The following is a 72,089-nucleotide window of genomic DNA, read 5'->3' on the forward strand; positions in this document are numbered from 1 at the left end:
CAATACAATCAAACACGTCCTAACTATTCTTGTTAATGCAAGGATGTATGTTGGAATGATGCATGCTCTCGCCTGTATTCCCTCAGCGTCTTCATCTTATGGTACGCATGACAACCTCCCGCAGTACCAACGACTCCTATGCACATGCAATGCGGTGCATAACATGATTACCAAGTTGTTATTAGTCCTTTTCATACAGCAGGATTGGGAAGCTAAGGTACCTTTCTCATATCACTTCTCAAACAGTGATCCATTCTAGGGTCGTCAGTCCTAGACAATCTCATACGATCATATGGTTTTAGGTCGCTGCAAAGGGTTCGTCACCAATCAATGCATGCCTATCATACCCTAGTTACTACCCTAAGGCTCGTCACCTCAATGCAGTAGCAAGGTATGCTCGAGGTCACTACAAATGGCTCGTCACCAATCAATGTAGGCTGATAGCACGAATATAGTGTCCCATACCACCATAATCAGCTCACGAGTCTAGTGTGCTCACTGGTCACTACGGGGAGGCTCGTCACCCCAGCGTAGGCCGACAGCTCGACCACGGTGTCCCATACCACCATGCCCGGCTCATGAGTCTTAGCGGATCAAGGTACAACTGTTAACGGGATTACATCGGTAAGTTTGGTACCCTAGATTCAAACAATAGCGTCCATACATGGTGAACATACATCGGGACAATCGGGTTACTTGACGAACTCGACTAGCACGAGCGCACGTTGAGTTGAACGACACAGAGTGCGTAAACACTCCATGTAGCCAACCCACTACTGACAACCCTAATACGACTCGGGTTCGTCAAACACGTCCTACATGGCGAAAATAACCTCAGCCACGAACTCAAGGATTGTTACCGATTTCCTTGACTATTCCATAGTCCCAAACATATTCAATGATAACAGATATTCATATCACAGTAATGGAATAACAATTCTAATCATACAATATGGAAGCATGTGATGAATATCAACTTAACATAGATTTACACATAAGTAGTACTTGAAGTTAAACAACAAAGAATGTGAATAGCATGTAGGAAATCATACACATCAATAGGGTAGTTGAGAATCTCTTCTCAACGCCCATAATAGGTTAATATATTACACACTTAACCATTCCTACATTTCTACAAATACTTAAGACTACATAGTCCCACATACATGACGTATGTTGGTGCTAACGCACATTTGGACAATTCCTTTCGCCAAGGAGTTGACACACATACAACTAGTACAAGTACACGACAATTAATCATGACAAACACATATTCATATTTTATACGTATACAATACTTCCTACATATATATAGAATACACAAATCTCAATGTAACATATATATCAGGAACGCAAAATAAACATCACAGTTGGCATGTGCAATTGCATCCATAACAATAATAAACCATTACTCAACATTGAAAGCCTTGAAAACCATAACCTATACGAATATAGTCCGCACCTTAAACCAGAAAAAGCACAATAGATCTGATTCAGACGATAAGTCTTCGTCAATGGCGACTAGAAAACCTAAGGCAAGAATAGAAATGAGCTACATCAACACTTAGACAAGTTTAAGCTCTAAAACAGACTAGGGTTTGATTAACTTACCCAAGAATGAACTTAGAATCGTCGGAATAACGATTCACAAGTGATGGTTTAGGGATACTAAGTAACAAGAAAGAATCTCAAGATGATTCACCAACTTCTCTCTCACTTTCTCTCTCTTTTCTTCTCTCTTTCTTAGCCAGGGTTAGGAAATTCGTATGGAAAAGAGAGTGAGGGTTTTAAGGTTTTATTTAGGCCTAAAATAGAGGAAAATAGCCCCAGGGCCAAGGTATACTTAGGTTGTAACCAAATCAAGCCTATTCCGATCCAACAAAATACTTCTGGTGGTTCTTTTTCCACATGCGGTCGGACTTAAGCTCACTGACCATGGATCTAGGTCAGGCTTAATTTTCGTACCGATCGGATTTACAGATCAGCCGTGGCGGACCACTCTCAATTCAACGGTCATCGAAACTTGATCAGGTCCACCGGCACTAGGACATGCCAGGGCCATCTTCCCTGATCTGAGGGTGAAATTGGGTCAGAATCCAACGGTCAGAGTGCTTAAAATCGTCGCGCAAGCGACACGACTCAGATTTCATAAAATTATATTTAATTTATCAGCTTTCTCACACTCTTTATTCCAAACTCAAGCAAATCGACCCAGGACATCATCTAGACTTGATTTTTGAGGTGATGGTCAAGCCCAACAAGATTACCAAAATTGTCTAAGATCGTCGCCATCGGACTATCGACGCGCGGTCCAGGTCCAATACAAAGTTTTCAAGTACTCCCGAGAGCAACTGGATTTAGCATTGAATCCTAGATTTCAGGGTAACATAGCGTTAACGATTCCACAGGTTTTGAGTCCTGCAGATCAAATTTAAAGTAATTGGTGCAAATTTCACAAGCAATTGAGTTTAGAGCTAATTAACCCACATATAACTTCTAAGGAAACATAGAGGTAGTACTCGGGTCTTGGCACGAAATTTTTCGGGTCATTACACCATTCCTTCTTTTAGTGCGTAATGCAAACATGTGAGTACATATACCGAAGATGTTAAAAAACATATATAGTCATGACCACATAAGTCAAAATGGTATACATTACGCATATATACCAGCACATCAAAATCTAAAAAATATGAAAATACAAAAAGCAAACATCACAATAATATAAGTTATTACATGCCCAAATAAGAATACAGCATAAGGAAACCAGTGACCACACCCTGTTAGACAGATCCAACACTGACATCATCAAAGTGATCACGGAGTGTTTTTTTAACCACTTCACTCGGCGCTCGGGTCGGAGACTGACAAAGAACGACGCTAGTGACTTGTCCTTACTCAGGATCTGACTAACTTCGAGAAATTCAGAGTTGGTTAGGCCTTTCACGTCTTCCAGTACATCAAGTACCTTATAAGTGCGATTGACCTCTTTGTCGAGCCCAAATTTCATTATTGAGTCGGCAACGGTCTGTAGAGAAGTCTCGAGTACATCACAGGGACGAGGAGGTCGCGACCGTTTCCTTATTGCTATCCCTCCTCGGGTACTATCGAAATCAGGAGTGTGAGTGGGAGTGCTACGGGAGTTGTGATGTCCCATTGCAGGACTGTCCGATGGTAATGGAATGGTCACTGTGGAGTCTGTTACATAATCCTCTGATAGGTCAATCGTATCATCCATATCATCATCAACCTCTCTCCATGCTTCATTAAGATCTCACTGAAGACGAGAAGATGATGCTGATGCGACCATACTCCTACTGCCTTGCACATAGCCTCCCGTGGCCTGGTCAGATCCGTAAATAACTACAAGGTCATCCATTTTTTCGATACGTTTCCTGCGTAGTCTTTCAGCACGTGGGTGAGATTGCTAGAGGAATAAGACAATTGTAATTAAGGGCTAAAACTACATAAAGATGTATGATGAGAATTTCAAAATCAGTAAAACTTATTCTAAGATATTCCTCCTAGACTTCATTAGGAACCGTGACCACCATCCTCTCATTGTCCCAACCAAACTCACTCGCCTCCAGCATGTCCTTCACTGCATTATACTCTCTCTTGTAATATCTCAACTGATTCGACACGTTTTGCCACTTGACGACTATGTCAGTATGCTTCGTAACTTCTTCGGCAACAATTTGGTACGCATCCCGCTTGAAACCGTTACAGCTCTACGCCCTAGTGCGACCTGTTCGATAAATGTGTGGAATAGAACCTGATCCATAGCAGTAGTCCATTTGATCTTCACGGCTTGGGATGGAAGCTCCGCTAGAGATTTCACTGTCTTCCCACGCGGAGAACATCGAGTGGGAACTGGTGGTGTTCTTACCGGTGATTGGGTCAGTATCGATGTATCATTAAAGAACGAGTCTATCATTTCACCTAAATACGAAGTACGTATGATTTTTTACCAATGTCAACCATAATTGTGAAAACAACAAATATTAACATCGACGAACACAATATAAATTTATTGGTCATTATATGTAACCAACAAACCACCCAATGTTTAACTGGGTGATTATAATTCCTTTGTTTTAAAGTTAACTAAACCTGAAATATACTATCACCAACTAATGTAATGGAAATGAAATAGGAAGTATTGACTATCTACTCCTACTATTCTAATGAGTATCTACCCACATTCTTGCTGCAATGTCATCGCGTACTCGATTCTAAGCATCTTTTTCATGCTAAGTTACTTGAAGCAACCATTGACGCTCGTCATTACTTGATACCTCGTGAGGCGTTGGGATACCTTCCCCCAATTGGCAGCAGATATACCAGTGAAATCGCTGTCATGTGGAGAATCATTTTTGGTACATATATAATTGTGTAGGACACAACAGGCTATCATAATCTAGACTTGTGTTTGAAATTCATACTGCACAGCGCTCTTAAAGATGGAAATTTGTCTCTCAAAACACTGAAATAACGCTCGATTGAATTGCGCAATTGTGCATGTCGGCAATTAAACAGCTCCTTCATGTTCGCAGGCGCTCTTCCGGTTCGATACCCCTGTAAGTGATATCAAACGCCCCGGTATGGAGCCATAAAACCAGGTGAATGAGCGTATCCAGCGTGGACAATATAATATTTTCCTATACATTCGAATCATAGTTCTATTAAGTGAAAAAATGGATGCAGTCATAGTTATGAATTAGATTGACACTGTTTTAACATATAACCAGTACCGTTGGGGACAAGCAAGGGATCATCTATTCGGGTCAACGCGTTGTATAGCACCCTCGCATCCGAAGCAGAACCCTCCCAACCAGCCAATACATATATAAATTTCATATCGAATGAATACGCTACCAGTACATTTTGGGAGAGGACCCCTTGCGATTGCAAAAGCTCGCCTGGTCAACCGCCAGAACATGCACTGGAATGTGTGTACCGTCAATTGCACGAACGCAATCCTAAATGTGAGGAATCAATTATCGTGAAAGAACCGCATAATGGAGTGAAGTGAAAATTACAGACTTAGAAATTTAAATTTGTTTGGATCTCTGATGGCATCTCTGTTTCGGCTAGTTTAACTAAATCGGGGTACGATGATACAATTGCTTTTAGCACACGGTGAAAGTGCCAACTGACGGTCTCATCCGATCTAATAAATCTGTAACTTATGACCATGTTGCAAACATTGTGCCCCAACGTGCGTAGGAAAATAACTACTTGTTCTTCAAGACTAACATTACAAGTATCATGAAGCCATGTCTTCTCGCGTAGCAGCGTATATAGTTTAAAAAATGAATCTCGATTCATCCTAAGTTGATCTACACAATCTCCGTCGCTAGCCCAAATGATAGAATTGATGAACCTCGCTCACTCATCATCCCCATGACGCGCCAGTTGTTTGAACATGTACGAGCGACAATATTCCCCAACAGCCTGTACACAAGTTGCCACCACTTGAAACACAATTACCCTCTCCATCTTTTCCTCATCTGAAGAATCCATTATCAACTGATAACCTACACTCTCACGTGCGGATTTCTCATAAATATACATCGCAAATAACACTGAATACATACATATATATATATATATATATATATATATATATATATATATATATATAATCAATCCATATACACACAAAACTTTGGGGTATGAGTGGCTGGATTTATATATAGTATATGAATACTTAGTCCATCAATGAACAATCTCTCTTTTTTAGATTTAAGTTTCGCTTCTTTTATGACAAAACCCATCATTTGTTTAAAACATTTTGAGCTTCGTCTTCTTCAATCTTCACCACAGAAATAGAGAGGGCGTGATCGTTCTTTCATTCTTACTAACTGAACCTTTTTTTTAAAACCGTCTTTTCTTCTACTGAAGAAGCAAAGAAAGAGGAAGTTATCTTCTTCTATTCTATCTTCCTCTGGTTTCTTGCAAGACGCAAAAGGCAAAAATCATATACAAGGGAAAAGCACAATATACCGAGCTGTATTTCTCCTTTCATTTTCTTTTTCCCATGTCAAGAAAGACCCATAAACCAAATACCCAAGAGAAGGAAAAAATGGGGGGGGGTGGGGGGGGGGGGGAGGCAAGAAATTCCCAGCAGGGGGACTTGTATGATGAAATACTGAAACAATGAGAGATGGAAACCCGAAGAGAAGCAAGGTTTTTTTCATTTCTTCTTCAGAGATGTTCTGTTTTTCTCTTTTGGTGGTCATTCTTTTGCATACTTCTATTCTGAGATATCTGACTCCCTTTTTGTTCTTATTCTATTTTTTGGTAAGGGTTATCTTTTATACATAAAAAAGCTCTCATGGTCTAAGACCCTTGTGAGAAAATGCAATAAAGAAAGAAAGACTGCTGTATAAAGCAAGCTTAAAATGGTGATACCTGATGTTCACAGACTATAACCTTTTTCGCCACAAATTCCTCTAAAGACCGATCATTTGGTCTAAAATTAAGAATCATAAGAAAAAGTGGCCACCTGATTTTGCATTTCATAACAAAGTAAAAAAAAAAAAAAAAACATTGATACAGAAACCATCAACTTATACACTTGCATTGTATAACATATATTCTAAGATTCATAAAAAAACTCAATGTATAAGAAATAAAAAATGTAGCTAACAACATTGTATCCATTCTATTCCAGCTGTACTACTCATTTGATGAGTGTTAAAATTGAAAGAAGGATATGAATGAAGGTAATGAGACAGACTTGATTACTTATGATTTAACTAAAGATATAGTCATTGATAGATTTCTTAGTGACAACATAACTAGTATAAGGACTGAAATCATCAACAACACCTGCTTGTAGATGGTATGTGAAACACTTAATCTATATGGGGCTCACAATCTGTATATGTAAATCAAACTAGTAATTGAAAACCCTTGATCACTTGAATGGTATATAGAATCAATGAGTTGATTTGAAAACAATTCCAATGGTCTACATAAATGCAAACAGTGTAAAGTTTTTCAAAAAACTAGTAAGTTCATGGGGCCTGGCCTGCATAAGTTATGGATCCTGTTGATTTAGATATATTTAGGCCCAGTACTGAGTTTTCTAGTGACTGAGCCAATTCAATTTATGGAGCTATAGTATTAGTTTTATGTAGTGAAGAATTCTATAGATGTGGGGGATCATGATTTGGTTATCTAAACCATTGATCTGATGTGCCAAATCATGGATGCATGGTGCCCCAACAGTCTCGAACCTTAAAGGAAAAACTGAAATTATCAGTTAGTTTTACATCAAATCAAAAATTAACCCTTTACCAACATAAAGAGAAAGCTGAAGTTCCCAATTCCCTACATGTGGGGCCCATGTCTCGATGATCCAAACCGTTGATCTGATAAACCCCACAGGAATGGTTCTGCCCAAAAAATCTTTGAGTTTCAAAGAACCAAACCATTGAGCATTTGTCTTTTATTTTTCTTTCTCCTTTGATTGTATGTAGAATGTCTCTGTGTTTTCTCTAACCCGCCTGTTTGTGGGCCATTGATCCGGCAAGGACATTCCAATGTAGGACTGTACCAGACACTGGATCATTTCCTAATTCAAAATTAGCACATCACGAAGAGATGTTTTCAAGTTTCATATAGCTAGATTCATAATCCATGTCCACACCAGACGTTGATTGAGAGGGGAAAAAAAAAAACCAGAAAAAACAGCTATAAACCCCTTCTCTCTCTCAATCACACAACAACAATAACAAAAATAACAACAACAACAACAACAACAACAACCACAACAACAGAATGTACTATTCCATGAGGTGAAATTTAAAGACCCAATTACTCAAGACACCAGTACTCCTAAGAAAAGAGTTCATTGCATTTGTATCTCCATTCACACATTCATACCTGTAATTGGGCTCTAGTATGGAGGCATGTTGGAGCAACTGTTGGATGCCTCCTCTTGATATGGCCCACCCATCGGCATGGTACAGAGTCCATGGACTAGCACGGTCCATGGACTAGTTATTTTTTAATTCAATTCAATACTAGATAATACAGACTAAAGCTAGCTTGAAGCATACCCTTATTTTTGAAATTTTAGACACAATATATGCCTCTAGAATCAACATTCAAGGTAAAATGTATCTCAACATAATCTAAGAAAATACTACGGAGAAAAAGAAGATTTAACGGAATCCAAGAAAATACTATAGAGAAAAAGAATATTTGACAGAATCCATAACAATTTTATAGAGATATTTCTTGATTGAGAGATGTCATCAGCAAGAACCTTCAATCATAATTAAAAAAAAAAAAAAATCTTTTATGTTCTTTCTTTCAACAAAACTTTTCCATTTATCCAAAACAAAGTTGTTGATGACAAGAAAAGACATGAATAACAACACCTTATTTTACAAGAATCAAAATGACAAAAGATCTAAAGCATCAACAGAATTAAATAAAAGGAAATATTGGGTCCTAAAGGATCAATCTTGCAATGAAAAAGAAAAATAAATTAAACAACTAGTGCTTTGTGCTTTTCATAAATTGCATATCAGGATCTAAAAATGCCTCCAACGCAACAAATTCTGGTCACATCTTTAGTCACATCTATATGAAATACATCTCTCCTGTTGGAATGGCTATCATGGCTTTGATAATACTTGATTAAGATTTGAAAATATCAGAGCATTTTCCTCTCTCATCAATCAGAAGTTAATATGAAAAAACAAATTGTCAAAGGGCAAATGTATTTAAAACAGAAATGTTCACAGAACTATAACCCTGATGAAGCAGAAAGATTGGTCTTAATATGACTAGGCTTATCATACAACCATTGAGGAGACGGTGGTATATTGCTCTCTGATGTTACTTGATCTGCAATAATTTCATTAAAAAATGAGCAACAGCTAATTGCAATAAATGTGCTCATAGTCATAGGATGCATAAATGACAATAGCAGATTAAAACACAATGCTAAGAAGATGATTTGAGCACAGACAACAAAATATGAGTAGCCACCAAAATCCATAACAAGAACAGAAACACATAACTGTAGAAGGATATTGATTACCTTTGGAGTCATCAAAGAAACCCACATATAGACGAATTGCTAGACTGTTAACTAATGTCACTCAACCCGCTGGAATGGTCAAATAAGAAGAACTAAGGAATCAAGTGTCTAAAACTCATTAAAATGAACACTGGAATATGAGGAAAAAATAAATAAGCAAGCTTGTTCTTCTAGGGATAGCAGGTTTTGAATGACATGATACATGCACATTGGAGGTCAAGTTGTTTGTTGGAAAATATGAAAATAATGTGTCCAGACTCAGATTACAAATAGCACCCAGAAATCTCAAATTTTGATTAATAACTGCCACTGCTAAATAGCACAACATATATTCAAATAGTGAAGGTCAAATCTGACTCAATGGTGCAACCAAGGTAAACCAGAATTGGCAATTTTTCCTGTTCAAACTCATGAGAAGCGAGAAGTGTCCACTTAAATGGTTGACCATTTGCATATGATGACTGGATGGATTTGCCTGAACAGGTCTCATCCAATACCATACTGACAGAATAACTTGTTTCATAAAAATCTATTCCAACAAAGCAAATATAAATAATTATTTTTCATTCGATAGCAGAGTGCATAACATAATACTTCATTCGATAGTCATTGCAATGTCCATTTTTCTGTGACATGGTACAGAGTCGTCTATAATATTCTTTTATCAATTTCAGCCATAATTAGAAAATGCTATGAATGAGAACAGAGAAAAGTAAGATAGATAATATGGATTGTACCAGAGATCTTTATCTAATCCAAGGGTGGATATCAAAGACCAGGCTGCGAGTAACCAACAGATTTTCCAAAAATTACTTATAACATTAGGTATACAAGATCACTGTAGTTGAAATATCCTGAAGGAATCCAACTGTGTATATATATTGGAATTGAACAATGTTAGATGAACTGTGTATAGATATTGGAATCCAACAGTCAGAGATGACCCCTGAGTTGGAAATGGAAGCAATAGGTCAGTTGGAAATGAACATTGTTAGATTTCAGATTAACTCAAAACCCTCAAAATTCAGTTTTACCCATTTTCCTACTACCTCAGGAACAGTAGAAATCATATTTCACAAAATCCCCAAAATCCAGAAACCATGAGGAAAGTAATTTCAGAAAATCCAACACATCAATTGAATACAACGTCTTTGAAGCCCAGACTATCATCCATGGTGGAAAATCAATTTCAGATTAACCCCAAAATCCAAAAACCCCTATTTTCTGGAGATCTTAACAACAGTAGAATTAAGATTTCACAAAACCCCCCAATATCCAGAAACCATGAGCAAATTAATTTCGGAAAATCAAAGCCATCAATTGAATATAGCGTCTTTGAAGCACAATTAGTCCTCCTGGATGAGAAAATCAATTTCACATTAAGCCAAAACGCCCAAAATCCAAAATATGGGGGTTGTCTGGAGATCTTATGAACAGTAAAAATCAGATTTCACAAAACCTCCAAAATCCAGAAACCATGAGCAAATTAATTTCGAAAAATCAAACCCATCGATTGAATACAGCGTCGTTGAAGCACAAACAGTCTTTGTGGATGAGAAAATTGATTTCAAATTAACCAAAAACCCATAAAATCCAGAAACCCCCATTTTTTGGATACCTCAATACACTAGAAATCAGATATCATAAAACCCCCAAATTCCAGAAACCATGAGCAAAGTAATTACTTAAAATCCTGCTATATTGAATTGAATACAACGTCTTTGATGCACAAACAGTCGTAATGGAGGCCATGGCAGAAACCTGAAGAACCGGACATGCATCTTAGAAGGCCATGGCCCTGTCACAGCCAGGTGGGTTGACATGCATGAAGGATTTACAGATGTATGACAGCATTTCATGCCGGGAGGGAGGAAGAAGACGTACCTCGCAATGGCAACGGTGATGGCTGTAATGGTCATCTTCGTTACACAATAACCGAGATTTATAATAGGTTTTTTGCACGAAGATTTACTGTAACACCTAGTCCATTCGGTACTATTTTCCATGCTTATGATGATTGAAGCCCTTAGCTAGACATTGATTGATCATTCATAGTACACACCCAACTGACCGAAACTCCAAGACCTCGAAACTTATCTCATATTGACCGCCCCATCGCTGTGATCGTGGAGGTACCACCCGTGCGTCGGTATGATACTCCGTTAGTGAGATACGCCGTGAAGAATAATAAGTGTATCGTGCGCATGGCACCATGTATTTCATTCCACACATGTGCACAACACATGTCATGCACACATGTACATGCCACACATGGGTGAGAGAATCTCTACCCATGTGTGTGATGTCATACACCCATACCTCCCATCTCTCATGTGCTCCCCAAAGTCAACATCTCTCCATGCTACATCTCATGTATGACATCATCAAATCATGTCATCCCATGCTTCTTTAATCCACCATTAATTACAAATCATGAATTAATTATCAAAATTATAGCCTAAGCTAATATTAATCACATTAGCCTAACTTAACCAAAAGTTTATCCATTTCTCTATAAATACACCTCCACCCCTTAGCCTTTCACCATTTTTCTACAATTAGAGAGAGAGAGAGGATTGATCTTGGTGGGCCATCAATCACATCCCTTCCATCTATCTCAACCATCAATTCCATCTCAACCATCCATCTAATTCATCAAGGGTTGGAGTAGCTTGGAAGACTTAGCTTTCTCGATGCGTTGCATCTATTCTTCGATTTGGCAATGTTGACGTTATGTATATTTTGTAAAGCATTATACTTATAACCATCGGGACTTATGATGGAGAGTGTTGCTTAGTAGTTTGATCATGGATCTTCCTGCTCAGGTATTACTATGTATATATAAAAAAAATTCAATCAAAAATCTTCCTTGTGGTGCGCCGAACTCAGAACTTGGTGTATGAAAGTCTAGTGTCGAATTCAGGGCATCACGGAAGCTGTCCGTCCCCGGGTTTGGGCCGTGACAGAAGATGGTATCAGAGCATAAGATTTGGGATCAATTACGAGCAAAGTCCGCAAGTGGAAAACATAGAGGAACTTAAACTATGTCTCCCAGCGTCGTTGATCGAGAACCTAGATGTTATTAGTACCCCTGATTTGTATGAATCTAGAGACATGAATCTAGGATTCCCGGTTTGAGAACCTAGTCAAAACAGGATCCTCTATTTGAGAACCTAGATAATATACTTAGTACCTTGGCATAAGGGAGATAGCTGTGAGCAATACCCTTTAGAGTTTGATGGATGATTGTTTGATATATATGGTGATATGTATGTTTGGATTTCATGTTATGAGTTTGATAGTGTGCTTTGAACTAGAAATTTCGGGGACGAAATTTTTATTAGGGGGGTAGATTGTAACACTTGGTCCATTCGGTACTATTTTCCATGCTTATGATGATTGAAGCCCTTAGCTAGACATGGATTGATCATTCATAGTATACACTCAACTGACCAGAATCCCAAGACCTCGAAACTTATCTCATATCGACCGCCCCATCGCTGCGATCGTGGAGGTACCACCCGTGCGTCGGTATGATACTCCGTTAGTGAGATACGCCGTGAAGAATAATAAGTGTATCATGTGCGTATGGCACCATGTATTTCATTCCACACATGTGCACAACACATGTCATGCACACATGTACATGCCACACATGGGTGAGAGAATCTCTACCCATGTGTGTGATGTCATACACCCATACCTCCCATCTCTCATGTGCTCCCCAAAGTCAACATCTCTCCATGCCACACCTCATGTATGACATCATCAAACCATGCCATCCCATGCTTCTTTAATCCACCATTAATTACAAATCATGAATTAATTATCAAAATTATAGCCTAAGCTAATATTAATCACATTAGCCTAACTTAACCAAAAGTTTATCCATTTCTCTATAAATACACCTCCACCCCTTAGCCTTTCACCATTTTTCCACAATTAGAGAGAAAGAGAGAGGATTGATCTTGGTGGGCCATCAATCACATCCCTTCCATCCATCTCAACCATCAATTCCATCTCAACCATCTATCTAATTCATCAAGGGTTGGAGTAGCTTGGAAGACTTAGCTTTCTCGATGCATTGCATCTATTCTTCGATTTGGCAATGTTGACGTTACGTATATTTTGTAAAGCATTATACTTATAACCATCGGGACTTATGATGGAGAGTGTTGTTTGGTAGTTTGATTATGGATCTTCATGCTCAGGTATTACTATGTATATAAATAAAAAAAATTCAGTCAGAAATCTTCCTTGTGGTGCGCCGAACTCGGGACTTGGTGTATGGAAGTCGAGTGTCGAATTCGGGGCATCACGGAAGCTGTCCGTCCCCGGGTTTGGGCCGTGACATTTACCTCTCACCACCACTCCCGCCATTTCAACCCATCTTCGATCCCATCCCACAGTCTGTACAATGGACTGCGGACGGGATTGAGATGGGCTCGAGACACAATGGGCCAGTTTGATTTTCATCGTTTCACCGAGAAAAGGTAAATACCTTGGAAATGGGTGATTATTACCGTTTCGCCTGTTTGAATATTCATGGGAATTTCACTTCTTGGAAACCGGTTCAAAAGTAGTAGTGGCCATTTTAGGACCCCATCTCGATTATATGATATATCTGTTCTGTCCATCCATTTTATCACAACATTTTGAGATATGAGGAGAAAAATGAGTTAGATCCAACACTCAACTGACTCATACCAAAAGAAACAATGGCCCCAAGAAGTTTTTAACTGTAAGTATTTAATTCACATTTTTCTATGGCGTGGTCCACTTGAGCATTGGATATGCCTCATTTTTTGGCTTATATCATAAATTTATCTGACACAATGGATGAACGGTGTGGATATATGATATGCATCATGGTGGGACCCACAAATGTTTTACAATATTTGCCACTCTTACCTCCAAAAAGTAGGCCGTCAAATCAATTACGGGGAAGTGTGCGGCAACTACGGAGGGGAAATAATTATTACCATTTACCCGGTATTTACCATTTCTTTGAAAAACAAACAGGCCTAGAGAGAGAGAGAGGACGAGATGTTGGATCGCCGAATCCAGCAGTAAATCCTCCTTTCCTGCCATCCGTGGCCGTCACAGTGGGGACCACCTTGATATAAGTGTTGTATCCAGGCCACCCATTTGTTTTGCCAGCTCATTTTAAGACATGGGACTAAAAATGAAGTAGATCCGAATATCAAGTGGACCATCGAGCTGGTATTTGTGTTTTCCCTTAATCCATGTCCATGTGACCTTATTAACAGGTTGGATGGAAAATAAATACCATGATGGTCCCAGAAAGTTTCTAATGGTGGGTGTTCAATCACAACTGTTTCCTATGGTATGGTCCATCTAAGATTTGGATCTGATTCATTTTTGGCTTATATCTTTAAATGATATTTTAAAAAAATAGATGAATGGCGTGGATATACAACACCTAAATCAAGGTGGGGCACATGATCAGGCCTCACCAAAGCCGGTGTTTCCATAGCCCTTAGGAGATCGCGTTTGTCTATTAGGTTACATTTCTGACTTTAATATATAGAGCAAAATAATGAACAATATCTAAGGAATGGAATGCCAACTATAGATTTGTGTATGGGGTGACCATGATGTGCATCTTTCATCAAGCCATTAATCAGGTGTGACTCACCAGAACTGTGCCACTCATCGGGTTGGATGTGAAATAAACATAATGGTGGGTGCTAGGAATGTTTCAATGGTGGTAACCATTGTCCCGCTGCTTTATATGGTATGGTCTACTTAAGCTATGCTTCATAAGACAATAACAACGAATAAAAAGTTACGACTTAAAACACAAGCATATATGAGTCTCAAAGTTCCTAATCACAAAAGGTTATGAGTAAAGTAATTATTACATGCAATGCAAGGAATATCTCAATGTAGGTAAAAAGGGGACCTTCATGCAGACGCAATCCCGCATTGACCCTCATGCTTGTCTTTATCCTCCTCTTTAAAGTCATAATTACTACCTGCCTAAAGCGGATGCAACCAATCTTGGCAATATATGAGGGCCTCAATTATTTTTGTGTGAGCTATGATGCTTGCTTACGACCCTACTCATACTGAAAGCAGCTTCTTATGTTAAAGTTGAGATTGGAGTTGACAATAATCACATGCCATCATCATTAATGTTGGGTATAACTTCTCACTTTATTTCATCTTCCACCATGACCATGATGCCAACTATAGACAACTGCATGAGGATCCTTAAGATACAAGTCTAATTCTGATTTAGTTGTCTATTCCATTACTTTTTCATTTTGTAAGAACGAAAAGAAATTGAAATCATCGACATCTTAATCAGAATCATCTTTTACTAATGCACTAGGCCCAACTTGAGGAGGAGCTTCTTTGTTCTGTGTTTCAGCCACAATACCAACATAAATTTTGAATAACTCATTAAGTGAATCATGAATCAAAGAGACCTCTGTTTGAACATTATTTGCAAAATAAATCTTAGTGAAACATAATTTAACTATTTCCTTCTTGTACCGAGGATTAAGAACAACTGCAGTGGTCATTACCCGCAATCACCCCAATAATTATCATGTCATGATTTGGGAAAAAGTTAGACCTTCATTATCTCGTTTCTGTAAAATATCTTTAATCTTACAAACTTCTAGAAGGAACATATTCGTCATAGGATACTAATTTTGTTGAATTTTTTTTTGATACATTGATAAAAGGTCTTAAGAAACTTACATGCCTTTCTAGCCATTTTCCAATCATCTTAAGAAGGCAGTCAGACATAACTTTTATCGCGATTTGCAAAGTGAGGGAATAATTGTTGCAACTCTAAGGCCGATCCAATATTTCATAAGTTAAATTCCAACATGTACATATATCTAACTTTAACGTCTTCTGTGATTTCAAATTCAACCATTGGATTGTTTCATTACATATGCTCAACTTTGAAGGTGAACCCATAATGAATTTAACACTCTCTCGAATATTCTCTATTGTCCTATCAATTGTTTTAAGCCCTTCCACTACAATTAAGATGAATATGTGACCACAACACCTCACTTGAAATATTTTTATCCAAAATATAAATTTCCAACAACTTCAAATGTTTTTCATAGAATTGCAACGGCATTTTTATTTGCGGATGTATTATGTAAGTTTATTGCAGAAGTTTTATTTACAATGCCCCACTCAACAAGACAACTATAAATACAATTAAAGATGTTCATGCCACTTTGAGGAGGAGGAAGGTGGTGAAAGTTTAAAATTATCTTGCATAATTTTCACTCTGCATCAACATAGTGGGCGGCCAACGATATATAACTCTTTCTTTGCTTCGAAGCCATCCAAAAATACGATGTCAAACTAACTCACGAAACTGATGTTAAAAGAGTCTTCAACTTTATTTTTTTCCAACTCAAATATCTTCGTGCACTCCTCTTTACTATTACACAGGAGATTTTCTCACATTTAGAATTAAAAATTTTGCATAATCTCATGAAAACATTGTTTTCTATCATTGTGAATGGTTTTCTCTTTGATAATCACAGGTCTTAAGATCACTATTTTAATTTTTCTTTGTCAAATTTGTAGTTAGAGAATTTGGCTTGAGACTTGTCCCTTTCAGATGAAGTAAGGAAAAGTATTTGTTAGCCTTTTTCCCAGGTTCTTAGGTTTTATTTTATAAATCTTAAGATGTTTAATTAAATGACTTGTTGTCCCATCTGAATTCTTTGCATATAAACTTTTGCAATGTAGACATTTGATCTTCACAACACCCTGAATGATGACTTCCTCAAAATCTAACCATGCATATGATCTTTTCTCCGCAGTTTTGCTTTCTTTTGTTTTTTTGAATCTTCAGTCACATTATTTGTAATTGTGTCCTCTCCTTCTACATCAAGAGGAGAGGTATCTGATACACTGGGACTAGGGTTTGGACGTCCTTGCTAGCTATCTATTCATTTAAAGCAAGTAAGGTAAGGATATTTAAATACAAATTATGTTGAATAGTAAAGCAAACGTAAGATATTCATTTTGATTATAAATCAAACGTAATGTTATACTAACTAAGAAAGGAATCGACATTGATAAGGATAATATGAAGAGTGTTATGTGTAGTGGTTGATAATTTCATTGTCGAGTTTGTTGTAATGGACAGCTAGTGCTTCTCCGCAAGTGCCAATCTGACCACATTAACGATATACCCTGACCAAGCGGGCCTATGGAGAAGAACATAATGAAAAAGGCAAAAATTCAAATGGAATTAATACCCAAATAACAAAAGGCAAAAATCCAAATAGCTACACATCTACTAAAAATAGTTACACATTATAAGAACATTTCTTCTCCATTCTTTAAATAATAATAATAATAATAAAATTCTGCTAATCTAAAGCAAGTAATTTTAAAAGGTAATTTCTCAAGAACACAGAAATATGCATGATCTATTGAAGTCAACAGAATCCCTTTTTCATTGGCACATGACAGCAAAGCTCATTCTTTTGACAACAGGCATGATTGAAAATGGAGTGTTATGTGGACAAAAAAAAATTCACATAATACTATGATGTATATGTCTTATCCACTCCGTCCATCCACTTTACAACATAGTTACAGTGCATGAACCAAATCCAAATCTCAAGTGGACCACACCAAGGGACATAATGGCAATTGAACGCCTACCATTAAAAATTGTTTGGGGGCTACAAAGGTTCCGGATCCAATTGATATTTGTGTTTTCCCTTCATCTAGGTCTGTGTGTCCTAATCAATAGGTTGGATGGCAAAAAAAAAAATTAAAGTGGGCCCCAAAAAGTTTTTAATGTCGGGCGTTCTTCAATCACTACTATCCTCTGGTGTGGTCCACCGTAGACTCGGATCTATCTCAAGTTTGGGATCAATCCCAAAAATGATGTCATAAGGTGAATGGACATAGTCGATAAAACATATACATCAAGATGAGGCCCACACAACTTTCCATCACTGACCAATTGAATCCAAGCCCGCTTGAAGGACTAGTTCCATTTGAATTTTTCTGTGGAGCCCACCTAAACGTATGTGTTGTATATCCACGCCACCCATCCATTTTTCCAGATCATTTTAGGACATGGCCCAAAAACGAAGGTATTCTAAATCTCAGGTGGGCCATACCATAGGAAATAGTGATAATTGAACGATCACCATTACAACTTTCCTAGGGTCTACCATAATGTTTAGTCACCATCCAAACTTCTAATAATGTCACACAGATGTAGATAAAGGTGATTGATCATGAAATAATTTGGTTGGGACACAAAAGTTTTGGATCAAGCTAATATTGACACTATGATGGTTTCAACAATGACAATCATTCAATGATGTTTCATGTGGTATGGCCGACGTGATTAGAGCTGGGCATCGAGTTGTGTCAGACTGAGTTATGGGTGACCTGACTTAATCTGGTTTTGAAATAGGCCTGACCCCAACTCGACCTGACCCGGTACCAAGTCAGCATGCCTGGCCGAATCGGAGCCCAGGTCTAGCATGGACTAATCTAGACGAGTCTGATCCAATCACAAGTACAGAGACGGGTTGTGTCGGTACCGAGTCAGGTCGGATGCTGAGGGTATCCACGTGATAAAATCAAAACTCAAAACATAGATTCACTTGCCAAAATTGCAACCTCTCCTGTGCAACCACTTCGTCAATTCAAAACTTAGTTTTTCTTTTTTTAATATATATATGTACGAGTCAAGCCAATACCAAGTTGGATTTCGAATCGAGTTGAGTCGAGTCACTAGGTGACTTGAACTCGACTCGGTTTGAGTTCGGATTGGAAGAAGTCAACTCAAATCGAATTAACTCATCCACTTGGTTCAGATCAAGTAGGTTCTAAACGAGTCACACGGGTCAAGTTTGCCGAGTTGAGTCGTCCCATGCCGAGCTCTAGACGTGATATTTGGATCTACTTCATTTTTTGTCCTATGCTACAAAATGAGATGGAAAAATGGATGGGAGATGTGGATATGCATCACATCACTGAGGTGGGCCCCACCATAGGAAAACAATATTGATCCAAAACTTTTGTCCCCAACAAGTTTGGATCCCGTGTTGTGGTCTATCCAAGGTTTGGATCTTCCTTATTTTTGGTCTCGTAGCAAAAAATGAGCTGGAAAAATTGATGGACAGCCGCATAAAACACATATATCATGATGGGCCCACGGAGCTTTGACATCAAGTATGTGGCGGGTGTTGAGGTCACCAACCAATTCAAATCCCGCTTTAGCATAATGAGTAAACTTTGTGGGCCCACTGTCATGTATATGTATTATCCACGCAGTCCATCCATTTTTAGATATCATTTGAGGACATGATCAAATATTGAATCATATGCAAAGCTCAAGTGGACCAAACCATAGGAAACACTGTGCATTCATGTATATCTATTATGTATTATCCACGCTGTCCATCCATTTTTACATATCATTTTAAGACATGATCCCAAAATTGAATCATATCCAAAGCTAGACATTATTCCAAAAATGAAGTAGATCCAATTATCAGGTGGACCATACCATAAGAAACAGTGTGATTGACCATTAATGGGCCACAAAAGTTTTAGATCAAGCTGATAATTAATTCGGGTCCTTGCTCTTGCTCGGGTGGTAGACTCCTAGGAGTTTCAACTCCAAGTCAAGGGTTCGAGTACCCATAGGTGGTGAAATTCCACTAGCGTGAGTGTGTGGGGGGTGTGTGTGTGTGTAAAAAATAAAAATTAAAAAAAATTTAAAAAAAAGAACCTGATATTTAATTTTTTTCCTTTATCCAAGATTATGTGAATTTATCAACCGATTGGATGGTGAATAAACACTACGGAAACACTAAGGTGAGCCCTAAGAAGTTTTTAATGGTGGGGCGGTTAATCACCACTGTTTCTTATGTTATGGTCCATGCACCTAATAATTGGATCTGCTTCATTTATGGGATAATGCCCTATGGTAATGTTTTGTAGGCCCCACCATGATGTATGTGTTGTATTCACATCATCCTTCCATTTTATGGCATGAGACAAGGAATGAGGCAGATCCAAAGCTCAAGCGTACCCCACCACAGAAAACATTAGGGATTTCACGCCTACCCTTGAAAACATACCGAGGCCAAAAAAGTTTTCAATGAAGCTGATATTTGTGTTTTTCCTTATTCCATATCTGTGTTAACTTATAAACATGTTGGATCTCAAATCGACATCATGGTGGGCCCTATAAAGGTTTCAACAGTGGGCATCATTTTTCCTACTGTTTTCTGTGGTGGGGTTCACTTGAGCTTTGGATCTACATCATTCTTTGATTTATGCCTTAAAATGATCTCTCCAAATGGATGAACGGTGTGGATTCAACACATACGTCATGGTGGGGCTCACAGACCATTACTTTAGCATCTAACCCTTGACCGCCAGCATTACGGGCATTAACCACCGCCTTAAATTACGCCTAATAGTAGCGTGTTTGAAACAGATACTACATGTAATCCCACCGCTGATTTTTTTTATAAGCCTAACCTGATATGTATGCGAGATCTACTCCTACCATTAGATATATAATCAAGTAATAGGCCTAGTGCCAATAAATCAAACTAATCCGTGATTCAGATGGCCCACACCAATGAGAATAACTAGAAGAGAGACATCCAACCTTGATTTTTACAGGGACCATCATGATGAAACTGTGAAATCTATTCCAACCATTAGATGTCAGACCAAAATTAAGCTTAGGTCCTGAAAATTAGGCTCATAAATGATTCACGTGAGCCACACTAAGCGAAACTATTTGGAGGGATCCTTACTCTTGTTCCGATGGTAGACTCTCAGGAGTTTCAAAACCCGGTCAAGGGTTCGAGTATCCATAAGTGGTGAAATCCCACTATGGCGTGAGTGTTGCGTGAGTGTGTGGGGGTGTGTGCGTGTGTGTAAATAAAATAAAAAATTTTAAAAAAAAATAAAAATAAAAATAAAAAGGAGAAGAAGAAACTATTTGGAGGGTTACTCCAATAGTGTAGTCCTCTTGAACTAATGATGCGGATAAATTTTGATACCTTGATCTAACATGGAGTGAGATATTGTGATAGATTGATTTTACATTAACACCATGATGGCCCACCTAAGCCATGACCACTTTTCCATGCTAAAAAGAAATTAGCCTTGTAATGAAAGCATTTACTTACATTAATTATGAAGAAAATTTTCATTAAACGCAAAGCTAGTTGGACTAAAATGTAATGTCCAACTAGTTGTGTGTGAGCATTACTCACACACACACACATATATGGGAAAAGGTACTATACAATTCACTGGATGGGAGATTGTATAGGGAAACTGAAGAAGCAACTTGTTATTAAAATACCCCTCAACCTCTATCTCTCTCACGCTTACTTTCTGCAAAAAGCCTTGTGTTAAAAACTTAGGTAACTTAGGTGGGGCATACTGTGGATGCATTTGGAGATATCATTTTAGGGTAATATGCAAAGAATGAGTTAAATCCGAAGATCCAGTGGGCCCAACACAAAAAATAATGAGGATAGTGACACAAAAGTTCTAGATCAAGCTGATATTTGTATTTTCTCTTATTTCATGTCTTTTTTAACTTTTGAATAGGTTGGATTTCAAATAAACATTATAGTGGGCATTGGGATAGTTTCAACGATGGGAATCACTCTCCCCACTATTTTCTATAGTGGGGTCCACTACAGATTTTTATCTACCTAATTCTTTGACTCATGCCCTAAAATAATATCTAAAAATGAATGGCCAGTGTGGATACAACACATACATCATAGTGGGGCCTACGAAACTTGGTGATGTAACTTCAATAGCCGACTCGCTACTCAACCAGTCCGTATCGAATCCGCGTACATCCACTTGAGCGCAGATTGTGTCCTACCCTGCCCGGACGGATCAACGGCTCTGTGGGCCATGTGATGTAAGTGTTTTATCCACGCTGTTCAACGATTTTCTCAAATCATTTTAATATATGAACTAAAAAATGAGACAGGTCAAGGGCTCAAGTGGACCATAAGGTGGGGATTGAACGTTTACCATTAAAAACTTCTCACGAGCTGGAGAAGTTTCGGATCAAGTTGATATTTGTGTTTTCACTTCATTCACATCTATATGACCTTATGAATATGTTGGATGGTAAAGAAACATAACGCTGGCACTTCGAAAAGTTTCAACATTGAGTGTCATTTTTAGTGCAACCTCCTTTGTCGTGGTCCACTAGAGTTTTGGACTTACCTCATTTTTAAGATAATAACTTAAAACGATATGAGAAAATCTTATAACAGCGTGGATAAAACACTTACATCACGGTGGGCCTCATAAAGCCTTGCCTAGATGGATTATTGCCTGTGTGGGGGTAGGATACAATACGCGTACTATTAAAAGTCGTAATAAACTCGTCTAGACACGGATTCTATGGATAGTCACCAAGTTATCTGGGATCCACCATAAATACATGTGTTATATCCATACTGTCCATTCAGTTGGAGATATCAATTTAAGGCATGAGACAAAGAATGAGCTAAATTCAAAGCTGGAATGTACCCACCATAAAAACAATAGATAGAGTGACGCCCACCATTAAAAATTTCTAAGGGCCACAAAAGTTTTCGATCAAGTTGAAATTTGTGTTTTCCCTTCTTTCATGTATGTCTTAACTTATGAACAGGTTGGATCTCCGATAAACATTATAGTGAGCCTTAGTAAGGTTTCAACGGTGGGTGCAAGACTTTTGCAGAAAATGTGCAAGAGATGAAATTTTTACCATCCGAAGAATAATGTGCTATCAGCACTCGACCTGCTTATAGGACATTTTCCATATATATATATATATATATATATATATATATATATATACACACACACACCTAAGCAAACATTGGTAATCGAACTCCAACCATTAAAAACTTAGTGAGGCTAACTGTAATGTTTATTTGCCATCTAGCTTATCGAGAGGATCACTGGATCACTCTTACCTTAGATGGACGGAAAACACAAATATAAGCATGCGTTAAAACTTCTGTGGCTGCAAAGAAGCCTTTAATGTTGCACGTTTAATCACCACTATCGGATGTATCCTATGTGTGGTCCACCTGAAATTCCAATTCACTTCACTTTTGGCTTCATGTCTGAAAATCAGCTGTAAAAATGGATGAACGGCGTGGATGAAATACGTACAACACCGTGGGGCCACCGACGTTTTCTAGGACAGATCATCATATGCTGGTACCGTAGAAAGGGCGGCCGAATCCTAGTCCACATAAAACGGTGGGGATAACGAGGCGCACCGTTGAAATTCCTGAAGCGAGACACCTTTCAGTGCTGACGCATTTCTGAGTAGGCCGCACGTGTACGACACCACATGAAAAGGTCGGTGATTGCTCAGCATTCCACGCCAAAATCCACTAACGAATAGACAAAAAGACAAATGTGGCCCTTGCGGGCAAAGGACGTGGATTAGGTACTACACAGCTGTACTAATTTCAGAACAGTCTGGGGCTCTGAGGGTCCTACTTTGATGCATCGGTTTATCAGCCCCGTCCATCCATTTTTTCATATCATTTTAGAAGTAATATTAAAAAATGAGGCAGATCTAGGTCTTAAGTGAATCACACCACATGAAGTATAGGTGATAATAATGCTCACCGTTGAAATATTTCTAAGGACCACCGTAGGTTTCTTTACCATTCAACTTGTTAATATGATCAGATAGACATGTATGAAAGCAAAACACAAATATCAGATTTATCCAAAACTTCTGCGGCTCCCAAAATGTTTTTAATGGTGGGATTTTAATCTTCAGTGTGCGGTCCACGACTCTCATTTTTGGTATTATATTCTACCACGCAGGAATTACATCTAAGTCGTCCATTAGGTGGGTCCATCCATTTAGATTTTCTGGAACTGAATTCAATACGTTCCACTCATCAGCTGGGCCACAATATTTGAAACAGTCGGACGGCTTAGAAAAAACCTGGCTAAATTTATTTTCATCCGTTCAGTTCTTTTGTAAAATGTGGTCCACCTGATGAGAGTGGATTGGTCTGATTTTTCTAAGAAAATGGAATGATAGGAATCACCTGAGTCGATGGCTTGGATCTAATTTCCGGATGCCAGGTCTCACGTGCGATGGCGTGTAGATGGATGGACTTATACACGCGTGTGGGCTTATGAAAGATTGAAGATACAGGATGGTAGTGTTGTAATTATTTAAGAAAATATGTCTTAATGTTAATTTTGTGACAATGTCAGCGGTGTTATTAATTGCTCCTTTGATTTGGGAACAAGATAACAGACGGTGGTTCGGTGCATCCCCGGATCCACCTAGGTCGGTGGATCGCCGACTGTGGGGCCCATCGAGATGTATGTGCCTTACATTTACGCCGTCCATCTTAAGTGGACCCACCATTAAAAACTTATTTAGGCCACTGGAATGTTTATGTGGAATCTAACCGGTTGATAAGGTGAGGAAGACCTGGACGAAGGGACCACACAAGCATCCAAAGCTCCTGTAGCCATCTTGAGCCGTGGATATACTTCATCTTTGGGCTGACATAATAAAATGGGATGGCAAAATTTATGGACGGTGCGGATACAACCCATCTGATGGCCCTTCTTAACCCCAGCATGTGGGGAGAGTCGACAGAGACATCCAACCTTAATTTTTACAAGGCCCACCGTAATGAGAATGTAAAATCTACTTCTTAACATTAGCTACCACACCAAATGTTAGGCATCATACCTAAAAATCAGTCTCATAAATAATTCAAGTGGGTCACACCAAAAGAAAGAGTTTGGAAGGTAAGCTTTCTTATCTACACTTGTTCCAATTGTGTGGTTCACATGAACCAGGGATAGGGCTGGTCTTTTTGCAACGGTTGTAACATGCAGTGACTCACCTTGATTTGGTGGATTTCACAGTAATGCTACAATGGGGCCCACTCAAACAAGCAACTTCTTTTCATCAACTATGTGGAAAGATTTATTAACATTAACTGCTTATTAAATGACACAGCTTATTAGACTAATTTGAATGGTCCATTTAGTTGTGTGTGAGCATTTCTCATATCCATGAGTGGTGCCCTTACTTTCTTGATTTTCTTCATTTTCTTCTCTATTTAGTTGAAGTGACACCCTGTATTGTACTATTTGAAGTCCCCACTACCTAAATTAAACTTAATTTGTATAGTCGGCTATAAATTATAAAATTATTTAAATATTCTTAACTATATAACCTTAACTTGTATAATTGGCTAAAAATTATAAAATCATTTAAAAATAGAAAATTTGTAAGACTTTCTAACTCAAGTGATCATAAATTATTAGGGGTGTATATCGAGTCAAACCGAGTCGAGCTCGCCTTAGCTCGACTCGGCTCGAACACTGGCTGACCTCAACTTGAACTCGGCTTGGCTCGGTCCTCGAGCCTGACTGGCCAGCTCGGCTCAGTTCGGTCAGTAGCTCGGGCCAAGTTTGAGCCAAGATCGAGCCAAGTTCGCCATTGAGGCATTTCCACAAACACTTGAACTGCAATTTCAAAAACCCACTGCTTTACAAACAGATACAATGGTTCTGTAGGATACAATGGTTTTGCAGGTGTTTTATCAAACACCTTCTAAGTAACCTAAAAACAAAAAAAAAAAACAAAAAAAAAAAGGTATTTGTTTAATGTACAAACATTGCTTGCCACCGGCCACATCTCGTTGAGTCGTTTTATCAAACAATTGGTGAGCAACATCAATGGCAAAGTAATTGAGTCACCAAACTGGTTTGATCCGAGTTCGATCCGAGCTGGATTCGATCAGAGTCGAGTCAAGCTGGGGCCTGCTCGAGCTCAAAAAATCAACTCGACTTGGCTCGAACTCAACTTCGAACCGAGTTGAATCGAGCTTTTTCGAGTCGAGTCGAGCGAGCAAACCGAGCTAGCTCAGTTCGTGTACACCCCTATAAATTATAAATAAAGGCCTTGGTGATAAAAAATGAAAGAGTTAAGTATCATTTTTTGTTACTGTCTTTGTTTTACGGGGATTGTAAAGTTTTTTTAAAAGTTCGTGGAATTTCGATATTATTATATTTAGCATTGTTTCATGGTAACTATGCGATCGAACAAAGTTAAAGAAAATTAAATAAAGTAGCATTCTTGTGTAAGACCTAATGGCTTAGGATAGGTAAAAGAAATGTAACCTAACCTTACTTTGTATATTTGGTGGTTGCTGAGAGCAAGCTTAAAGAAAAGGTAAGCTAGTCTTGTTTGATAGCTCATGGCAAGTGAAAAATAAATGTAACTTAGCCTTGTTTCACATAATCAATGGTTCGAAGTAGGCTGCAAAGTAAAAGTAAAAGAAATGATTGTACAGTAAAGACAAGAAAAAGAAAATGTTGCGGGAGCATATAAGATGTATGGAGTACAATATAATTTAGACCGATATGTAAGAAGGAAAATGGGAGGTTAAATATATTTTTTCTGTAAAAGGAATAGTTGAATATCCCCAACTCCAACCCTACTCTACATTTACTGATTGTTTTCTCTTTTTTCTCTCCAGATTGATTTGCTTGTCGGCGCTGGATTCCATGGTACCTTGGATGCCCTAGGCACTAGCCTTTGCCGACACCACTATTGGTCATTTTATAACTAACGGTTGGATGTTATCAAGTGTAGAGTAGGAAAGTTGAAAATGTGCCATGTGGACCAACGGTTAGGTGATATGCTCCCTTCTGTGTTTTTATGATATGGCAGATGTTAGGTGCAAATTTTTTTTTTTAAAAAAATGAAATTATTTTTTGGACCGTTGGTCATTTTATGACCTAGGTTCTACTTTGTCTTTTTTTATTTTTTTTCATATGACTTGTCATGTAAAGCGAGTATTCAGTATTTTGGGTTGCTTAGATATGATTTGTTGGATTTTGGATATGTTGCTGGATTCACTAGTTAATTTGGGGAGGTTCTAAGAATCCTTTCCATTCTAACCGGTTCGGGATTTATTTTTTTTAAGGTAGATTGGAGACCGTTTATAGAAGCAGGGCGTAATCCAAGCTCACAAGGAATTTAGACAATCAGCTAGAATTTGATTTTGTTAAGTTCCAGATCCGTTAACCAACTGGGTCTGGCGGTTTTTATCGAAAAGTGCCAAGGGCCCTTCTAACTTGGCCCATTTGGATTTTTAATGATTTTCTGAGTTATTCACAGACCATTCATTGAAGTCTTGTTAAAGACTTGAGAGTAGATTTTCTCCTTACCGGTGGGTGTCCACTTAGTAAAAAAGAAAAAAGAAAAAGAGGTAGATCCAAACCTTAAGTAGACTTCACCATACTAAGCAGTTGCAATAACGATGCCACTGTTGAAACCTTCCTTGGGCCCACCATGATATTTCTTATCTATCTTGTTCATAAGGTCACATAAACCCTAGTGAAGGCTTGATCAAAACATCTACGGTCCTAGGAAGTTTTCAACGGTGGAAGTTCAATCCCCACTGTGTGGTCCACTTGAGCCTCGGATCTCCTACATTTTTGTGCATATATCTAAAATGATCTTGCAAAATGGATGGACATCATGGACAAACACATACATCATGGTGGGCCCCATAGAGCCCTTGCCTGGGCCAAATTCATCTAGACAGGTAGGAAACAATCTTCATTCACTCATCCATGGTAGCAAACAATCAAGGAAATCCAGGCCATCCAATGACTTCCGACCATTTAAAGATTACTTAAAAATAAAGGATCTTACTATTTAATTACCATTATCTCTACTATTATATACAGTGTAATAATCAATTTTCGACAATTCTGCCCACGTAATTATTTTGTTGGAGGGTTCGGATTGCACAGCTAAGCAGTAGAGACACTGGATTTCAATACTGAAGTCATGAGTTCGAGTGCCCATGTAGTGGGCACGTGAATTTTTGCTTCTTTTTTTTAAAAAAATTCCGTCGGAGAGTTCACAACATTAAGATTTAAAAGAACAGACAAAGAATTGTACTTGCTCATCTGAGGGCATTTTTAACCTTTCAATCCTATGCACAAGGAGCCCACTATCTGCTCTACCATGTGCAAGTTGCACGTTTTATTAGGGAGCCCATGCAATGAAAGCTTTGCGGGGTCCACTACGATGCCTTTCCGAAATTTACTGTATCATATTTAAAAACCAAAAAGGTATAAGGCTCAAGCGGGCCATATCTCTAGAAAAAGTAAAAATGTATCACTTACCATCGTAACTATTTTGGCACCCTTCTTTCTTTCTCTTTTTCTATGCCTTCTTTTCCCTTTGTTTCTCAATTTATTATAATTAGGGGTGCACACCAAGCCGAATTGAGTCGGGCTGGCCTCAACTCGACTCGGCTTGGCCCCTAGCTGACCCCAGCTCGAACTCAGCTCGGCTCGGTTCGGTCAGCAACTCAGGCCAGTTCAAGCAGAGTTCAAGCCAAGATCGAGCCGAGTTCTCCTGTGCAGCATTTTCACAAGCACATAGACTGCACCTTCAAAATCTCACTACATGTTAAATAGCAACAGTGGTTTTACAGGTATTTTATCAAACACCTTCTAAGCAACATAAAAATCAAGAAAAAAATTATATGTGTTTCATATACATACCTTCCTTACCGCCAGCCATACTTCATTGAGTCATTTCATCAAACACTTGATAAGCAACATCAATATCAAAGTAACCAAGTCACCAAACTGGTTCGATTCGAGTTGGGTTCGATCCGAGGCAAGTCGAGCTAGGGTCAACTCAAACTTGGCTCAACTCATTTTCGAGCTCAAAAAATCAGCTCGACTCGGCTTGAACTCAGCTTCGAACCGAGTCGAATCAAGCTTTTTCGAGTCAAGTCGAGCGAGCTAACCGAGCTAGCTCGGTTCGTGTACACCCCTAATTATAATATGACCTCTTGGGTAGGTCTCAGCCCGGATTTTGAACTGTTTCGAGCTTGGCCCATTGATACTCTTGATCGAGCGATGTTGCTTTAAGCATAACCTTTGTATAATCATAGTATTAAACTATTCAATCTTAGAGTTTTTATGGGCATCCCCCATCCAAGGGAAGCCCTATCACATAAACCGTTTGTCTCATTGAAAAATACCGAAATCTATTGTCTAGGTTTCCAGCTTATCTTATTATAATATGTCAGAATGTATTGAATCGTACTTTTCTTTTCTCCCCTCCTCTCTCCGCGTGCATTACACATGCCATTTCCTTATATAGTGGGATGGGAATATTGGAACTTTTCCATGCACTAATTACAAGCTTCCTTGAAAAAATCATATTGATTTGCATGACCCAAAACTATAAATTTAGAAAATTTGATGAACAAGATTGTTTGGGGAAGATAAATCTCATCACGGATGCTTAGGAAGCGTCAACTTAACCTAATGGACGGCCTGGATGAGAGATGATGATGCCAATGACTCCAAATACAACTAGGTGCATCATAAGGTTTCCATACAATGAGCCTACTGATAACTTATCTCTATCCATTTTTATATTCATTATCATCATCATTTAAACTTTATCTCAATTGATTGGGTCCACTAATCTTATCCATGTAAAATTTATATGTGGAATATATAGCCTTTCTTTCGTTTTCATTTACATTTTTTTGTACTTTTTTATTCTTTCCTTATTTATTTATTTATATGATGAATGAAATTTTTGCTATGGGTAGGCCACACTTGTACATTGAATCACACTACCAGATTTTCATTACATAACTTAAAAACTCAAAGAGAACTCAATTTGACTCACCCAAGTTCATTGCCTAGTTTAGAAACTTAAGGAAATTTTCCATTAACTCGCTCGAGTCAACTCAATCATATTTCACCGAGACGACTAAAACTCAATTTTCGAAAATTCCCGAGTTGACTACTCGACATTATTTATACTTTTTAAATATTTATATTAACAAAAAAGTATCAACTTTTCGACTCTAGGTCGAACTTTTTAAGTTTTGAAATGATGATCTTTTGATGACTCAAACCGACGGTCGGATTTTGTGTTAGGTAATGCTCATGGTGGGCCCAATAATAATGTCCCAAATGGACCACAACTTATTTACATATTGGTGGAAAAGATAGGATTGCATGATAAGTTAACATACAGTTGAGCTGTAGTTGATAGGTTCTCTTTTAAAAATAGTGGTCAACTATCACTAGGTGTGGCCCACTTTTTTGCAATTGGGAAAGGGAGAGATTCTAATTCTCTGGGCCCCACTTTCTGTGATTTGATCTTTGTTTTCTTGTTATTATTATTATTATTATTATTATTATTTTATATATATATATATATATATATATATATATTCTTTTCATCATCTATCTAAAGGCACTTTATTCTTCCCATGTCCTTGTTTGGTTGGTCCCTTGTGTAAAGTTCAAGTTATCAGGATTGGTGGACCCAATCCCGGCAATGTTAGCTGGATCTCATGATTGCCAATAATGCCCTTGAAACATTCAAAATTGTCATGGATGGCCGACAGTTATTATGGCATTATGACCGTTGATTCTTATCCATGAATTCAAAAATATGGACTTATCCGTTGGATATGGGGATAGTGTTACCCAATTGTGAAAATCTAGTATTATAGATATTTCAATGCTTTGATCATTTAATTCTTTTCCATTGGATTTGGACATAGATCGTCCTCTCCTTAGCCAATGTTTTGGGCCGTTGATCTAAAGTTTATAGTCCTCCGATCTCTAAGATTTTTGAGGTAGGCACTATCATCTATGCATCTCGTCAAATGAACGGTTTGGATCACCAAAAATGACTGCAGATGCAGCGGTGAGGAGTACAATGTCTCACATCGCAATACAGTGGGATGTATTCTACGATTCTTCATGAGCTGTCACTAATCCTGTTTACCTGGTGGGCCCATGATTTACTGGTAAGGCTGTCAACGGGCCGGGCCTGGGTTTGGTCTTGGCTTGGATTTTAAACTGTTTCGGCCGGATTGTCAGGCCGGCTCCATTCAAAATTCTGATTTTGAAGGCCCGAGCCCAGCCCATGACACCCTTACCCTACTTGCTGGTGACCGTGTCTTGTAGGCCCGAGTTGCATGAATCAGGGTGCAACTCCTCCTAGTCACCCAGTTGGTAACTCGGCCGAGTTGACTCATCCAAACCTTAGGTTGAACCGCTAGGTTAGCAAACCATGGTTCCTATGGCTGAAAATAGTGAGACTAGGACTAGACTTGCTGGGAATCTTCTTTTTTTCTTTGATTCGATCGGGCTCTTACTCTTTGAAAAGAGTTCCTTCCTTATCTGTCGTAAATAGTTGTCGCCAATACCGTAAATAGCTAAATGCCTTACTTCTTGATAGCTGATAATCGTCGCGTCGTAAATTGATTAAAAGGTTCAATTTATGATTAAATATAGCGTAAACACATATTATAACTTTCGACGGCCATAACTTGACTGCCAGATATTTTTTGTGTGCATATAATATGATCTTGAAAAGCTATGCTAAGTTCCATGTCTTGGTCAATCCGACGAGGTTCATTAGCTTCTAAAGGCCTGTTTGGATATGCCAAATAAGTTATTTTTCTACTTAAAGCAGAAGATAAGTAAGTTTGATTTACGATTAATAATAAATAAATTTTTTACTTAAAAGTACTTAATCATTTTAGTTAATTTTTTTAATCTTTTTTACTTTTCATAAGTTGTTGAATAGAAGTATAAGAGAGACGAAAGAGAGGAGAAGGTGATAAGTAAATTGTTTACCAAACATACTTATGTGCTTAATTAGTAGAAACTAAAATAAGTTATTAGTGGCATAAGTAACTTATTTTACGCAATTTACCATCCAAACAGGTCCTAAATGTCTTAACAAAATTCAATTGTTTTGATAGTCAATTTTAAGTTTTAAGTGAAAATTTATTACTTTTAATAATAATTTTGCTTCCTTTAGGGTTTTAAGAGTACCATTGTGGTTCATAGGCGGCATTTTCAGAAGTTTAAGTAGAATTTGACATCTTTTACTATTTTTGAGTAAATTTTTATATTTCAGGTAAATTTCCTAATTTGATTTAAATAAGATCTAGGACCTATTTTGCTCATATAAGGGCATGAGTAAGCAATTCTCAATTAATAATAATGTCACTTTCTATTCACATTTTAGAGATTCTATCTTTTTTTTTTAAATATCAAGGGCTACTCTCTAGAAGAGGACGTGGATGTTCTTCCTTTATCCTCACACCCTCTGCTCTACTTATCAGGTTCTTGGGTCCGGATATGGGGTCATGCTCATCTTGTAATAAAGGTAGGGATGTGAATAGGGTAGTGGGCCCATAGCTAACCTAGTGAATCTGATCCGATTTTGATAGGTTTGCATCTAACTAGGACATGTTCAGAAATCCAGTCAGGTTCATTTCATAACCTGGTTTAAAATGGGTAGTTAGATGTGAACCTATCAAGATCAGGTCAGATTCACTGAGTTAGCTATGGGTCCACTACCCTATTCACATCCCTACCTTTATTACAAGATGAGCATGACCCCATATCTGGACCCAAGAACCTGATAAGTAGAGTAGAGGGTGTGAGGATAAAGGAAGAACATCACCGTCCTCTTCTACTGAATAGTCATGGTCACCGGGGGACTTATGCATGTGCACACCTTTGTACACATGTCATCGGTGTCTAATCTGAGCAGTCCATGTGATATAGAATCCCATGAAACCCAAAGGACAAATTTTCACCCTGATCTAAAATTGTGCTGGGCTATAGCAAAGAGAAATGCAAATCTAAGGAGGAAATTGTTTTATTTTTCATGAACCACCAAAGTTTTGGATCAAAGTAAAAATTGGGCCCATGGGTTTCATAGGGCGTTGCATCATGTGGACCATTCAAATTTTGAAATCACATCACGTATGATAAATTCTCAAAAAGTTCTTGGATATATAGACACAACTATTTGAACTATTCAAATTGGTCCAATTAGCTATGTATTAAATAGCACAAATTCTTCTTTCAATCCAGTGTAATGCAAGATGTGAGGATGTGTGACATTAAGTCTTATGTAAGTGTGACAGGATTTACCCGACAAAAATGTAGTTTGTTCATCAAATAGAGTCCACTAATTAAAATTTAATAAATAATTCTCATCGCTTCTGCCACACTTGCAAGTTGAATATGGACAATTGAAATTCAGATAACATGATCCAGTCCCTCCTTCTCAGTAACGTCCCACATTTATGAGAACTAATAGTCAAGAGCAATGCCCACCCTATATTTTGTACTGGGGCCCACTGTGATGTGTACCGTGAGATCCACTCCAATCATTGGATGTGTAATTCCATGTAGGGCTCAGAGCAAGAAAAAAAAATAAAAATCAAGCCGATATGTGATTCAAGTGGTCCATACCAATGAAAACTAGGGCTGTACATCGAACCGAGTCGAGTCGAGCTGAGCCAAGCTCGGCTTGGCTCGTCCGTGCTATACTCGAGTTTGAGCTCGAGCTCAAGCTTGCCCTCGAGCTCAACATTGAAGCTTGGCTTGTTTGTCAAAGCTTTCGAGTCAATCCCGAGTCGAGCTAGTAGTTCGAGTTGAGTCGAGCTTAACTTGAGTCAAGTCAAGTTTGTTCATATGCTAACCTAGCACCCAGCCTGACCCAAACCCACACCCAACTCAACCTGGTGCCCAACCTGACCCAACCCAGCCCCCACCCCAACCCAAACCCCAACCCGACTCAATCCAGCGTGGTTGGGTAGGATTTTTTAGTAAAAACTTTGAAGTTTTAACTTTAAAAAAAGAAAAAGAAAAAAAAGTTAAACATATTATATATATTTAATTTTATATATATATATATATATTATTAAAATATATTACTCGAGCCGAGTCGAGCTCAAGTTTCAAGTCAAGTCGAGTTGAAATGCACCATGATCGAACTCGGCTTGAACTCAACTCGAGCTTTAGAAAACAAGCTTGACTGGCCCTGAGTCGGCCTTTCGGATTGACTCGAGCCGAGTCGAGCGAGCTTTTCGAGCTAGCTTGACTCATGTACAACCCTAATGAAAACAATTAGGAGAGATATCTACCCTCGATTGTTACTGGCTCAACATGATGAGCATGTGAAATCCATTCCAACCATTAGACACCACACGACCCACACCAAATGGTAGGCCTGATGCCTAAAATGCCAGCCCATACATGATTCAAGTGGGCCATACCATAGAAAACAGTTTCGAGGGTTAGCTTTCGCTACACACTATTTTTGATCGTGTGGTCTACCTGAAGCACAAAGAGGGTTGATTTTCAAGCTCTGGGTGTAACATGGGGTGACTTATCTAATGGCTGAGGTGGATTTTACATAAACACCATAATGTGGCCTTCCCAATCCAGCAATTCCTCTCCCTCTTTAGTTAACTTTTCCATATGCATCATTTATTAACGTTAATTAGCATTTAATTCAGTGGGCTCCACCATGATGTGCGGTGGACATTTACACTGTTGCATTTGAAATGATGGAAAATCATGCCTAAAACATCTTAAAGCACTTGGTGGGGCCCACTTGAGTTTTGGAATGGTTTAAAATTTGGTGATCCCTCATCCAAGTGGGACACACACAATGGATGGGCCGGATGTCTAAACCACCTCTCACTGGCCCTGTATATAATTAGGAAGGTTTCAATGGGCGGGCATCCACTCTCAACTATTGTCCTTGGTGTGGCCTACCTGTATCATATATTGAACTGATTTTTAGGCCCATGGCTCATCATGGAAGGATACATCTGATTAATGGGATGGATGTCTGTTCCACATCACAGTGGGGCTCACAGAGCTCGACCTGTGCTATAGTCCACTCAGTGGATAACTTCCAACCTTTCATTTGAGTGCGATGTCCATCCACTCCAATAGGTGGGCCTTATCCTGAGAATCATCTTGTGAAAAAATCACCATGTCCACTGATCCAGAGGACTGCACTTGTATTTTGCTATTTACCAATGGTTGAACAATGTTTTCTGTGATGTGGTCCACCTGATGTGTATACAGGATTATTTTTGCAAATAATGTTCCTCGTTGTGGGGCCAACCTATTGAAAGCGTTGGATTTCACGTTCACTGGATAACTGGAAAGTTATCCGCCAGGTGAACCATACATTGTGTATGTGTTCCAACAAGTTGAACCTAGGGGTGTACACGGAGTCAAGCTGAGCGAGATGGCCTCATCTCGACTTGGCTCGGCCATTAGCTGACCCCAGCTCGAACTCGGCTCGGTTCGGTCCTCGAGCATGACGCTTGGCTCGGTTCGGTCAGCAGCACGGGCCAGATCGAGCCAAAATCAAACCTCCGCGACATTTTCACAAACACATGTAGTGCACTTCCAATTTCTCACTGTATGCAAACAGTAGTGGCTGTTAACAAGTATTTCATCAAATACCTTATAGGCAACATCAAAATAAAAAAAAAATGGTATTTGTTTCATATACATACCTTCCTTGCCACTAGACGACACTTCCTTGAGTCATTTCATCAAACACTTGGTGAGCAACATCAATATCAGAGTAACCGAGTCACGGATCTAGTTCAATCCAAGTTCGATTCGAGTTGGGGTTTGATCCGAATCGAGTTGAGCTCTGGCAAGCTCGAACTCGGTTCAAAATTTTTTCGAGCTCAAAAAATCAGCTTGAGTCGGCTCGAACTCAGCTTTGAACCGAGTCGAATCAAGCTTTTTCGAGTCGAGTCGAGAGAGCTAACCGAGCTAACTCAGTTCGTGTACACCCCTAGTTGAACCACACGTTATGGTCCACCCAGCAGATAACTCTGAACTTGCTAACCAATTCAATAGATTGGCACCACCATGAGAAACAGTTATGTAAAAATCAGCTTCATCCACTGATGGCCCATCGGGTTTTCAGGTCAAGATTGGGCCTGAAGCCCAATTAACAACACAGGTCTGGCCCGGGCCCAGATTTTGTAAAATTCTCTATTGAGACCCGACCACACAGCATTTCGGGCCTGAAATTAAAAGCATGATAATTGAATCACTGGGGCCCAGGGTCGGACCAAGTTGGCCTGACCTGATCCAGCATGCGCACATGTTAATCAGGACCATCCAAGTTGTAGTGGGTCCCTTACAATATGAAGTATAAACAGAAAATTGCCTTGATCAAAAGATCTAAACCGTCCAATTGGGACCATGAAGTGGATATTTAATAGACACATGATCAAACAGTGTTCAAATTCATTGCAAAATCAGACTTTAAGATGGACGGGCATATCGGCTGTAGATAAATCAATTGTGGGGATCTGGGCCTAATGTTTCAGCTGCTGTCACAGTCGTCCATCGGTTGTAGGGATCTGTTATGAGGCTACTCAATATTGAGAGAGACACCCACCAAAGGCTATATTATTGCACCTTTATGTCTCCATCTCTCTGAGTCCAGCTCAATCTTTGGCAGGTATTGTTTGGTCTCAAGTAAGGTGCATCTCTCTCTCTCTCTCTCTCTCTCTCTCTCTCTCTCTCAAGTCTAACCAGTTGGACCATAGGTTATGGTCCACCTAGTGGATAACTTCTAACTTATTAGGTACATGGTACAATTGATTGGCCCCACCATAAGGAACACTTGCACAAAAATCAACCCTATAAACTCATCAAGTGCAGCATATACATTTTGTTATTTATCAGGGTTTAAATTGACCTATTTCCCATATAGGTTGGGCTTGTAAACCCGACGTTGAATGGGTGCCAATTAGGTGAGACCCCAGCCTTACCCAAGACGGTGCGGCCCTTGTCGTGGGGCCCACCTATCTTACATGATAGTCGTTTGCAAGGAGTGTAGATCACAATATCCGGCAAGCAATAATCCCCTGTTTTATTTATTTATTTATTTATTCTTTCTTTCTTTTAATATTCATTTGCTTTATCTCAAAAAAATTGGTGTTGGACAGCTCGCAATTTGAACACCATGAAGACAGTTATAATTTAGTGGTTGTGTGTTAGCAAATACCACTGGCCAACATAGCAAAGGGGTACCAATTATCTCAAAAGAAATTATCACTCCACCCAGCCAAGTACATTATTCATCAGTCTTTCAGGTGCCTTCTTTCATTACAATATTACAAGTGCGATTTTTTCACATTGCAATTCATTCTAATCAATCGTCGAATGACATATACAAAAAGACTGGTTTGGAACAATCTTCATCAAACTGAGAAAAAAATAATCATCCATAAATTATAAATTCTCTAAATCTCAACACACACACACACACAAGCTCTCATCAAGTTTATGATCTTGATATAAATGGTTCTACTGTGAACTTTTTATTATTATTATCCTCCTATTGGCATCATCTTCTCTCATTTTAGTTGATCAAGCTTGTACATTAGAGAGATCATTTGAATCCTTACCAGAGAAAGATCACCTCTTAACACACAACCGGAATCAACTAAAATGAGATGGAAGTCATTTATAGAGCCTGTTTGGATGCACTTCCGCAAAGGGGAGGTTCCGAAAATCAATAAGCTTGTCATGCTGAAGATGAAACAGCTCTGCTGCATCCAAATGCAAGTCATCAACTGCCATTTACATCAAAACTGCATTTAGGGCTCAGATGAATATTTGGAGAGGCATCCAAACAAACGAGATATTAGCCGTCAGGTAAACGGGACATTGAATTTCTCCGGGAATGGATTCACAAGAGCGCTACAATTAGCTGTCCACAAGACAAATATTGGTCAGCACATCTAGGCCCTTGGATCATACCTGGGCAATGTCATCATGTAATGGACTATTCATCAAGCCTCCACCGTGAAGATGCCAAAGTAGAGCACCAATCAGACTATTCAATCAAATTACCTGAAATTGGACGGACCCGGATAAAAAAAAAGTGCAGCAGTTGAAATCCATATCACCATTAAAACTTATAGGATTGCATGGTTGGTGCAATCGTTGAGCTGCAGCATCCCCATGGAGGATGTCCATCAGTGTCATGCCTGACGTCCAGCAAGCGGGCCACCAAAACAGCAAATAAAATCCTAAACTTTCAACCAGTGGTGAGAAAATGAGCAAGATCTATAGAAACGAAAGAACAAAAAGAGTCCAGGAGTCTCCTCCACACACTCTTCTATAACAAAATATCCATAACCCAGTTTCCCTCTCCAAACAAACCACAGATTTTTCAGTAGAGTTCCCCTTCCTTGTGCGTGTGAATAACGCAGTCCGATGTGGGATACGACACGCACGTCAGGATGTACCCCTCCTCCATCATCTTGTCATCGAGGAAGGACCCGTCCGACTGGTCGACGGACCCCTGCACGATCTTCCCCGCACACGTGGAGCAAGCCCCGGCCCTGCAGGAGTAGGGCAGCTCCATGCCTGCATGCTCGGCTGAATCCAGAATGTAGCAGTCGTCCGGAGCCTCGAATTCACACTCCTCGCCTTCTGGCCCGATCAGCTTCACCTTGTACACTGCCATTGCAGATGCCCGGAAGCAGGAAGATGTCTTCAAGCCAAACACCTTGGAGACATGCTTCACAGAGCCCAAAGAAGAAGGGATGTGGATCAGCGGGGCAGCACTTCTGCTGGGGAGAGCACTTCTGCTCCGGAATGTGCAGGTTGTAGGAAGGCTGACAGTCGCCATCGTGGAGATGCCTGGAATGCAAACAGGTGCATGCGCCCATAAATTAATAGGGAAAAGATGGGGTATACCAATTGGTATAATAGAAATTTCCCACCGCCCACTGATGGATAGAAAGTATCCCAACACACGCTCAAAACAGGATATCTGCTGGGAGGAATCCCTTTTGTAAGTACACAATAGAATGCAAACTGTGTGAAATGACTCTAAAATATATGCCATGTTCGGGTTAGATAAAGAAACGCAACGGATGCATCCGTTTCTCACCCATAAAAGGCAAAAGCTTGATGTTCGGGGGTTTATGAGAAGAGGTAAGCGGATGGCTCTCTGCCCTTCACTTGACACCCCGTTAAACAGTAGGGTGAATAAATAAATAGGCCTAAGGATTTTCAAAATAAACAGTAGTGGATGATCATCATTCGTCCATCAGTATCTAAAGATGCATTTGGTTGATTCGGCAAACTGAATTGCAATTCATCACATGAGTAATGAAAAAATTTGAGTGGTAATCTTCTCAATAATAATGACAGCCAAACATCTAATTGCAATTCCATGTGTGATTGAGTTGGACCAAAAACTTCCAGTTTAGGGGCTACTTCCTGATTATGGAGTGGGATTAGCTCCATTTTGGTCATCTTGTGTCTTTACAAAATTGAAATATTGCAAGTCAGTTCAATTAAGCATCCAAACATTGCAGAAATTCTCATTGGTAAACAATTTAAACACACAGCATCTAAGAGCATCCATTATTTTCCCTTTCCATGAACATTTTATCCAATGACCTAGGTCAGGTCCACAAGCAGATGACATGATTACTGTCCTATGCATTCTTGGATTCCAATTCCACATAATTTACACACACTCTAATCAGGAAAAAGTTCAAATCAAAGAATTTTTCAACATAAGCTAGATCCATGGATATCAATTTGAAATGCTGATTGAGTTCACTACAATTCATAGATCGAAAACTCAGTGACTTGACTCAAAACTCAGAGAAGTCAACTTGTTGATAACACGACCCAAGTCACTGGGAATCTTGCTCATAATAATAAGTCTTACTCTTTTCTTTTTCTTTTTCTTTTCTCTTTTTTTTTTTTTCTTTTTTTGAAAGATCATCTGACTCAATCCAGAGTTGGACTCATCGAGAGCTCACTGACTGCTTAAATTGACTTGCGAAGTCTCAAACTGAGTCAATGATTTAAATGAAAACACACATCCATTGGTTGTTTCAATTGTATTCTTGATAAATGAGACTAGAAGGTATGACTTTCAGTATGAAACCATTGGCTACTTCTCTGCTCATTCCAAGTGTTTTGAATTTTTAATACTCAAAAGTGCTTTCAGATATTTCCAATTCTTTATTAAATGCTGGATCAATTCCAGTTAAGCCTCAGATGAGTCTTTTTGACATGACCCAACTGGATATTTGAGTCGAGTTGAATTTTTGAGTCCTTTGAACGATTCTTCAGCCTATTCATTGAATTTGGAAAAAAATAAAATTAAAATTAAAATAAAAGAGGTGAAAATATGAAATCTCTACTTGTGAATGAACCAATCAGATAATTACAATGAAGAAAGGCTTAAAAACAGTTAAAAGGGAAGCAACATGGATAAAAATGCATTGTGTGAGCCCACATCCATATTTGGATGGTGCTCTTACATTAAACCCTGACATTGCAGATTCCATCCAGCTTTGGCTATATGAAAGAACTCATGATATTCTAAAAACTTACCAATGTTGGGAACATGTAAAATAAATGTTGGATAAAGGACAGCTGCAGTGCTGCTAGGATGCAGTTGGTTGCAACAAATCATGATATTTTGCACCAAATTAGACTGATTAATCAAGAAATATCATAGAATTTCATGATATTTGTTGCCACCAAATGCAGCGTACGAGGGGAAAAAAACAACAAGTAGGAAAGGCCAGTTTATTTTTTTGGTTTGTACTTTTAAGCATCATTTACATTCCACATAACTTTAGCATACAGTCTCATCTGCAAAGACAGATTTTTCCAATCTTTCCTACCTTTTCAAACTAAAATATTCATATGATGATATATCTTCCGAGACGTTGGGAGCTGGCCCCAAATAGCTGGGGCTCACTGTGTCCAACACCTAGAATTTGTCTCGCCACTGACACGTGTTCATGTCAAAGCTATATGGGATCGTACATGTCTATGTATATTTGCAAATAGCCAGTGTAGATTGAAATGAGTACTATAATCAAGTTGTATTCAACCTTTCAAGCCATCACTCAGAACAGTGCAGAATTGAATTTGCAGCTAGAATATGATTGAGGTGCCGAAACTAACCATTGGGTAAAAGGGATATTATACCTAAATTCCACAACATTTAGGTATATTATGCATTCATTCCATACAATACATGAATTTTTTTTCTTTTTGAAGATTAATGGAATTTTTATTGAATGCCCACTGGCAAAAACTGGCAAGGAAAGAATACAAGAAATAAGAGAGGCCATCAAGCTGATTTCTTCAAAAGCGAAGCCCACTAACAAGCATATGTACATTGACCTTCAGTCTATACCTAAGAAATTTTCCCATACACAATCTTATTCCAATTATTTGCCCACAAATCATGGTATAAAATAGCAGTCTTGTAGGGTGACTTGCCTGGAGATTGAAACCAGTACATAGGCTTGTCAATGGGCCAGACCTAGGCCACATAAAATCAAAATTTACAATAAGGGCTGGCCAGCTGGGCCAGGGCCACACAAAATCAAATTTTCAAATAAGGGCTGGGCCTAGGCCAAGCAAAATCAAGATTTTGAAAAGGGAAGGGGCCTAGGCCAGGCAACATCAAAATTTTGATTAGGGACCAGGCGCCAGCCAGGCATAAGCAAATTTTGAACAAGGCTAGCCCTCTCAATTTTGAACAGGAGCTGGGGCCTGGTAAAAAATTTGAATAGATCCAGCCCAACCATCTCAAAATCCAAACCAAAGACAACCTTAGGCCTGGCCTGTTGACAGCCCTATCAGTATAATTCACTAATACTTGTTCAGACTTCCAACACAGTCTGGTTTGGAACATTAATTACACAGCGACTTGTTTCTTTGACCACTAAAACACTTTCTTTTACCATTGCCCACCAAAACCAAGTTGACTCACTTCTGCAAATAGATGGTTAAGAAAAATATAAAACAGTTGATGCATCCGAGTGATGGTCAAGGAAAAGTACTTGACTAGTTCAAACTCTCCTCTTTCAAGTTAACTGCATCACCAGTGGTCTACCTTCAATTGAAAAAAATGTCAAAGGTTGGTGGCTAGGATCTTTCATCTAGAAGATTTTTAGGGATGGTCTATCCACTGTAGGGTTAATTAGATCAGTGGGACAAAACCTCGGGCAGGCCCCACTTGTATAATACCCTCAAGGCCAGAGAAACCAATACATATCCCTGGGGCCGAGAATCACATAATTCCTCATTATTGAATGCATGAGATAAATGCGTCCAACCTCGGAAAATGATAACAAAGCAAATCTTTGATATAAACAATTTCTTGCAACCAAGCAATCTGACAAGGCTCAGTGGTAGACTCGCAAGAGTTTCAACAAAGAGGTCATGGGTTCAAGTACCCATTGTGGTGTGTAGGTGGTTGTGTGTGTGTAAAAAAAAAAAAAAAAGTTATTTGACAAGGCAAAGATAAGTAGAAATGAGAATATAAACAACAGACTGAGTGAAGATTCCTCGTTTCAACACTGAGGTCTTGGTATCGATTCCCTAGTGGGGGTGGCTAACAGTGAAGTGTGAACTGACAGTGGGGTGTACTAACAAGCTAACCAAAAAAAAAAAAAGAATATAAACAAAAAATTAATCAGGAACAAAACCACTCATTTTCAACATTCCAGTCAAGCTTTGTAACCCTATACTAAGATGGCATCTTATCCTTCAAATTCAAATATCTTTGACCCCATAAACACAACTGGCCCAATCCCACAGAAAAAGTTTGCATCAGCCTGTAAATGCTTAGGCCCTGTTTGGTTGCACTTGAGAATGATTTCATCTCATTTTAGTTAAAAGAAATTGTGTATTAGAAATCATAGCTTAAGGCACCAAGTTGCATCTACCTTTATTTCACGACATTTCATGACTAATCAATCTAATTTGGTGAAAAATATTGTGGAATTTATTGACATCAAGTGCAGCCAAAAACACCCTTATATAAATTATGGGTTATCAAAATTATTTTTAATCCTTACCAAAATCTCTAAGTGCGGCGCTGGGCACCTCACACGCTAAGAGCCATGTGAGTGAAACCTTCATGAGATCCAACCCAAACATAAAACATGCTCCAAATGGAACCCAAAGATCATGACCACCCAGAACTTTGGTTGTCCATGCAATAGCAAAAAGTTGGGATGGGATGCCCAAAATTAGCTTTTGTGTAGGAGCGACCATAGTGTTTACACACCGTCCAATCCATTCATCTGATGTGCTTCATCAGCATGAAACAATTATGCAAAAATCAAACCATTACAAAACATAGGTGGCCCATACCACGTGAATTTAGAGGTTTTGAGTTATAAATTTTATAAGGAAGCTGAACTGAATGCTGAATCAACCTGATTTTTGGATTTCTTGCATGTTAGGTCATTTTCCCCGTGTTAGAGAAAGTAACCCCAGTACATACCTACGTGCGGTGGCAAGCATTTTCCAATCTCCAATACTTTATTTTTAAGAGTGACTAATATCATTTTATTAAGTAGCAGCTGAAATTTTCAGCAAGAATACAACCCAACAACCATCACTACAATCAGACCTAAAGGATCCAGAACTACAAAAAGATTATGGATTCTGGTCCTGACAATCCAAACATAGAGACCACAAAATCCATATTTACATCTTGATTCCCAGCTACCCACTCTAAGACCTCCCTCTTAGTTTCACTTACTATTTGATCACACAGACTTTGTTTGTTGAGGAAGCATCTCCAATTTCGTTCCCGCCAGGTACTCCACACTACCACCATGTCGCTTTTTTTTCTTTTTTTGTCTAAGTGGCAACTAAACAGGGCCCTATATAATCGAATTGACGGTGGTACGAATAATCTTTTCACGAAATTAATTTGAATTAAAAGTCACACAGTTCTAAAATCTATCATCCCCGCCGCACACATACTCATATCGCATTTTTCTTTTGTTTCTTGCAGCAACTGCACGCACACATAAATACATGCATTAAACAATTTCAGGCATTTTTCACACTAATCACATCAACAAAGCAGAGAGATTCAACAAAAGAAACCCCTAAAAATTACAAACCTACAGATCTTATGATCAATCAAGAAATTAATCAGAAGATCAGCTAACAAAATCAGATTCCAGGTTAGAAATTCCACAGAACTCCGCAAAGATTGCTAGAAAAGGATCAAAAAACACTAGATCGGGAAGGAAAGATGGCAGAAACACGTAAATAGCATGAAGAAAGAGATTCATGAGATGGAGACAAGATCTTACCGAGCAAAAACGAAAAATCTCTTCTTCTTTTTCTCTCGCAAAGAGAGCGAGGGAGAGGGAGGGAGATTGCCCTAATTCATTTGAAGGGATTATTTATAACGAGAGAGAGGGGGAAGCGAGACGGAGAGAGAAGCCTGACCGCCAAACCCACTGACGCGGATTAACTACTGACGGCTTCAACAGCAAGTTTGAAGTGACGTCACCAAGTTCTGTGGGCCCCACCATGATGTGTGAGTTGTATCCACACCGTCCATCTATTTGGTGAGATTATTTTAGGACATGAGCCAAAGAATGAGGCAGATCGAAATCTCAAGTGGTCACACCACAGAAAACAGTGGGGACAGTGACGCCCACCGTTAAAAACTCCTTGGGGCCAAAGAAGTTTTCGATCTAGCTGATATCTGTGTTTTACCTTCCTCCATGTCTGCTTGAACTTATAAACAGGCTGGATCTCAAATAAACATCATGGCAGCCCTAGTAAGGTTTCAACGGTGGGCTGTCAGTCCCACTGTGTTCTGTCATGAGGTCCACTTGAGTTTGGGTCTGCTTAATGTTTGGCCTCATGCCCTAAAATGATGTCTCCAAATGGATGGACGGTGTGGATATAACACACATCATGGTGGGCCCACATAAATTGGTGTCGTCGCTTCAGTAGTAGCGAGTCTTACTACTGAAGCCGTCAGTAGCTAATCCGCGTTCCTCATTAGTGGGCTCCCTGATTATGTAATCCAGACGGTTGGTCTATCTATACCAATAAAAATCAATTATTTAAAATTAAGAGTTTTGATTTAACAATACTAGAATATAATTCAGTCGAATATGGACGGTTGGTATATTTCAACTTTTAATCGTGAATTTTTAAGAAGAAAGAACAAAATTAGAATACCATTTTGGTCCTTCCACGGTGGGTCACCATGTATCAACGGTCTGGATTACAAGAATAATATTCCCAAATCATGCACCATAAAGGGGGAAAAAAAAAAAGCGACTCCGTCTGCATTTTTAAACCTAAGCCCAGACTCGACATGGACCCATGTCAAAATAGTCTGAGCCCAAAGTCGACCGGGAATTTTTATATAGGACCTGGACCGAGCCCAAAAATAACCCTCTGTACATGATACGAACATGAACGTCTAAACTAGATTGGAATGAGATAGATCGAAAAACGAATTCTGCAAACTATAAAATGTAATCCGAGCCCGGTCCGTTGAGAAATAGGCTTGATTTTTACGCCCGCCCAGCCCAGACCAAGCCCCTCCCATGGAGGGTAAAGCCCAGAACCTAATCAGGTTATCTGAATATCAGATCAGTGGACATTTATTGGACGGTTAAAAATGAATAGGTATACTTCAACGAAAAAGGGCCCAAGAATCAGTGGTGATAATGGTTCAAAGAAACTGATTTTGGGAATGTGACTTAAAAGGCACTCAGTTCCATAATAATTCATTCGGTTTGATTTGAGAAAATGTAGTCCACGTGTATGATTTCCAGAGAAAAACTTTGTACTCTGGCAGAGAATGATTATTCATTCGGAGGCACTATGGAATTGTATAATTTTAATGTAATTACCTAAAATCAAACCATCCAAATAGTGGGCCACTATTTAGAAAGACCATAATCCAAAAGTTACACGTATTTGAATTTTCAAACGCAAGATTGCTAGATATTTAATGGACGGTTAAAATTTGAAGTACTCCGTGGCCCGAATTCAACAAACAAACGACCATTAAACACCGGTCGATCTTATTTTTTACCAATCACGTGTGATATAAATGGACGGTTGGAAAAATAACTACCCAGTGGTCCAGATAACGTTGAAATGTGAGGATGAGCGATCCCGCCGGACTTTCCGACATAGAAGGACTTGCTCGGGTGGTAGACTCTCAGGAGGGTTCGAGTATCGTGGTGAAATCCCACGGTACAGCGTGAGTGTGTGGTGGTGTGTGTGCGTGTAAATATATATATATATATATATAGTCATGCTCCCCTACGCACCTACGCACGTGCGCACCTTTGCACACGTGTCATAGGTGTCTAATCTGAACGGTCCATGTGATGCGGAATTCCATGAAACTCTATGTGACAAATTTTCACCCTGATCTAAAATTCTGTTGGGCCATAGCAAAGAAAAATGCAAATCAAGGGAGGAAAATGTTTTCATTTTTATGTTTTCATTTTTCATGGGCCATCAAAGTTTTAGATCAAAGTAAAACTTGGGCCCGGGGGGTTTCACGCAAACGGTTCAGATTTTGGATCCACATCACGTAGGATGGGTTCTCAAAAAAGTTTGTATATAGTACGTACGAACTGGTTCGTTCCTTGTGTGTGTGTGTGTATATATATATATATATATATATATATATATATATATAGAGGACCACTTGCTGAACGGGCCAGATCTCTCACACACGTGCCGTATGGGTTGTCGGATTCGGATGGCTACGCTTGCGTGTAGCAATGGAACTCTCTTCAAGTTTAAGAAGCTCCATGACGTGGAACACGTGTACGGTACAAGTTGAGTGGGCCACTGCACGTGAAAACCTAAATTGGCTTTTCGGTTGCGAATACGGATGTTCTGTTTGCCTCAAGCAGCAAAATTGTGATTGTTGCAATTTAATTGGACCGTATGATTGTGCAATGCATTAAAAACTGCATCGCTGACTGAGATGAATCAATCACCGTACGACAAAGGAGGAAAAAAGCGGCAAACAGAGGATCCGGACTCGTTGCTCCAGCAAATGTATGGTATGCGGAGGTGTATGATACAGTGCATGTGGCGGCATACTCCGCACAGTTTGCTAATCCAGACCGTTGATCTGAGTGGTTGGACAATGAATTGTGGAGGCCACAAAAAATTCTACATTGGTGGATTTCATCCATTTTCATGAATGGCCTACAAATAACGGTTAGGAAATGATTCTGCGTGGTCCACAAATTAGGACAAAGATGTGAAGGCTAACACCATCTGAGTGGGAAGATTTATACATCCCCACCTGTTGATAAACCCATTCGATTGATGGTCTAGATCATTCGAACAGCGGGCCTCATCCATAAGTCATGCCTTGATGCCGTCCATCCATTTTTTCAGCTTTTTTTAGGGCATGATCTCAAGAATGAAAAAGGTCCAAATCTCAGGAGGACCACACCTTAGGTCCATGGACTGGGTCCTTAAAATGTCCACCAAAATTCGTCCTTTGAGGGTCATTTGGATACCACCAAATGCATTACTTTTTATATACTTATAGTATTTGATTTTTTAAAGTTATCTAATTTTCATAAGTTGTTGAAAAGAAGCATTAGAAGATTTTTAGTCTCGTCTTCTGATTATCTCTATCGATTATATGATGGGCCTCACCTTTGAGGGGGGTATTTAAAAATCCCTAACTCTTCAGTTGAATTTTCTTACTTTTTTTCATCATCTAACATCAACATCTTCCATTGAAAATAAACGTTCACTCAGCTTGAAACTAGAAGAGGGAGTCTGGATCCTCTACTTGCCAAAAGCACGGCTTTCCTGCTCTTTTTTTTCTCGTTTGCTGAATAGTGATTGGTCTATCCCAATCACCAATGCAATTACACAATCACATGATCCAATTATATTGGAACGGCCACAATTTTGCTGCTTGACCTAAACAGAGGATCCGCATTCTTCCTTAGAAAAGCTAATTCTTTCGTGTGATACCTAACCAATAGGTTAGCTAATCCCTCATGCACGGAAGCGGATTGACTGGTGTACCACATACCAATTATATAAAGTGGTGTATTGACATCAGCAAGTTTTGTGAGTCCCATCATAACGTATGTGTTATATCCAAATTGTCCATTCATTTGGCGAGCTCATGCTTGAGACGAAAAATAAGACACATATAACTATCAAGTGGACCACACCCCAAAAAGCAATGGGGGATTGAATGTCTACCATTGAAATCCTTTTTGGGGTCACGGAAGTTTTAGATAATATGATGATATTTGTTTTTCCTCTTCCTTGCGGTCTTTGTGACCTCATGAAGAGATCGGATTGAAAATAAACGTTATAGTGGGTCCTACAAATTTTTTAACAATGAAAATCATTATCTCCACTGCTATTTATGGTGTGATCCAACCTTTAGATATGATTCAATTTTCGAATAATGCTATAAAATGGTCTCTAAAAAAAGATGAACGAGTGTAGATATAATAAATACATCACCGTGGGTCCCATGTAACTTTGATCTCCTTTGAACCGTTCGTACAGCCCGGAGATCGAGGAGCGTCGGTGCTCGTCTTCGTCTTCACACGACACGTACCTACAGCAGCTATACAGCTGGTGTGTGGTACACCAGCTAATCCGCTTCCATGTTTGGAAGGAAGTCAGAATCACCTGGGTGCGGATTGGATACTGAGAAGGTCAGTAGCCAAATTGCTACTCAAGTAATGTCACCAAGCTCTATGGACCCCACCATGATGCATGTGTTGTATCCATACCGTCCAAACATTTTTAGAGATCGTTTTATGGCATTAAAAAGAGAACGAGATAGATCTAAACTACAACCGAACCCCACCATAGAAAATAGCGGGGACAGTGACGTCCACTGTTCAAAACTTCTTAGGGGCCACAGTAGTTTCCAATCAAGCCGATACTTTTGTTTTCACTTCATCTATTTCTATGTTAACTTATGAATAAGTTGGATCTCAAAAATACATCACGGTGGGCCCTATAAATGTTTCAATGGTGGGTGTAACCGCTGCCACGGTTTTCTGTGGTGGGTCCACTTGAAATTTGGATCTATCTCATTCTCTTTGTAATACCATAAAACGATCTCTAAAGATGTTTGGACGGCATGGATACAACACATGCATCATGGCGGAGTCCACGGAGCTTGGTGACGTCACTTCAGTAGCGATTTGGCTACTGACCTTGTCAGTGTCCAATCCGCGCCCGAATCGTCTACGACACCTGTTTCATGCGGTGGCGGAGTACGTGATGTGCCACACAACCGCTCAGTGGTGTGTTGACGTCACCCAGTCCTGTGGACCTCAACACGATGTATGTGCTATATCCACACCGTCCATCCATTTTTCAATATAATTTTATGCTACGAATCTTAAAATGAGAAAGATATAGAGCTAAAGTGGACCACACCACAAAAGGCAGCTGAAACAATGATGCCTACCGAAAATAAAATATTCAAAAATTGTTTATTATAAATTAATAAATAATTTAAAATTTTAAAATATACGTATAAAATGATTTCATCAAACAATCATTTCTCAAAACTATGAATCTAACGCATATTTGCAGTTAACCCTATGAACGGTTTGGATGACATATAAATATCAAGGTCACATCCAAGAAAGGTTTACACGGTGGATGTTTTCGTTCCCACTTTTGTGCTTGGTGTCGCTCACCTGAGTTTTCGATCTTACTGATTTTCCTCTTTTTGTCTTTTAGTAGTCTTGCAAAACTGACAGGCGGATTGGATCTGTCACAGACATCTCTGTGGGCCCACAAAGCTTCGGAAAACAGTAATCGTCCAAATAACCTTTTCACGAAATTGACTTCATTTCGAGATTCAAGAATCAAACAGTTCTAAAACCTATCATCCATGCACACATACTCAAATCGAATTTTTCATTTGTTTCTTGCAGTAACCGCATGCATGCATAAAACGATTTCAAGTATTTTTCACATCAATCGCATCAACAAAGCAGAGAGATTCAATAAAAAAATCCCTAAAAATTACAAATCTACAGCTCTTGTGATCAATCAAAATATCAATAAGATGATCAACGGACAAAAACAGTTTCCATAATAGAAATTCCACACAACTCCACAAAATCGCTAGAAAACGATCAAAAAACACCGATCGGCAAGAAACACGTAAATAGGATGAAGAAAGAAATTCAAGAGAGGGAGATGAATCTTACCGAGCAAGAACGAGATCTCAGAGATGGAAAGATCTGAAAATCTCTCCTTCTTTTTCTCGCGCAGAGAGAGAGATTGCCCTAATTCATTTGAGGGGATTATTTATAGTGAGAGAAAGTTGGAAGAGAGACGGAGAAAGATACCTGACCGCCAAACCCACCAGCGGAAACTTCTGATACGTGGGCCGCGTACCCGGGTTTTGAATTCTCATAAGTGGGCCTCCTGATTATGTAATCCAGACCGTTGGTCTGTTTATACCAATAAAATAAACTATTTGAAATTGAAGGTTATGATCTAAAAACATTAGGATCTATTCAGTTGAATATGAACAGTTGGTATATTTCGGTTTTTAATTTTTTAAATCTTCATGTTTATGAAGAGAAAACAAAATTAGAATACTGTTTTGGGCCATCCACGGTGGTTTACCTAGTATCAACGGTCTGGATTAGAACAATATTGTTCGAAAATGTAAGAAATGGGAAACGATTATGCACCGTTGAAAGATGCGGATCGTCAAACTGAACTCACCAACCCAGAAAAAACAAGAGTTTTTGGTACAGATGGCCTTGAACCGTGACTTGGTGGTTGAAAGAGCCAGTACTTACATACTGTACTTACATACTTGAGAATTTGAAGGCTTGAAATTACTTTTTCTTTTTTTGAGGACGAGAATGACCACTTGCCGCGGGCCCCACTCGACCCTTTAAAAAGGAATATGGGCCCCAGTAAAAATTTTAATTTGGCTTACCCTTTTGTCAATATGATCCATTTATTTTAATCGGATAATCATGATCTCATAAAAGAAAATTTTCAATTTTTTAAAAGATATTTGTGGCTCACAATTACACTAATGTTCTGCATTACTAATTAACTATTTTCTCTGTGTGGTCCATTTGTGAATATCTTTGCTCTCAAACTTGGGATGATGATATAGAATTAAAATCTCTTACAATAGATAGGATAGATTTGCTTCACAACAACCTAGTGGGCCTCACGTAAGAAATGGATGGGTTGAAAACGTGGGGCCCAAGCCACACTAGGCCATTTGGTCGTTTCTTCTTCCTTTTTTTTTTTTTTTTATGTTTTATTTTTTACTTCCTAGAAGGCGAAGCTTCTACGATAATTGGTAGTTGTACGTGTAAAGTTTGCATTCTACGGGCAACGACAAAAAATTCTGATTAAGCTTTGGCAAAATTCATGCCACTCTCTGTCAAAATTTTCTTAAAAGTTTATCGTCCACAATCTCCAAAATGGAAGCTATGGTGAGCAAAGGTAAGTTTTTTATGTTTCTTTGTTTTTCCTTTATTGGTGGGCATGAATGGTGGCACTTTGTGAAATAGAGGAGTGTGTGGTGGGATTTTGGGAAAGGGAGGGTGTGTGGTGGTTTCTTTATATATGTTGTCGGTTTTTCTTATTGTATGAATGGTGAGAGTTTGTGAAAGACAAGAGGGTATAGTGATTCTTTTATAAATGTTGTGGATTTTTCTTATAATATGAATGATGGGTATTTGTGAAATGTAAGAGAGTGTGGGGTCCCCTTTTTATTGTATAAATAGTGGGACCACATGGATAGTGAATATATCACTACAAACCAGTGATGTTCACTTTGGACCGTAGATATTAACAGTGGTCTGCTAATATTCACTGTGGAGCGTAGATAATATTAATGGGCCATTGTTAATATCTGCAATCCATAGTGAATATCAGTGGGATCACTGTGGACCGTAGATATTAACATTGGCCCATTAATATTTCTTGTGTACCGCAGATATTAGTAGTGGCATGTAGATATTATCTGTGGTCCACAATGAATTCATATCAGTGGAATTCACTATGGACCGCGAATATTAATAATGGCCCGTTGATATTCACTACGGACTGTAGATAATATCAGCAAGCTACTGTTAATATCTATGGTTCGCAATGAATATCAGTGGTCATCTATCAATATCAGTGTACCTCTGATACTATCCACGGTCCTTTGTAAATATGATTTTTTAATCTAATACTTTGTCTTTCATATACTACAAAATTCTCTTACGATGGGAGGAAACATGGCCCTTGGGTAGAATACTTCATCATAAGGGTTACCATTAAATGCTCTGCACGATTTCTACCTACTTTGAGGAATGAATTCAACAAGTTCCTTGTTAGGATGGAGATATTTATAAGAACCCAATTAAGGTATCTGCTTGATTTTAATGAAGGATAATGGAGAAAAAATGCACCATTGCTCCACTACCTAATTTAGAGGCACTTCTTTCAAAATTTTCAATAACATCTTCAAGTGGGAGTTTATTCTTCTCCCCACTCTCCTCCCCTGACTCTCTCATCCTATTATCTGAGTTTGATAGTGGTCCTTTATCCTAATTCTTATTCTTCTTCTCACCCGCCTTCATCTCTTTAACCATTTTCCTCACTCCTCTCCTTCACCACATTTCTCTTATCGACCACTTTCTTTTGTACAAGAGCGATACTATTTTCCTCATCCACTATAGGGATGAGTTCGTCATTAATTTGTAATTTTATATATATATATATATATATATATATATATATGCAATGCCAAAAACAGTGAAATACAACATGAACAAACCAAGTTTGAGGTGATATTTCAACTTACTCGCACATTTATAAAAACTTTTGTTAGAGTCTTATATTTTTCCACCTTAATCACCTTCCAATTCAAAAATCATGAAATTCTAATCAGACTATGTTTGGTAGCCTAACCCTTCAAGCAACAGAGTTTTAATTTCATGTCTTCGTCCCAAGTTTAAGGACAAGCCTTATCATAGATGGACCACACAGGAGAAGATAATTCAAAATTTATGCAAAACGTTAGTGTAGTTGTATGCCACAGAGATTAGGGGTGCACACGGGTCGGTTTGGTCCGATTCTGGGGTGAAACCAGAACTGAACTATTCCTAACGGTTCTAACATTTTTGGAACCGGAACCGAACCGTTGGCACCCTAGAACCGAATCGAAACTGGATCGTGAAAAACGGTTCGGTTCCAGATCGGTTCCACGGTTCTGGGCATCTGTATGGAGGAGGTGATTTGTTGCAAGCCTACAACAGACCGTATATTATCACATAAGCAGAATAGGAGGGAGAGAGAGAGAGAGAGAGATACAAATAGACAATGATCTGAACCATTCGTCTGCGTGGCCTGGCCATAGTAAGAAAAAAACCCAATGGGTAGATGATCTCACCCATCTGATCAGCAGCACTGCACAAATAAATAAATAAATACCATTGGGATAGAAATTTCTCACAGTGGAGCCCACGGGATGAACCGTTTAGATCGTTCCCCATTCCAACTCATGCCATATTTTATATCACAGCCATTAAAATCCCGAGATAGAAATTTCTACCGACAGATCTAGAATAGCAAATTCAAATTCCACTCCGACAAATCCATCGAATTCCACACTTCCAACAAACAAAATTAAAATAAAAAACATAAATTAATCAATTTCTCTCATTTCCAAGCAGAAAAAGGGACAGATGGAAGGATGGATGGACAGATGGAGAGAGAGAGAGAGAGAGGACGCTGCACAGTGATGGGGCAGGGGCATGTGCGCAGTCGACATTGGCGAGAGAGAGGGCAAGGGGAGGGGCACAGTCGGTGTCTCGGCGAGAGATGCTCTTCTTTGAGAGAGGGCAGGCAGGGGCGCAGTCGGCGAGAGAGACTCCGAGAGAGAGCGCAGGCAGGGGTGGCAGTAGTAGGCTAGAGAGTAGAGACTTTTAGTCTTTTAGGGTTTTTTTTTTTTTTTTTCAGTAAACCCAACTCGAATATCCAAATGGATAATACCCTCAAGTTTGAATTTAATCAGTGAGTCTTTTGTTTTGCCTCTATCACGACTTACGATCTAAGTACTGTCTACGCCCACTGTGGCCCACATGCTGAGATGGGATGATGATTTGAAGCATTTACTTTCTCTTTACTCTTATAGGTAAGCTATTATTCCACGGTTAAGCTTCAGAGATGTTCTCAGCCTTTGATATTTAGATTTTAATTGGGAGCCATTGAAAATTTTCTTTTCGTTGCTCTAAATTCATTTAGAGATACTGATGGTCACAATCTTGTAATCATTGTACACTTTTTATGCTAGTATTTATAGAGCACATAGTATAGATGGCTTCAATCATTGGGCCACTGGTGTTGTGGGTCTCAGGTCCCGACAGAGGCAAATCGAACACCATCACTTTTCCATTTCGAATAAGAACCACGCAGGATACTTGGCGCCACTTCAGTTTTTTTTTTTTATAAAGTAAAGGCACGGTTCGGGTAACAATTCGAATATACGGTTCGGGCGATTTGGATCAACGGTTCGGTTCGGTTCAGTTCTATAGGGCCTTAAACCGGAATCAATCTGTATCCAACGGTTCTCCAAATTTTAGAACTGGTACTATCTAGAACCGAACCAAACCGGACCGATCCAACGGTTCCGGTCCGGTTCCACGGTTCTACCAGTTAGATGTGCACCCCTAACAGAGATCTTCAAATAAATTATTTGAAAAATCACTTTTATGTGTTCATGAGTATCTAAGTAAAATGAATCGATCAGATCAGCTAAGGGGTGGGATGAATTTCATTTTTTGGTGGAGCGTATGTCCATTTTCAAAGGGACCTTTCATTTTTCAAGACGAGAGCCCGCACACGAGTGGCAGCTGCGGCCAAGGAGCATTCTCATCCTCCAAAAAAAAAAAAGAAGAAGAAGAAGTGATTTTGAGGCTACAAATCTTCTTAAGTATGATTCATGGGATCTCCTCCAACAATCCAGTCAAAGTATGGGGTCATCCGGACTGAAAACCCTAGTTAGTTATATATGAAAAACTTTCTACTCCGGTAGAGAATGATGATTCATACAACCACGCAAAGGATTTATACACTTTTATTCTAAGTAACTAAAATCAAACTGTCAAAATAGTGGATCCCTCTTTAGAAAGATCATAAGTGAAAGATCACCGGCTATTTGAATTTTCAAATGGAAGATTGCTAGACATTTAATGGACGGTTGAAATTTGAAGTACTCCATGCCCCGAATTCCACAAACAAACGACCATTATTCGCTCCTCGGTCAACCTTATTTTTCACCAAGCACGTGTGACATAAATGGACGGTTGGAAAAAACTGACCATTGGTCGTCCGGCCATACTTTTGTGAGGTTCATCATGATTTATGTATTTTATCCCATCTCGTCCATCCATTTAACAGATAATTTTAGTTCTTGAGCCAAAAAATGAAGAATATCCAAATCTTAACCACACCACCGGAAATTATGTTAACTGAACGTCTACCGTTGAAAAATTCTTAGGGGCCACCTAAGTTTTGGATCAAGCTTATATTTGTGTTTTCCCTTCATCTATATCTATATGATCTTATAAACCGGTTGGATATCAAGGTTTCAACTGTGGAAATCATTATTCTCATTGTGTTCCTGTGGTATGATCTACTTGAGATTTGGATATGCTTAAATTTTGGATTCAACCCCTAAAATGAGATGAAAAAGTGGATGGACGGTGTGGATAAACCATATACATTCACGGTGGGCCCAAATGAGTTTACTCAGTACGACAAGAGTGTACTGAGTAACTAAGTACGCAATCCGATTTCTCGACAGAGCACATGCATGGCGGGACCACTTCATGAACGTTCCAGATCTCTCACACACACGTGGTGCATGGGCTGTCTTATTCAGATGGCTAAGCTTGCGTGTGTTACAGTAGTTTTAAGCTCCATGACGTGGAGCACGTGTATGGTACAAGTGGCCGTGAATCATGCTCCTCCACTAGTAGGGTGGGCCACACTTCCACGTGAAAACCCAAAATGGCTTTTCACGTGCCCCACGAGGTGGAGATTTGAGTTATAAAAATGAGAAATGATCGGGTCCTCAGGCTCCAGCAAATGTACAGTGCCGGAGGTGTATGATACAGTGCATGTGGCGCACAGCCCATATGGTTTGCTCATCTAGATCGTTGATCTAAGTGGGTGAACAATGAATTGGAGAGATCACAAAAAATCCTACTATGTTGGCACATTTTCATCAATGGCCTACAATTAACGGTTAAGAAATGATTCAGCTTGGTCCAAAAAATTAGGGCGAAGATCTAAAGGCTAAAACATCATCTGACTTGGAAGATTTATAGATCCCACCTTTGGTAAGCCCATTCGATTAATGGTCCAGATCATTAGAACCGTTTGCCTCATTCATACGTAAGGCCTGAATATGTACTGATTTTGAGTTTTTGATATGTATTCCCTTTTGTCTATACAAGAAAAACCCCTTTGCCTTTTATATTTATAGATAACACTTACCATTTTTGTCCAGCGTTTACAAATCTCCACATTACATTTTTACCCCTCCTTACTCCTGAGTTAGAAAATGTTTACTACTCTGGCAGTTGGAAAGTTGATACGCATGATTCAGTGCATGTAATGCACACACCACACAGTTTGCTAATGTAGACGGTTGATGCAAGTGGGTGAGCAGTTCCGTATTTATTGATAGCTATTTTGAGAAAGTTGGCATTGCACGAGGAATCAGAAGTGGACTTCAAAGATTTACAGCACTTTTTATGAATTACAATTAGCGTAAAGTTAGTTCTACAAATCACTGGTTAGTCGAGAAAGTATAGTGGTCGACATAGAAAGACATGGATCGCGGTCAAGTTGTTTAAGATATAAAAGGTTACATAGGGCAACCAAAACAAAACCTTAGCCGACAAAATGAAATAAGTGGTCACTAAATATTCAGAAGAGGAACAATCAACAAAGAGAAATGTACTAAAATGATCTATAAAAGAGAATAATCTATAGAAGTTTTTCGACTACCGTAACCATTAAAGTAATAGAAGAGGAATCTAGAAAAATAAGCTTAAACATAACTCTATAAATAGGAGATGAATGTGATAGAGAAAAACACAACCAATCCAATATAACAGATCAATCAGATACATCAATTTACTTTATCTCAGCTTATTCTAAGAGTAGCAATAAGTCTTGACCATAATCTTTAGTTGTAATCTAATTTTACACTCATATGTTGGATTTATTCTTTATCCAATATCAAGAAGTTTCTTCAAGAGATGTATTTTTATGATTATTCCTAGTGATTGATTGTGAGTTTTTACTTTTGTTTGATTTGTATCGGTATTCTGAAAGTTCTTAGGGAAGTCATAAAGGAGGAAGAACCCCACCCTCTGATTATTGACTGATCATTATCAAATTCTACACGTGGCTAAGTGACCGATCTTCTCAAAATCTGGCCATATACGTTCATATTGGATGTATCTGCTTATTTCGCACTTGGGGTTATAGTCAATCAGTTTGGATCGAGTCACTATATTGATTCTGGCACGCTTGCACTGTCGCACAATAAAAAATAAACTAAGCGATCAACACATAATTTATATTGTCACAAAAAGCTACCACAGCCATAGATCCCAACCGTTTTCATCAATGGCTTGTAAACAATGGTTAATAAATGATCTAGTGTGGTCCAAAACTTAGGACAAAGATCTAAAGGCTACCATCATCGGATTTGGGAGATTTATTGATCATACTCATGTAAACACATTTAACTTTTGATATATATACCCCCTTTTTTCTATACAAGAACAAATCCTCTTTTCTTTTTATATTTATAAATAACACATTTTATTTTTCTAGGCCATTCGCAAATGTTGATGCTTAAGTAGGGTCATTAAACTATTAAATTACATGTTTACCCTTCATTAGTGGAAAATTTTGATTGATTTGATAAGGTCTAAAAGTTGAAACACATGATTCCGTGCATATAGTGCACATGCCACATGGCTTGTTGATCTAGACCATTGACCTAGTGGGTGAATAATGAATTTGGGAGGTCACAAAAAAGCTACATTGGTAGATCTATACACACCATATAGTCAAAACATGACCCCTTTGCTTTGTAACTTGAGTGTGCCATCGATTTGAACGGCTAAAATCGTCGCAAAAAAAGCAACCAACAGTCTGGATTGAGTCAGGGTTAGCCCAACATCATGCTAAGTGTTTGCTTTGTTGAGTGTCAGGTTTTTGCCGTCATCGCCGTTTTTCCTGAAAAATCGAATTTTGGCAATTTTTCGTGAGTTCTGGTGTCACGCCCCAAACTCAGAGACCGGGCTCACAAAATTCCCGATCGTCGAATCCGGCGCCAACAGCCTCCGTAGTACCCCATTCTCGGCTCTCGGCGCCCATTTGCTAGGTTCCGATCCTAGGATGCTACGATGAGGATTTTCAACATCAGTTTCATTCATAATAAGCATAACCAAAGGCATAACCCACAAACAAAAACCAAAAACTCCATCACATTTCCACTATGATTAAAAACTTTATAAGTACAATGAGTATAAAGGAAAATACAATGATAATGAACAAAAAGCTCTAAGATGATCTGCTATACGCTCCTGCCTCAACGCTGCTGCGGTCCAACGTCACCTGCACGCAACGGTCATACATAAGCTTATAGAAAGCTTAGAGGGTGGTGAAAGTGTGTGCGCAAGGTAGTAATACAGTTATGCAATATCAGAGTAATGCGCAACATACTGATGAATCTATGAATACTATTAGCCGTACCAAGGCTATGCGATGCGAGGCATGAATGATGTCGGCCGTACCAAGGCCATGCGATGCGAGATGCAACTCAAGCATACAAATCCTCATCTATGTCCACATATCAATACAACTCAAATCTGGAATATCACTGGGGTCTAGTACACTCCAAACCAGATTGCCGCCCCATCGCGCGCAATAAGGTGAGTGGAAGAGACCTCACTATCCGCCTGTCAATATCGGGCTCGACTTGTCGATAGCGGACCTATTCCTCAAGCTGGTCAAACTCAGCCTAGCTTTGCCCCCTTCTTTCAAGCGGGTAAGGCCGCACCCCCTTTCAACTGACCACGACACAGTGGAAAGCACAACCGTCTGGTAATCGGCACTCGGCGCTCATGCACCCACTCGGTCTAGACATTGGAACAACCTCTTGGTACCATAAGGGTTTAGGGACTTTCACCCAGGGATATCTATAACACCCCATGTAGAATAAGATTTTCGGTATCTAATCCTGTCAACCACGATATGCCTGCGACGGCTATGGCTCTGATGTCACTAGGGCGTACAGTATACATGTCACATAATACAAGATGCATGAATCACGCAATCCAATCATACAGCAATCATGCGCGTACCGCGCGCTCATATAGGCATCTCCTTTTTCCAGGGAGTCTCATAACAATATGCTCAATGGCATGTGTTGTGATCAATCACTCATCTCATCACAAGCATGCAGATGATGCGTATGGGCATGTATTATGATGTTATGTTATCACATACTCGTAATCGGTATCAATAATCAGCATCGAAAATCGACACTGATAATCAGGGTCGATAATCGGCGTTGGCCTCGACAATCGGCACCGATAATCATCATCGGTAATCGGCACCGATAATCAGGGTCAATAGTCAGCATCGGTCTCGACAATCGGCAGACAAACAAAACGGGGTCCATAGATGATCAGCCGATCAACCATAGTACAAGGATTAACACCCGACCGTGGTTATATCAAATTTGATAATACGGAGTCATCCGTCTACAATGAATGGGGCCCTCTTATTTGGGTTAACCTATAAAGAGAATGGGCCTAACAAGGCCTAAGGGAAGGTCACAATGAGGACATCTAACCATCATTGCCCACCAATGTGGACGTCAAACCAACATTGCTCCCAAGGGGTGGCCTACGTACGGCTAAACATATAGTGGGCCCATGGCCTCACGTACAATCATGATGGGCCCCATTTACATCACATAGGTCTCATCATACGGGCCAACATACAATACATCGGGCCTCGAATACACACAACAACTGGGCCTCGCACCAGGACCTCGAATACATCTCAATGGGCCTCTTATGTTAAGTGGGCCACATCACATGGGCCACACTATATGGGCCACACCAACGGGCTTCATGTACATCAAATAGATCGCACCAATGGGCCTCATGTATATCAAATCGGGCCCACCCTTATGTATATTTGAGATCCGACCTATTCACAAGTTAACATAAAGATAAATGAAGTGGAAACAATATTGGGAACTATGGTGGCCCATAGAAGTTTTGAACAGGGGATGTCACTGTCCACTGTTAAATGGTGGGGTCCACTTGAACTTTAGATCTGACCCATTCTTTTGCTCACGCCATAAAATGAGATTTCCAATGGTTGGATGGTATGGATACAACACATGCGTCATGGTGGGTCCCACAAATAATCAGCGTGGATGGAACATGTGGGACCCACGAAACTTGATGCTGTGTACAGCGGCTGGCAGCGAGGTCCACTTGCTGCCGTGCACAGCAGCAATAGAGCAGTTGCTACCGCCTAAAAGAGGCAGAGGGGATCCCATGTAGGGCCCACCCTTAAATACGTATGAAGTATATAAGATAGTATATATTTAATATATATCCATGGCTGCTGCCAATGCAGCTTTATGCATTTAAAGGCATGTATATATAAAATATATAATATATTATATAGGTATAGCTACTGCTGGGCAGCTATGTTCATTAAAAGGAGTGGTGGGTTCCACGTAGGGCCCACCTCAACATGTATATAATATATATATATTATAATATTTAATATAATATATATATATATATTATAATATGATATATATATATATATATATATATATAACATATCTAACATCTTAGCCGTCCAGGGCCTGGACGGTCACATACATCAGGGTGAAGCCCCACACGTGGGGTGTGTCCCACCATACACGGATGGTGGACACAACACAGGCATCATGGTGGTGTGGCCCACCCCAATGGATGGACGGCGTGGATGAGCCCCATGGACCCCACCGTCGGTCCACGCTTCACTGTCAGTCTCCCGTACAAGGGAAGACCTCAGCATTGAAAAGAGGTATCTTTCACTCAGTCTGCCAGTTGAGCTAGGGCCATAATCATAGAAAGAGAGAGAGAGAGAGAGAGAGAGAGAGAGAGAGACATCGACGATGATGGAGGGGCCTCGCCACTATGGGCCCCTCTTTGATACATGGGCCCCTCTTTGATATAAAGCCTACATCAAGGTGAGTCCCACCATAAATGGGCCCTTACACCAAAAAGAAAATAAAGGAGTGGAGATCCAAGATCACCCATCGTTCCCTCTTGCTTTTTAGGCTTCCTTTGCTCCTTAGCTTCGATCCTAACGAAGGAGATGAAATTTTGATGGTTGAGATGGGAGATGAGAGAGTGGGAAAGTGGGCCACATTTGTTGCTTGGGAGAGCTTAAAGAGTCTTGGACCTATGAAATTTTTGGGTTACTTGGAAAGTGTGTTTGAGAAATGAGTGAGAGGGTTATAAAGGGAGAGAGAGATGGGTGATGGATGTGGTGGTGATGAATGTGTAAGAGACTTTTTGACTTTTGTGGTAGATTATGTAAGAAAGGTATAGGTGGTGTAAGAAACTTTTGACTTTGGAGGTTGCTTGGGAAAGGGTGTGAGGTGATGTATACTTGACATGTACTTGACATGATGGGCTTGATTGATTGATGTGACAAGTCATAGAGATTCTCTTGAAATTCGCACGCGTGCGTTTTTCTCACACCGAACGCGGACCCACATCTCCTGACCAGGGTATCGGATCGGCGCGCGAGTCAAGGCATCAAAACCGTGACGACGGCGCGGTCGCTAGGGTACAAGTCTTGGGTTGAGTCGACTTGAGTTGACGGCATGTGATTCAGGGTCGCGCGCAAATACTGGTTAAGGGTCGAAAGTTGCCGGAATTCGACCGGGAAGACTGCGGAAGTCTACAGAACGGAGCGGTCTAGGATACAGGTCTTACATCTGGCCCTTTAACCGCTCACTGACATGTGGCTTAGCTCACACTCGCACAAGCGTCACCCATGCCATGACCCATGCGGTCGTCCATATCACCATCCATGTCATGGTCATTGCAATCAACCATGCCCATCCATGACTCATGAGATGGCATGGTTCACATAAACCTAACTTTGCATCCAACCTTGAGGCTCGTGAAGGCCTAACTTGCCCCTCCAAACACCAATTTGATAATGAAAGCCGAAGAAAGTGAAGGGAGAGCTGGAGAGAGATTTTTTTAAAAGGGACGAGCATTCAGGGAGGGAAAAAAAAAAGAGGAAGAGTGAGAGGGTGAGAGGCTAGAGCCAAGATGGCTAGCGTTCATAGTTAAAGTTCTGCATGACTTTGATTTTCTGATCAAGTTTTTCTCTGAATGACTCTTTCAAAGCCCAATCTTATTATTTCTACTTTCAAAGCCAACGACTTATTTTCAATATACAATTTTTTAGTCTGTACATTCCAACTCCCCCACTTTGAACACCTAAGATAGTAATTTATACTCTAACATCACGTAAAATATACTCTACCGTTGTCTCTTTTGAGGATCTTCTATATCAGAAAATGTGACTTAAATGAGTAATTGAAAACTCTCTCTCTCTCTCTCTCTCTCTCTCTCTCTCTCTCTCTCTCTCTATATATATATATATATATATATATATATATATATATATATTCCATACTTTTATTGAAAAACCATTTTTCTACTATCATCATTCCATTTTTAGTTTATCTCATGTAGTTTAGACATCTAAATCTTAGTATTTTACTGTAAATTCCTTTAATCCCATTTAAAAGTGTACAATCCAACAAAGTAAAAAACTATGTTTCACACGGGCTGTAAAATGGTGTCTAACCTCTTCCTATTTTGTAACTGATGTTCTTACGGAAGCGGATTGCGTACTGAGTAACTCAGTACGGTAAGCATACTGAGTAAACTCCGTGGGCCCTTGTGTCATTCATGCATTGTATCCACTCCGTCCATCTCTTTTAACACATAATTTAAGGGCTTTATACCAAAAATGGATTATATCAAATTTTCCTATGGACCACACCATCGGAAACTGTGTGAATTGAACATCTACCGTTGAAAAATTCTTGGGGACAACAGAGGTTTTAGATCAAGCTAATATTTTTGTTTTCCCTTTATTCATGTCCTTCTGATCTTATGAACAAGTTGGATGACAAATAAACATTATTGGGGGCCTTAGAAAATTTTCAACGGTTGAAATCGGTACTTCCACTTTTTCCAGTGGTATGGCCCACTTGAGCTTTGTATATGCATCAATTTTGGGTTGAACTCATAAAATGATCTGGAAAAACGAATGGACGGTGTGGATAAACCACATGCATTCACGGTGGGCCCAACTGAGTTACACAATACGCTATCCGATTTCTGTCCTTGCCCAAAATCAATATTGCAAATCTATCTAAGAGTCACTTGAGTCGGAATTTTACCATTTTTCCCAATCTCTAAATAGACTTCAAATTTATGCCTTCATAAGATATATATATATATATATATCAACTCATGCAACTATCAAGCCGTCAGATGTAGAACTAATAGAGGGGTAAACCTTCTACCAGTGTTCACAAGATCTCTCTTTTTTAAAAAAAAAATTTGGGTTAGCTTGTCAGTACACACCCATGTGTGTACACACAATCCATGTTAGCCACCCCCACTAGGGATCGATACCAAAACCTCAAGTGTTGAAACGAGGTATCTCCAGACACTGCCAGTTGAGCTATGGATCTGGGTGTACACACAAGATCTCAATTACTTTATCAATGGCTTAATTGGTTCATTTTCATCCATATAAGAAAAAACATCCATTTCCGTTTTATATTTGTAAATAATACCTTCCAGTTTTGTCGGATTCCATTTGAAGATTTTAATTATTCTTACTGGGTGGGTAAGTTGATACGCCTGATATACGAAATTGGAACCTTCCATCTTTAAGAAATAATAAATCACAAGGACAGTAGCTTCCTAATAAAACCCAAACCATCCTTGGACAAAATGAAAGAGAAGACAAAAAGCATCTAAAAAGAAGGGATGCGGATTACCAGCAGCCCCATTCTATGTGGGGCCCACCGCGATGCATTTGTTAGACCTGGACGCGGATCAGGTGGTGTTGGTGTGTTGATGTGTTGGGCGCTGTGGGCCCAACGTGATGCATGTGTTTTATATCCACGCCATTCATCCGTTTTGCCCTCTTTATTTCAGTGCATGAACTCAAAAATAAAGCACATCTGAAGCTCAAGCAGACCACACCACAGGAAACAGTAGTGATTGAACGACCACAGTTAAAAACTTATTAGGGCCACACAAGTTCTGGAAGAGGCTGATTTTTTTTTTTGTTTTTTATTATTATTATTATTTTGTTTTCCATCATACATGTCTGAGGACGTTATCAATAGGTTGGATGGAAAATGAACATTATGGTGGGCCCTAGGAAGTTTTTAACAGTACGCTTTCAATCGCCACCGTTTCCTGTGGTGTGGTCCACTTGACATTTGGATCTGTTTCATTTTTTGTATCATACCATGAAACAATGTTTCAAAGCCGATGTACAGAATGGATATAAAATATATACATCAAGGTGGGCCCCACAGTCATGGATCCAACGAGCCACTGAATCCGCGCGTCCTTTAAATACCTACTATTTCTTTTTAGAGGTTTTCTGGAAATAGAATACATCCCAATGTATTGATATTAAATACGTGGGAACATTAAATTTTGAATCTAAGCTCATCTTTGAATTATCTATACCGTTTATATGATGGGCCTCACCTTTGATGGGGATATGCTAAAATTCACAACTCGTAAATTTAATTTTCTTAATTTTGATCATTTGACGTTTACCACTGAGAATAGACGGTTTAATTAACATTGAAATAATCAAGGGATTAAACATTTCTATTTCACATTTTGATGCTTACTCCATCCACAGTGATTAACATTATTTAAACGGTTTAGATCATTTATAGGGCCCTGATCCAATGGTTAAAATCCAGACGTACCTTATTTGCAACTCGTGGAGATGTATTGTAGCAAACCTCTTTCTTGCACATGATTAGGGGCTGTCAACTGGCCGGGCCTGGGGTTGGTCTTGCCCAGAGTTTTAATTCCTGATTTTGTAGGCCCGGCCCGGCCTATTGACAACACTGCATTTGATTACCTAATCAAGAGGTTAGATAGCCCCACACGGCCCCTCCACTTGCACCTCCACGTGCAGCCACAAGTGCCTGCGTGTAGGACATCCAGGCCGTATATCATCTGGGCCCCACCGTCTAGATCATTTATTGGAAACTTTGGGGTGTTCATCTATCGGGTGGCACTTGTGTTAATACGGCACACGTGTTCAAGATCTGAGCTTTCCATCTAGTTAGAAACAACCCGCTTGGATCTCTGCCTAAGAAATCACTCACTTTCACTTATCAGGTGGGCCACCATGTACAAAGTAAACTGACGGTTGAAACATTATTTTGGGAGTGCCGTCCATTTGTTTCAATTCCTGTGGCCCATCTTGAGGTGGAAAATGAGCATAATTTTAGGGAGAAATATCTCAACATGGGGCCCACCCGATGAAAGCTCGGATCTCACACACTTGTTCCTTATCGGCACATGTGCCTTTGTGTGGATGGACAGAGCTCGCGTGTGTGCAATTAGCAGACTACATGTAATCCATTGTGAGGATCATTTCAAATTGTTACATATTTTTAATGAGTGAGATACGGTCAGATTCTAATCAAGGGTCCTGTGATTGGCATTTTAAGTGGGGCCCATGAATATGATGTAGTTATCTCCTTTTTTGTGGGCCTCATACAGAAATATATACGGTCAGATTCCAATCAAAGGTCCTGTGATTGACATTTTAAGTGGGGCCTATAAATATGACGTGGTTATCTCCTTTTTTGTGGGCCTCACACAGAAATATATACGGTCTGATTCCAATCAAAGGTCCTGTGATTAGTATTTTAAGTGGGGGCCCATGAATATGACGTAGTTATCTCCTTTTTTGGTAGGCCTCACACAGAAACGTGCCATCAAAATGCCTCTGATTGGATCTGACTCCGTTGTTTCACGTTTTTCTGTACGTTTGAAATGGACCAGAATCGTATGCAACACCTGCTTCATGCAGAGTGCAAGACAACCAAGCTCTGTGGGGTCCATCATGCTCTGTATAAAATCCACTCCGTCTGTCAGATGAGAACCATTATTTGGACCGTACATATATAATATAAGCCTGATTCGAAATGATATGTGCCACATCAGTCGAAAAAATGTAAAATTTCTCTCAAAACTACTAAGTTCAAGAGGTGTGGCTAGCTTTAGTTTTATATTGGGCTGATTTTTGTATATTCACCTAATCCTTGTGAGTTTCACTTGATTAACGAGTTTGATGAAAGATACACACCATGGCGGCCCCACCTACAAGTATACGGTTGATATTATACCCCATCATTCCACATAACCCATCAGAATTGTTGATTTAGCTGATTTTTTACCTTAGGGTCCAGCATCGGGAAGCGGATTGCGAACCGAGTAACTCAGTACGTACGCAATTCGATTTCCCACGATCGGGTATAGAACCTAATAGACAGAGTGATTTTACTTACAAAACGTGGTAGGCCGCGTACTGATGTTTTAGACAATGCGGAAAATAGGTGTGGTAGAAGTAAAGCCAGGTATGTTGGACTCGATCGGGTGGATTCAATCCGATCCGACCAAATCTAACCCGATTCTCACCGAACCGACGGCCTGGATTGGTCAGGTTTGAGCAGATCAGGCAAATTCAATCGTTAATCGGATCGGGTTCGGGTCAAGGTCAATTCAGACCGCACCGATCCGAAATCCGATCCGATTGGATTCGAGCAGATCCAATTCGATCTGAACCGATCTAGTAGCAGAGATGATGGAAAGAGAAACGGAGGGAGGAGGGTAAGTCGATCTTTTGAGAGAAGACAGGATTCCGACAGAAAAGACAAGGCCGGGAAAGATGGTTTCAGTCCCGGCAACAATCACCACTGCCCATAAGAATAACAAAAGGGGTTCGACCCCTTCTTCCACAAAGAGAAGTGGAGAGGTGAGTGTCAGGAGCAGTGCCTCTCCTCGAGCCCGTTCGCCTGCATATACTAGACCTTCGAATGAGAATACCCATCGCCATAATCCTCAGCCATCCCTTAATCGGAATTCTTCAAGAAAAGCAAAGCAATCTCCTTACAGAAGAAACCCCATGAATGAAATTGATGAGAATGTTGTTAGAACAAAACAACTTGCTGGAAAAAATCATGACCACAACAATAAGCCAACAACAACAACAACAACAACAAGGCTAGCAATGTCAAGGTAGCAAAGAACAACGGAGAGGAAGGGTCTGACAAAACCTCTCAATTACAACTGCAAGTGAATAAAGTTTTAAATACATTTCTTTATATCTTTGTTATTCAAATACCATTTATTCTTTACATCCTATCAAAATTTGTTTTGGATTTTCTTAGCATTTTCAATTGATCTGAACCTGGCCCAATCCGATCCAACTCGGTTTTCCTGACCGAGTCGGACTCGGATAGGCTCAGGCCAGCATGGGTTAGGATCGGCTCGAGTCAGATGACCCGGACTCAGTCCTGAATCGGCCCAAGTTCGGGTCAAGCCATGCAGAACTCGGGCCGAGTCGAGTTGGACTCAATCCGATCCGACTCGGTCATATGCCCAGCTCTAGGTAGAAGATTCCACTCCCAATAGAATGAGTGAAGAGATGCACTACTACAAATTAACAAATGGAGTTATGATGACATGCTAACTATAATGGAAAAAAATCATTTAATTAATTAAATATTTAAATTTGAAAATTGTAATTGAAGAATCAAACACATTTGTTAATAAAATGCAATATGTTAAATTAGTTAGATTGAGAATTAGCACAATAATGTTATGAAAGTATAATAATTACAATTTTCTTTATTTATTTTCTATAAAAAAAATATTTGCATTTGATGAATGATTATTATTGATGCAGTTTTCTAGTCGACCCTCTTTAGTTGACCCTTGAGAACTTGCACATATAAAAGAAAGAGACAAAGGATACCTTGGCTAGTACATGGGACCCTCCGATGCCTAAGTCAGGACATTGGGTCTTCAAAGGAGATGATCTCTCTGGAAAAAAGTCACCAGTCGTGTTTTAGATAGAGTACGCGTACATTTCACTTCCCTATTTATACAAGTGAGAAGATCACATCGTAGGAAGAGTTGTCCATTTAGGAGACCGGATACGTCGGAAATCTTTCCGTGTGGATCTCCGACTATGCTGGAGATCTCTACGAGATTACGGACGTCCAAGATCCTCAAGATCCGTTATTATCCCCCGAAGATTTTGGGAGAGATCCTCGGACCAGTAGAGAAATCTTCAGGTTAGTTGTTCGGGTAACGGTCGGCAAGGGCAAGTGATACTTTAGAGATATGTAATACCGAGCTGTTCGACAGATCATCATTCACCTGAGGTCTCGAAAGATTAGCATTCACTCGTTGTCAATATCGCCTCTTGATTATGTCGAAGACTGTGCCGAGCTATGGCCGACCTATAACTTTCCTATGCTTGTGCTAACCTACAGCCGACTTATAGTTAAACTGGTCTACTCAATAGATCAGCCAGTAGTCATGTGGACTTATAACTATACCAGCCTACCCCGTGGTTGGCCTTTCTTTGCTAGTAATTACCTTGCGAGCAACTTGACCCATTAGGTCTACGCCGGTTGTAGAGTCGACCCTTTTTATAGGTCGTTCCATTTTGCCCCCAACAGTAAGCCCCCCTTACTTTCGAGTTGATCTCAAAGGCTCGGAAAGTAAATTAGATGTTGCTTAGGTCAGGTCATACTGTTATAAATGTTGGGTATGGCGGCCAGCATAGAAGTCGAGGTGTGTCGATAATCATGTTCGGCGTAGTCGAAGTGGCGTTCTGTAGCTCGAGGTCACGTGGTCTGTCAGGCCGCCGTTTCGATGTCAGACCAGCTAGAGTTGACACATGACCAATTCTCAATATAGGGGCTGACTGACGCGTTGGGTCACGCCATGTGTAGAGACGGAATAGTCGAGGTGACGTCGTATGGAACCTACATTGATGGGCGCACTCAAGCGCTGCCATGTGGCTTTCCTATATAAGGAAAGCCCTAATGCGTTTCAAAATGTCCATTTCTGTTTTTCCCTTTCATTCGTCTTCCTTAGTGTAACAACGGCGATTTCCAGTGACTGTACTTACAGGCGGCCAGGCAACATCTTCTCCCTGGTGAGCTCCATTTCTTCATCCGCCCCCTCCCTTTCTTTTTCCTTTATCAGTGACTCTCAACATCTATAAAGGCAGCCACATCTAACTCCTTTAATTCATGGGAGGGGGTCTTCGACGGTGACAGTGGAGCGAGTAGCCTTTGCACGATGTCAAACCCACCGTCGTCGTTGATGATGATGGGTAACACTAATTTTCGGGCGTTGCAGTCATCGCGGGCAATGGAGAGGTCCCCGACAGAGAGACTAGTGGAGCATAACCTCTTTAATGAAGAGAATATAGAGGGGTCCTATAACGAGGAGGAGACAAAGGGTCCTGTAGCCTCGACCCTTACTAAGTCCGACTTGGCACAGATTAGGTTAGAATACCATATCCCTAAGTCAGTGATTCTCTGGGTGCCTCTCCCAGACGAACTTCCTAACCGTCCTCCAGAGAGAGCTGTCGCGATCTTCCAGGTCGCCCTTCAACGCGGCATCTGGCTCCCTCAGCAAGGTATAGTTTGGCGGGTGCTCACTCGTCTGGACTTCGCCCCAGGACAGATGATCCCTAATGGATGGAGGGCATTGATTGGTTGTGCCGTCTTATGGTTCGAGCTAAAACAACTCGTACCCACTGTTGAAGAGTTCCTCCACTTATACCAGTTGAAGTCGAACAAGTACCACCCAGGCTGGTATTATCTATCTACCTAGCGAGGGACTGGAGGAAGCCTTATCACCGACCCCCCTATTATCTAATAAGAATTGGAGGGACAAGTGGTTTTGGGCCTCCGACTATTGGGAAGTGGCTAACCTGACCTTTCATCATCACTTAGTCCCTTTAGCATTCACCAAACCAGGTTGACATTCCTCGAATTTAGCTCTTCCTTAACTCTTTCTTAGTTGGTCGAACTTTAAGTGTTCTTGACTTGTTTGCATGGGTCTTTTCTTCTCCTGTAGCTATTCCCAAGTATCTGACCTTACTGAACGCTGGGTCTCTTGCTCGGATTAAGGCAGTAAGATCACTAGGGAAGGAGGAGAGGTCTTAGAGAGTGCTCCTTTAGCCCAAGCTTCTGCTTAAGTCAGGTTTAGATTCTGCTCTTACCAGTAAGAGCTTTAGTAAGGACTTTAGCTAATCTATAGGACTTGGTGAAATTTCAAGGAGTTTCGTAATTGAGTTTTCTCTTACTGTGATGCATAAATGCCTGAAGCTCGCCCCCTGCTGAGGGCTATTTTCAAGTGTCTAGTGTCGCCCCTTGATGAAGTTGCAGTGCTGAAGAAGAAGAAGACGACCTCCAAGAGTCAGGGGAGGGTCGACCTTTCGACTCCTACTATTATTGTAGATGCGGGAGACGAGGAAGCGGCATCGGAGCCTGTCCCTGTTGTTGGTGAGGCAACGGTCGAGATGATGGTTCGTGAGGAGGCCCCTCCTGCAGAGGTATAGGGGGCTGTCGAGCCTTCTGTGGAGGCTCGGCCTGTAGAGACTAAAGAAACTAGCCGACCTTCTGCTGGTCCTTCGAGGGTTCAGGAGGAGGAGAATTGTCCGAGTGTCCGCGGGGCCATAGAGGAGCTTCTTCCTTGGGTTGATCGGAATGTGCCCAAGAAGGAATTCCTCAACACGTTGGACTCTCCCACAAGTGTGATCATCGCATCTGCGACGAAGAGCCTTCTCGGGGTAAGTGTGTTTTCATAAGTAGTTCATTTTTTTATTCGACTTTGCTCATTCTATCTTTCTTTTCCTTAGCAGCTTGCCCCCTGCATGTTGAAGGTGCATCGTGACATCACTCAGCTATAAAGGCAAATGTGTGAGACCGATTAGAAGCTCACACAGAAGGAATCTAAGGCCAAACAATCCCAAGCTGCAGCTGTTGCTGCGGAGGCTTGCGCTTCTTCTTTAAAGGTCGAGCTGGACGCTACAAAGAAGCTTCTTGCGGAGGCTTCTGACAAGTTGGCTCGACAGGAGGCTGAGCTAAAGGTGAAGCTTGAGGATGCTGAGGCAAAGCTTGGGGAGACCAAGGTAAAGTTCCAAAAGATTAAGACAAAAAATTGAACAGTTATTGCCCTAGCTCGGGATGCTGTCAAGGAGTATAAGTTTCCTAGGCGTATACGGAAGATAGAAATTCTTTGTACCAGCTGGGCTTCTCTAAGTGCGTCGAGGAGATCAATGAGGCCATTCCAGATCTAGATCTCTCTGGGTATGAAGATGCTAGCTCGGGCTCCGATGCGTCTGGCGATGAGGCACCTTCCTCCCCCTCCCCCCCCCGAGGCCTGATGATCAACTCCCTTTTGTAATCTCCCTTTTTTTGTTACCTCTCAATAGAATTTACCTTTTTTTGGAACAATGTGTTCATTTACAGATTTTTTTCAAAGTTAGGTAGATCGGGCCAAGGTCGAATTCGATAAGTAAGTCCAGCCTGGTAGATAGATCGGCCGTAGGTTGGGTCTTGTAGATGGGTCGATCTTTAAAAAAAATCATACTGCGAATTCTTATTTGCACTATCTTGAATATGATTAGTGTACAGTACACTTCGAATTATTTTGCTAAGGACGATAGATCTTGAAATGTTAGGCGTTCCAGGGATGAGGCATGAGCTGACCGTCCAAATCTTCTAGGCGGTAAGATCTAGGTCAGCTTGTACTTGTTACCATGTAGGGCCCTTCCCAATTTGGGCCCAAGGTTCTCGACCCTAGCTCCTTAGTGCTTTGGAAGGTTCTTCGAAGGACTAAGTTACCAGTTTAAAACCTCCTAACATTCATCCTGGCATTGTAGAAACGTGCCACTTGCTGTTGACGAACAGTGGTTCGGATCTAAGCTAGTTCTCTCCTTTCCTCGAGAAGGTCGAGACTTAACACCATTAGATCGGAGTTCAGTTGTTCATCGAATGCCT

General features: G+C 39.8%; 1 protein-coding gene across 2 annotated transcripts; it reads right to left on the reverse strand.

Annotated features, from left to right (window-relative positions):
• Positions 1-38,077: 38,077 nt before the first annotated feature.
• On the reverse strand, positions 38,078-50,201 carry LOC131234435 (ferredoxin, root R-B2). Of its 2 annotated transcripts, none has more exons than XM_058231303.1 (2): positions 50,047-50,201; positions 38,078-38,674 (listed from the first exon to the last, which is right to left on the reverse strand). In XM_058231303.1, the coding sequence occupies exon 2, from the start codon at positions 38,661-38,663 to the stop codon at positions 38,202-38,204; it is 462 nt and encodes a 153-aa protein (XP_058087286.1). In that variant the 5' UTR covers positions 38,664-38,674; positions 50,047-50,201; the 3' UTR covers positions 38,078-38,201. The 2 variants fall into 2 exon arrangements, with proteins under 2 accessions (XP_058087286.1, XP_058087287.1); XM_058231304.1 differs by lacking the exon at positions 50,047-50,201 and adding an exon at positions 44,140-44,298.
• Between the last annotated feature and the right edge of the window lie 21,888 nt (positions 50,202-72,089).

This window comes from Magnolia sinica, chromosome 19, assembly GCF_029962835.1.
Source record: "Magnolia sinica isolate HGM2019 chromosome 19, MsV1, whole genome shotgun sequence".
Taxonomy (NCBI): Eukaryota; Viridiplantae; Streptophyta; class Magnoliopsida; order Magnoliales; family Magnoliaceae; genus Magnolia; species Magnolia sinica.

What these genes read in the sequence shown, in the direction of transcription:
- LOC131234435 (XM_058231303.1), bottom strand. Translation starts at nt 38,663, where the DNA reads ATGGCGACTGTCAGCCTTCCTACAACCTGCACATTCCGGAGCAGAAGT.